Source organism: Rhinatrema bivittatum, chromosome 9 (assembly GCF_901001135.1).
Source record: "Rhinatrema bivittatum chromosome 9, aRhiBiv1.1, whole genome shotgun sequence".
Taxonomy (NCBI): domain Eukaryota; kingdom Metazoa; phylum Chordata; class Amphibia; order Gymnophiona; family Rhinatrematidae; genus Rhinatrema; species Rhinatrema bivittatum.
This window is the reverse complement of record NC_042623.1, coordinates 76,754,918-76,827,006: the sequence shown is the minus strand read 5'-3', so window position 1 is coordinate 76,827,006 and position 72,089 is coordinate 76,754,918. Positions and strand designations below refer to the sequence as shown.

Below are 72,089 nucleotides of genomic sequence, written 5' to 3'. Positions count from 1 at the left end.
CACACGATTCCCGTCTGGGAGGCCATCCAGGACAGAGTCATACCCTAGCTATGTTGCAAAGATACTATTGGTGGCCAACCATGAAGAAGGAAGTACAAGCATATGTGGATTCCTGTGCTGTTTGTGCCAAGCAAAAGCCACCACCCATGCATCCTTGGGGCCTATTACAGCCTCTACCATCACAGGATGAACCATTGACCCATATCGCTACCAATTTCATAGTGGACCTGCCATCATCCAATGGCAATAACATCATATGGGTGACGGTCAACCATTTCTCTAAAATAGCACACTTTGTAGCATTATCAGGATTACCCTCTGCTACTGAGTTAGCAAAACTCTTCATTAAACACATCGTCTGTCTTCATGGGAGGCCTAAACATATCCTATCTGACAGGGGAGTGAAATTTACTGCAAAGGTTTGGAGAGCATTATGTCAATAATTTGACATCGCCTTGGACTTAGACTGAGGATGGTAGGCAGAGGTTAACGGTCAGACTGAGAGGATGAATAGGATGCTGAAACAATTTCTGTGATCTTATGTCAACTCTAGACAGAATGACTGGGCTGAATTACTGCCTTGGTCAGAATTTGCCATCAATTCACATCCTACTTCTTCAACGGGGTCTTCCCCTTTCCAGCTTGTCTACGGGAGACAGCCATTACCTCCGCTGCCAATTCTATTGTCAGTAGCCTCTCCTGCTGCCCAGGCTACCACAGCAGAATTATCCCAACTTTGGAGACAGATGAAGGAGCTTCTCCTCAAAGCAGGACAAAAGGCAAAGAGAACCTATGATGCTCATCATCAAAAGGCACCCCAGTTTCAGCCTGGAGACAAGGTTTGGTTAAGTACCTCCGACTTAAGCTTCCTTCTGCAAGATTTGCACCTCGCTTTGTGGGACCTTTCGCCATCCTTCAGCAATTAGAAAATCTAACACACAGTCTAAAACTGCCTCCATCAATGAAGATACACAATGCATTTCATGTATCTCCACTAAAGCCAGTGATACTCTCCGAGTTCTCCAGGAAAGACCCAGAGCCTACCAGCCTGGATACTGAAGATGATATTGAATAGGCCGTAGATGAAATCCTTGATGTACGTAAAAGAGGCAAGACATGGAAGTATCTCATCACATGGGAGAACTATGGCTCAGAGGAAAACTCCTGGGAACCACTGGCCAATATTACAGACAAGGAGATGGTTCGTCCATTCCACCTGGCACACCCATGCAAGTCCAGACCACCTGGAAGAGGTCTTGGAGGGGGCCCTTTCAAGGGGGGTACTGTTGTGTCCGTCAGTCGCAGACGGCCGCAACCGCTGTGCCTTACCTCTTTTTCTCCTCTTTCACTTTGTTTAGACAAGATGGCTGCCTCCGGTGCTGAGTGCCAAGGGTCTCGGCGTTTCCAAACCAGCATGGGCATCCCCATCTGCCATGCTCACTCCCATGGCCTCCTAGGGTGTGAGCGTGCACATCTATGCTCAAATACACGTCATGGCAGGAACCTTGGGGGCGGCCCCACCGCATGACGGCAGTACCTCCGGGTATATATAGCCTCCACTTCCACTACCACCTTGAGTTAGCAAAGACTATGGTTTAGCTACTCTGACCGCTCTAAGCTGCTTGCTTAGATGCCGCCTTCACTCCAAGGGCCTCGCTCCTGTAAGAAGCTCTAGACACCCGCTCCTTGGGGGTCTCTCGCTTCCAACTACCCTTCGGTGTCCTCACTATCTAAGACAACCACTCCTTGGAGGTCTTTCTCTCTCTTTTACATTTCAGGATATTGGACTATTGGGTACTCGCTCCTCGAGGGCCTATCTGCCTTTATATCCTGCACTACGGACTTTCGGTCTCACCATTCTACCACCAGAAAGATGCCTTCATTCTGTGAGTATCTCTACTCACCCACCAGCCTCGGCGTTACCCACACTGCAGGCTCCTGTCTATAATGAACATCTGGGTGAGACTATACTTCTGAGCCTGTTGGATGTACTGGCAGTTCGTGGATCAGTGCCTTACCTTCCTGCTTTCGCCATCTATCTACAGCAGTACAATAAAGACTCTATCCATACTGTGTCTGCTATCTGAGTTCAGCCTATCGCAGTGGTTCCCCATGGGGCCCCTACCCATGGGCGGATTCATCTCCATTGTGACCAAGGGTCTACAATGCCACAAACACAACAGGAAGATAGTTTGAGGATAGAATTCAGTTTGGAAAAGAGATAACAAGGGCTGGATGTGAGAGAGTTTATCAAATGACCATAGTAGTCTTGCTTTAGCAAGTGTGATAGAAGTCTGGAAGTCAGTATGAATTTGAAATGTATGAAGTTTGCCTGGAAATGGGATTTTTAAATCAGAGGTGCTCAGAGATTGAGTACAGGAATAATTGGGGTGAGTCAAGGCTGTGGTTTGATGCATCTTATAAGATGGGTAAAAGCAGGGTCAACAGTGTCTAAAGCAAAGGAGAGTACAATATTGTAAGAAACTGCTTCATCAGCTGACTCAGACAATATAGTGGAGGAGAGGAGAAATGAAAAAGAAGTGGAGAGGATACAAGTGTCAATAGCCTGGAGGTTCCTGAAGCTGTTCATGGTGCTAGATGAGACTGTCAGAGATGCTAGCTTAGAGCAAAAATTATCAGATGATAATTTTGAGAGTGGATAATAGAGATGTGAATCGTGTGATCGATCGTCTTAACGATCGATTTCGGCTGGGGGGGGAGGGAATCGGATCGTCGCGGTTTTGTTTTTGTAAATATCGTGTAAATCGTAAATCGGGGGAGGGCGGGAAAACCGGCACACTAAAACATCCCTAAAATCCACCCCGACCCTTTAAAATAAATCCCCCACCCTCCCGAACCCCTCCAAAATACCTTAAATTACCTGGGGTCCAGAGCGGGGGTCCCGGTGTGATATTTTACTCTCGGGCCTGCGGTGCGTTGTAGAAATGGCGCCGGTGCTACCTTTGCCCTGTCATATGACAGGTCAAAGGTAGCGCCAGCGCCATTTTGTTTTTTGTCCCCCGACGTCAGGAGCGTAGGAGATCGCTCCCGGACCCCGCTGGACCCCCAGGGACTTTTGGCCAGCTTGGGGGGGCCTCCTGACCCCCACAAGACTTGCCAAAAGTCCAGCGGGGGTCCGGGAGCGACCTCCTGCACTCGAATAGTTTTGCCGTACGGCCGGCGCCATTTTTCGCAAAATGGCGCCAGCCGTACGGCAACACGATTCGACTGCAGGAGGTCGTTCCCGGACCCCCGCTGGACTTTTGGCAAGTCTTGTGGGGGTCAGGAGGCCCCCCCAAGCTGGCCAAAAGTCCCTGGGGGTCCAGCGGGGGTCCGGGAGTGATCTCCTATGCTCCTGACGTCGTTTTGCCGTACAAAATGGTGCCGGCCATACGCCGTATGGCCGGCGCCATTTTGTACGGCAAAACGATTCGAGTGCAGGAGGTCGCTCCCGGACCCCCGCTGGACTTTTGGCAAGTCTTGTGGGGGTCAGGAGGCCCCCCCAAGCTGGCCAAAAGTCCCTGGGGGTCCAGCGGGGGTCCGGGAGCGATCTCCTACGCTCCTGACGTCGGGGGACAAAAAACAAAATGGCTCCGGCGCTACCTTTGACCTGTCATATGACAGGGCAAAGGTAGCACCGGCGCCATTTCTACAACGCAGCGCAGGCCCGAGAGTAAAAGATCACACCGGGACCCCCGCTCTGGACCCCAGGTAATTTAAGGCATTTTGGGGGGGTTCGGGAGGGTGGGGGATTTATTTTAAAGGGTCGGGGTGGGTTTTAGGGTTGTTTTAGTGTGCCGGTTTTTCCGCCCTCCCCCTCCCCCTCCCCCTTCCCCCGATTTACGATTTTTGACGATAAATCGGGGGAATTCTTATTGTATCGCGCTTCTAACGATTTTTGACGATTTAAAATATATCGGACGATATTTTAAATCGTCAAAAAACGATTCACATCCCTAGTGGATAAACCGAGAAGAAAAAGTTTGAGAGGCAGCAGCTGGAAGTAAGGAGTAGGTCAAGGGAGTGGCCATGCTGATGAGTAGAGGTAGAGAAGAGTTGGAGGACAAATAAAAAAGGCTAAGGCAAGGATTCTGAGCCATAAGAGTCAGAGGGGGATTAAAGTCCCCAAGAATAAGGGAAGGGAAAGATGGTTCAAGGAGGAAGGAAATCCAGGAATCAAAGTCAGAGAAAGCAGGAGGGGGATGTTGGTTCCAGAAGTGGTCTTGTGCTAGCCAGAGAAGAGACTCAGGATGGACTCTGGCTGTTCTCTCATAAACTTCTTTAGTAATGACAAGGAAACAAAACAGAAACAGCTCTGCTTACTTTGCAATTCACAAAGTAAAAACAACAGGAGGTTAAAGTGTTTCAACACACTTGTTTGAAGGCAAAATTTCTCTCTGGAATGATTCTCCATTTTTGGAACAACTTGCCGCTGAGCCTTAGAGAAGAGGTAGATCTTTTAAAGTATAGGAGGGCTTTAAAATCTTGCCCGATGAATTAAGTTGCCCAGTAGATAGAAAGGGCCTTTCAGAGGTAATGAAGTAAATTGTCCCAGAAGGTATGATTATTTTAATATGTATTTTTAGTTATTTATGTGTATTGTATTTTATTCTATGTATTGTACTTTGTTGTAAAGCACTTGGGAAGATATTTTCTGTTAGGCAATAAATAAATGAATGATTTTTAAATAAATAAATAGATAGATAGATAGATAGATAGATAAATAGATATAACTAACACTTCAGTAGTATTAGCCTTCTCTAGGTTTCCTTTTATTCCCTGTGGCCCCCATGTTCTCCCCAGGCCTAGCTTCTTATTTCCTTTAACAGAGAACACTTTTAGAGTGGAATTTCCATCCTATCTGTGGCTTAAGGTGGACTGGGTTAAATGCCTGGTCCTGGATTTTTAAGGAGCGTTTAACACATACTCTCACAGGGGATTTATCAGTGGGTCGATAAATGACAACTACCCGGAGAGGTAGGGAAGTGAATAGACGGATGAACTGGGGCTCAAAGGAAGAAAAGGAGAGGGACTGAGGTGGAAGAAGGAGTTACAACCTATAGAAGGGAGAGAACAGCAGTCCAGCACCACTATCGCATCTGACTGCTGGGAGAATAGATAACCTGCATGAGAGAGAGTGGAAACTGAAGCAGTGTCCTCAGGGGAAAGCCAAATCTAAGTCAAGATGATAATATAAAGAATATGAGAGATAAAGAGATCATGAATGTAAGTAAATTTGTTGGAAATAGAGCAGACTTTAAACCGGGACCATGAGAAAGAAAGAGAAGAGTGAAGCAGGGAATATAGATAAGAATGGAGGGCTACTGGTTTGGTTTGATGTGCATTAGTGATGTGCAGCGGCAACATTTTTATTTTGGTTGGCCACCTCAATTCATTTACAAGCAGAGAATCTTGGTATGCATCTGACATTTTTGAAACCTTCCAAGATTGTCCCCTAGTTAATGCCTTTAATAATAGAGTACCCCAATAGAACATTTTGTCTATTTTGAGATCCTTTTATGGTTCCTTTGGGTTTCTGTGAACAGTAGGTGTTTTCTTTCAACTCATCTACCACTTGAGATATACCGTGTAAAGTATAATTTGTTTCTAATGCTGTGAAGGCAATTTGCATGGCTGTAAGTTGAAGAGGATGTCTGTGTGTTTGTTGCGACTGTCGCTGCCCGACGTCTCCACTACGCCCACCTTACCACTTTGGCGACTCCCTCTTTGTCTGTTGGAAGTTTGGCTGCCACGGCATCACCCTGCCATCCTCCTCCGGCGTCCCTGGACCGGCTAGACGCTGCACACCGCCATGTTCCCACGGAGCCTAAGGGCGTGCGCGCGGCCCCGTCTGAAGTACCAGCAATGGCGCGAGCCTCAGGGGTGTCCCCTGACATTATTTATTTATTTATTTATTTATTTATTTAACAATTTTTATATACCGACATTCGTTTGGAAAACATCACATCGGTTTCCATAGAACAAAAATAGCCAACAGGGCTTTACATTGAAACTGAATAAAGTAACAAGAGAGGGGGGGAGGGGGTAAGGGGTGTAAAAGGAATATATTGGGAGAGCTGGGAAGGAGGGGTAGAGGGATAAGGGAAACCAAGGATATGCGCACCGGATATTTAAGGTCTCTGAAATCGCTAACGTATCATGTTAACAAGGGGAAAGGGTTACTCTACCTAAGCTACTCTGCCTCCTCGGACTTACCAGGGGTACCCGCTCCTCGGGGGCCTCGCTTTCTCTTTTGCTTTTCAGATCGCAGTCTGGAACCGGTACTCGCTCCTCAAGGGCCCTCGTTCCCGGACTTGCTACTGAATACCACTTCTGCCAGGAAGTCTTCGCTGCCTACAACATCAGTGAGTTATCTTCTCTCTCTCAGAGCGTTCCCTGGAACGAGGCAATCGCTCCTCGAGGGCCTACTTCATTCCATTTCCTGAGCTGCCTCCATGAAACCATTGTGTGAGTGTTACTATCTAGGTCCTGTTCCTGAACTCTGCATACCCTGCCTACTCACTATATTCAGTTTCTCTACAGCTCAGTTATCCAGGATCGCTGTTCCAGTATCTGAGGGACTACATCCTAGCCGGGCAATTCAACACACTACTGCCACCTCTGGTGGTTCAATATACTGTTTAATAAAAGAACTAGTGTGTGTCTGTCTCCATACTCTGAGCCTGACCAGCGGTCCCTCTCCGGATCTTCCCCCGGGGGCGTGGTCATCTGCTACCGGCCCAAGGATCCACCCACAACTACCTCAAATACTAACAGCGTCGTGGGGATTTTCCTATCAGAGCCCACTGTGATCCATTTATTTTTGTTTTCTTGGCTTTTTTTTTTATAGGACTATGGGTATTGGTGTGGGTATGAGATGAGGAGGCTGTCTGTGTATCAGACATGAGTCTTGTCCTACTAGAGTCCACTGTAACCCACTGGCTCCATTGAAGGAGTGTAGGAAAATTTTCTGGAAGCTTTATATTAGTAGAGGGTCCCTTAATTTTTGCCAGTTCTTCTCTAAGGTCAGCCAACTCCTCTTTTTAGTGCAGAGAACTGCATACAGATGGCTCAAGCTCTAAGTTTCCAGGTGGCCTGAGTTTGAAATAGAGATCAACAATTATTGCTCTGAATAAGAGTCATTATGAAAATTTACCTTTGGAATATAACTAAATTTCAACTGCACTTATTTCAATCCCAGCCCATCTCTTCATTACTTTCTTCTCATCGCTACAGGCATTTCCATACACACACGTATACCCCATACCAATGCTTCAACATATTTCAAGCTTTACGTAACCCTTAATGATGTTCAGATGTTGAACAAATTTACAGATCTAATGGAAATGAAACTACAAAGGCATAAGCACAAGGAAAGCATTATTGAAATGCCTCATCAAACAAGCTTGCATTTAAATGGTTGCAAAGACTTGGAGTTTCAATGTTGATCATGAATTTGGAGGGAGTTTAAGGCAGTGGAGTGGTGAGTGAAGACAAAATGCTCATGTCTTGAATCCTTGCTTGGAGGCATTGAAAGAGTCAGCAAAGTAACCAGGAAGATATAATATATATCTTTTCATCAGAGTTTCCAAGTACATTAAATCTATGCCATAGATTACTCTATAGGTAAGAATGTATGGTATCATCCCTATATTATTTTTTTCAGAGAAAGTATAAGACAGTTCCAGACCAAATATGCCAATATAATTGCTGGCTTTCTATTAACATAACATTAACCTCTTTCCCTTCAAAATCATTTGAAATGTAAAGATGTCTACCAAGCTCCTGGACTGAGAGTGTTCTTAATGTGTCTTTTGTCAGGTCAGTGCTGTGATTCTCTGTGTTTTCTTGTGCATCCCATTCTTTGCCTGATGTCTAAGTGAGACTCCACCCCCTGATGATGTCAGAAGTGGGGCTCCCTATTACAAATCTGCTGTAACTCTGTGTCAGCATTGTTGTTTCTGCACTTGCCTGTATTGCTCCTTGATGCTGCATCTGCCTGTGTCTGCCATGTTCCTGGACTGACAAATGTTTTTACTGTGTCTTTCCTCAGGTCAGAACTATGATTTTCTGTGTTTTATTGTGCATCCCATTCCTCTCTGGAGTCTGATGACGGCTCCACCCCCGCTGAAATCAGAAGGGGCTCCCTATTAGAAGCCCATGGCGATGCTGTGAAAACATTGTTGTTTCTGCACTTTCTTGTATTGTTCCTCAATGCTGTATCACTATCTACTGTCTACCATGCTTCTGGACTGAGAGTGTTCTTACTGTGTCTTTTCTCAGGTCAGCGCTATGATTCTCTGTGTTTTCTTGTGCATTCCATTCCCTGACTGGTGTCTGAAGTTTTGCCCCCCAATGGTAACAGAAGGGTCTCCCTATTCAAAGCCGGCAGCAATGTCATGTCAGCTTTGTTGTTTCTGCACTTGCCTTTATTGCTCATTGACACTGTATCTGCCTGTCTGACATGCTCCTGGACTGGAAATATTCTTACTGTACCTTTTCTCAGGCCAGCATTGTGATTCTCTCTGTTTTCTTGTGCATTCCATTCCCTGCCAGGCATCTGAGTGAGGCTCTGCCCCTGACGATGTCAGAAGGGGCTCCCTATTAGAAGGCCATGGTGACCCTGGAGGCACTGCATGCCAGGGGTGCACTCACCTCAGTTGCGCTCAAGGAGTATAGCTAAGAGGCATGTTCCTTGTATGCACTCATGCTGCCAAGCTTCACTTTGGCCCTCATTTTCTAAAGTATCACAGGCCTGCGGTATTTTAGAAAAATGCGGTAATGAGGGGCGGGGGGCTGAAACAGGGGGAGCGGTCCTGCGCTAGCCGGCAGAGATCTCACCTCCGTGGTGCGATCGCTGCCGGCATCACACCCAATAACTACACCATAAAAGGTGTAGTTATTGGGCGCGAAATAGGCAGCGAAAAGGCTCCTTACTTTTTCGCTGCCCGCGCCGTCCTCGCAGAGTCGGCCCTGGTGACGCCCCAACTCCTCCTCTTCCGGGGCCGAGTCTGCCCCGATGTAGGTAGCACAGGCGTCCACTACCTTCGCTAGCTATCGCAGGCTTGTGCTGTTAGCGCAAGCCTTAGAAAATAAGGCCCTTTATTTGAAATAAGAAAAATCAGGTTTTGGGCTCTCTGTTTCGGTCTGACTCCATGAGTCACATTTTAACAAGGAAGAGTATAATCCTTACCTGATTTTATATCCATATGTGGGGTTTCTTTGTAGCATTTTTATATCTCTCGATGCTTCTTTTAAAAAGTTGATGTTTTATCTTATGTGTTTTTTGGGGTTATTTTTATTTAACTTGTTCTCTACTTTTGAGATGGGTGAATGCATTCTGATAGTGCTAGAGAGAGAAGACATTATGGGTCTCTTTCTGTCCATCGGCTTAGATTCCAATACATTGCTAATTCAAGTATCATTGGACCCTCACTCCTCTATGCTAACAGCTAGCTGAGGTTCTCTTTCACTTTATTTGATTAATTGTCAAGCTATTTGTCATAAGATTCTAATACTGACAGATTTAATCTGTCAGACCGTTGATCTGTTATGTGTCACTGAATCCTGGCTTCTCCCATGAGAAATAATTCTGTTAAATGCTTTATGTTTACCAGGTTATGAGGTCTTTTCTAAGTCACAAATCAATAGATGAGGGGGTAGCCTTCTGGTGATTGTTAAGGCATCACTCAGCTTAAGTGTCTCCCTGGTAGAGACTGCAGCTGCTCTGGAGTTGTTCTATTTGTCTTCCTCACGGAATTGGGGCATTTGCTTAATATACTGCTTTCCAGGATACCTATCTTATAATTGCTTTACTTTCTTTGTTTGCAAATGGCAAAAATAGATGTGAAAAATGTGATAGTCCTAGGCAACTTCAACAGTCATGTTGATGCTTCTCCTTTTTCTGCTGAGTGTAACAAATTGTTTTCATATATGCAATCCTTGGGCTGGACGAAGCTCATTCACTCACCTACCCATAAGTTAGGACATACCCTGGATTTAATCTTTGTCTGAGATGAATGGATTTCTCATAAATCTCATATCCAGTCATGTGAACCAGTCCCCTGATCAGATCATTAATTGATTAATTGTTTTGTTTTTATTCCTGGGCAGGTGCTTCATGCCCCCTCTGGGGCTCCCAGTATTACTTGACGTTCTCCTATTGAAGCCAATCAGTAAGAAGAAAGATGCTTGCCTCTTCTTGATGAACCAACTAATTTTGCTGTTCAGAATTTAATGGATCCTTGGCAATCAGCATCAGTACTTTATTCTGTTCTTGATACCTTAACTTCTATGAAAATGCTTCATTTTTGTTATGATATCGAGGTGTTTGGTGGATTCTCAGGGGCAACAGTGATGGTATCTCCTACGGGGAGGAACCCCATAGGGAACTGAAGCACTGGGCTAGACTCAAATGCACCAACACAGAGATTCTATCTTTTATAATACAGCTATGTGGTCCACCAGAGGTGGCAGTAGAGAGTAGTTCATGTAGCGATAGTCTGTGATCCTTGGCGTAGGAGACTCAACCCACAATAGTGGTGTAAGGCCCCGATGCAGATGTCCAGTAAGGTACTGTAGGAAAGACAGACTGGCAGATGTTATAACGCACTCCCTGGTAGCTGAGTAGATAGAGTTCCCAATGAGCAGTAGAGAGATGATAGGTATTAGCAGTTTGTAATCCTCGGCAGAGGAGATCCATTCCACAATGGTGGTGTAGGGGCCGATGCAGACGAGCAGCAAGGAGCTATAGATGGACAGACTGGGAGAAGTTGTACTCACTCTCTGTAGCTGATAGGTAGTGTTCCAGCAGGTTGAAGAATTGGTAGCAGGCACCAGGATAGACACACAGGTCCTCGAGGAGCGAGTACCTGCATAGAGGATAGGCACCTGGAAATAAACAAAGGGCCCCCGAGGAGCGGGTATCCAGGTTAGTAGAACCCCGGAGTGTGAAGGTGGCTTCCAGCAGAGTAGAAGCGGCAGAGCAGCTTCAGACCGGAACAAATCCAATCTGTTGCTAACTTGGCGAGAGTCAGCAAATAGGCAACCTTTTGAATATGGAAGCAGTGACGTCACTTGAGGAGGACGCCCCCGAGGTTCGCGCCAACACTGCTACAAGACGTGAGGCATGCACGCGCACGCCCTAGGAGGCCTCAGGTCAACATGGCAGGATGCTGCGCCAGAGCCGTTCCGGTGAAGACGGAGGGTGCGGCAAGGAGACGCTACGGATGCCATTCTCCCGAGGCTGGTGGAGAGGGCTGAAATAGAGGTAAGGCATGTCAGACGAAGCCGTCTGAGAAAGACGGACGCAACAATTTTCACCTTAAGAGTCATATTCCTTGGTATTTTCCTGACTTAAAGTCTCAGAAAAGAGAAGTTTGATGTGTGGAGTGTAGATGGAGAAAAATGCCCACTGATGACATGGAAACATCATACTAACATAAGAAATGCCATACTGAGTCAGATCAAGGGTCCATCAAGCCCAGTATCCTGTTTCCAACAGTGGTCAATCCAAGTCACAAGTTCATGGCAAGTACCCAAACATTAGATAGATCACAAGTTACTATTGCTTATTAATTACCATCATAGCAGTTTATTGATTTATTCTCAAGGAATTTATCCAAACCTTTTTTAAACCCAGTTAAGTTAACTGCTGTAACCACATCTTCTGGCAATGAATTCCACAGCTTAACTGTGCACTGAGTGAAAAAGAATTTCTTCAATTTGTTTTAAATGAGCTACTTCCTAACTTCATGGAATGACCCCTGATTCTTCTATTATCTGACAGTGTAAATAACCGATTTACATTAACTTGTTCAAATCCTTTTATGATTTTGTAGAATTCTATCATATTCCCCCTCAGTCATCTTTTCTCCAAACTAAACAGCCCTAACTTCTTTAGCCTTTCCTCATAGGGCAGCCATTCCATGCCCCTTATCATTTTGGTCACCCTTCTCTGCACATTCTCCAGTGATCTATATCCTTTTTGAGATGCGGTGACCAGAATTGCACACAAAATTCAAGGTGCGGTCTCACCATGGAGCGATACAGAGGCATTATGACATCCTCCATTTTATTTTCCATTCCCTTCCTAATAATTCCTAACATTCTGTTTACTTTTTTGATTGCACAATGCACTGGGCCGATGATTTCAATGTATTATTCACTATGATGCCTAGATCTTTTTCCTGCGTGGTAACTCCTAATATAGAACCTAACATTCGGGCCGATTCAATAAAGTCCGCGGGAGAGCGGACGAACGCCAGCTCTCCCGTCACGCGCACAGGCCACTTACCTGTGCGCGCGATTCTGTATTTAAATTAGGTGGTGTGGTAGAAACAGGCAAAAGGAGGCGCTAGGGACACTAGCGCTTCCATAGCGCCTCCTTTTGACCCAGAGCGATGGCTGTCAGCGGGTTTGACAGCCGACGCTCAATTTTGCCGGCATCGGTTCTCGAGCCCACTGACAGGCACGGGCTCGGAAACCGGACGCCGGCAAAATTGAGTGTCCGGTTTTCGGCCTGACAGCCGCCGGCCCATTTAAATTTTTTTTCTTTTTTTTTTTACTTTTTTTACTCTTCGGGACCTCCGACTTAATATCACCATGATATTAAGTCGGAGGGTGCACAGAAAAGCAGTTTTTACTGCTTTTCTGTGCACTTTCCCGGTGCCTGCAGAAACTAGCGCCTACCTTTGGGTAAGTGCTAATTTCTTAAAGTAAAATATGCGGCTTGGCTGCACATTTTACTTTCTGTATCGCGCGGGCATACCTAATAGGGCCCTCAACATGCATTTCTATGTTGAGGACGCTATTAGGTGCCGCGGGTTGGATGCACATTTTCCACCCCTTACTGAATAATGGGCAAGAGAAAATGCGCGTCCAAGGTCAGGTTAACAGTGCGCTCCGTCGGAGCGCACTGTACTATATCGGCCTGATTGTGTAACTACAGCAAGGGTTATTTTTCCCTATATGCATCACTTTGCACTTGTCCATATTAAATTTAATTTGCTATTTGGAAGCCCAATCTTCCAGTCTCACAAGGTTCTCCTGCAATTCATCACAATCCACTTGAGTTTTAACTACTCTGCATAATTGTTTGTCATCTGCAAATTTCCAGATCATTTATAAATATATTAAAAAGCACCAGACCAAGTACAGATCCATGAGGCACTCCACTGTTTACCTTTTTTCACTGTGAAAACTGACCATTTAATCTTACTCTCTGTTTTCTGTCTTTTAACCAACTTGCAATCCACATATCCCATCACCTCATATCCCATGACTTTTTAGTTTTCTTAGAAGCCTCTCATGTGGGACTTTGTTGAATGCCTTCTGAAAATCAAAATATACCACATCTACCAGTTCACCTTTGTCCACATGCTTATTTACCCCTTCAAAAAAAATGAAGGAGATTTGTGAGGCAAGACTTCCTTTGGGTAAATCCATGTTGGCTGTGTCCCATCAAACAATTTCTATCTAAATGTGTTATGATTTTATTCTTTATAACAGTTTTCACGATTTTTCCCAGCACTGGTCAGGTTCACCAGTCTATAGGTTCTAGGATCACCCCTGGATCCCTTTTTAAAAATCGGGGTTACATTGGCCATCTTCCAATCTTCAGGTACATCGGATGATTTTAATGATTCAAATTTGATCAAATCATGCGCTCCTCTGAGAATCAGATCTAAAATTGCTCCCTCTCTCATCTGCCTTTAGTGTGTGCATGTGTATGAATGGGAGTTTGCCTGGGGGTGTATGTGTGTGAATGCATGGATGCCTGCCTGATGGTGTCTCTGTGTATGAGAATGAATGGGTGTCTTCCTGGGGTTTGTATGTGTGAGAATAGGTGCCTGCCTGTGTGTGGTGTATGTGTGTGTGAGAATGAATTGGTGCCTGCCTGGGGGTCTGTGTGTGTGTGAGAATGAATGTGTGCATGCCTGGGGGATGGTGAGGGAGTGGTGTGAAAATGAATGGGAGCTTGCCTGGGTGTGTGTGTTTGTGTGTATGTGAGGGAGCCAGAGAGAGTGAGAGCATGAGTGTGTATGAGAAAATCCAGGGAAGTAAGAGTTTGTGTGGGGGGTGTGTGTGGAGGGGGAGAGAGTGTCTTAGAGCCTGAGTGTGTGTCAGTGTCTGTGAGAGCGAGAGGTTATGGTGGGTATAAGAGCAAGAATGTGTATGTATGTGACAGTGTATGTGTGAGAGAGAATGAACATGTGAGTATAAGTGAGAGAGAGAGGATAACCTCCTAAATCTTTGACAAGAGCTCTCACGTATGGACAGCAGGGGCTTTTTAAAATCCTTATTAGTTTTACTTATTGGGTGTTATTTGATATATGTGCTGTTTTGAAATATTTTATTGGTGTTTGGGAAATTGTAAAAAATGTATATGATTTTAATTAATAGAAATTCTATTTATCAGTAGTTTTAAAATATTCTTTTATTAGTATGGTTTTACTATTATAACTGATGCTTTATGTTACTTGATTTTATTTGTTTTACGAGGAGTGGTGGTTCTGTTTTTCCATTGTTAATACACAGAGTCTGGCTTCTTAGGGTTTCTATTTCAGTTTTTGACTAATTTGTGCTCCCTTTATTTTGTATTCTGTATTTGGTGAGGGTCTGTCTCTGCTCTGTGTGTGTGACCATGATGAGAGATTCTGCTAGCATAGGGATCTATAGCAATCTGGTTTGTTTTGTTTTCTCAGTAGGTGGTGTATTGGTATTCTAGGACCCAGTTTAATATTTACCCTTGTTTTTTCACAGGTAGGGTTATTGTTGTTTGAGTCCTTGGTGTTATTACTGTTATGTTACAATGGGATTGCAGTATATATTTTGAGTGTCTTTTTTGCAGGGTTTTGTGTTAGTTCACAATGTGCCTGGTAGTGGAAGGTGTTTGTGCTGCTATTACTGTGAAGTGACACCAGAATTTGAAAATATCTTTTAGTATGATGAGCTGTAAGGGAAACATCCAAGCTCCATTGTTTGGGGGAATTTCAGTGGATGCACAGAGTTACAGAACTGGAGGTGCAGGATTTATATTGACATTCTGTCCCTTCCTATAAATTCCAGACTTCACTCTCATAGCCACATAGAAGTAGTTGAATGAGGCTATCAAATAATTTTATAGTGTGAAACTGGCCAGCTTTTTAAAATTACGCAGAAGACCCTTTGGACTTTTTTATTAACACCAAATATTCAAAAGCTGTGTTCATCCCATCAAGCTCATATATCTTATTAAAGAGGTAAATTGAATAACACAATAACTTTGTTTTATTATTGTTACTCATAAATTATAACAATAACATTAATCTTGGAATATTATATATATTTAATATAAATGAAAGGTTTTCACAAGATAGGTTGTGTCGTGAAACATTTTATTATGTATATATTTAAGGAAACATATATAAATTGTCAAAATACATTTTGTTTGTTTAACCTTTAACCTATGGTTTGCTAGTAGACTGAATTACTGTGTCACAAAATTATGTTTGTCTAAAAAGTGTGTCACCAACATGAAAAGTTTGGAAAGCTCTGTTTTAGTTGTTGGCCCAAAGACCTGGCAATTCCATTTGAATTTTGGAGTCTCTGGGTGAAATCTGGAGAGTTGCCCAGGTATGTTGCCCAGGTGGTCCAAAAAAAAAAAAAAAGATCTAAGTTTTATTTCATATTTTAAAACAATTGATTTCATTTCTCTTCAGCATGCTTCTGCAGTTGATTGAGTCTGCCCTTTTGCTATTAATTAGAGATGTGAATCGTGTCCTCGATCGTCTTAACGATCGATTTCGGCTGGGAGGGGGAGGGAATCGTATTGTTGCCGTTTGGGTGTTTAAAGTATCGTGAAAATCGTGAAAATCGTGAGCCGGCACACTAAAACCCCCTAAAACCCACCCCCGACCCTTTAAATTAAATCCCCCACCCTCCCGAACCCCCCCCCCCAATGCCTTAAATTACCTGGGGGTCCAGCGGCGGTCCGGAACGGCAGCGGTCCGGAACGGCCTCCTGCAATTGAATAGTGTTGTCTTCAGCCGGTGCCATTTTTCAAAATGGCGGCGCAAAATGGCGGCGGCCATAGACCAACACGATTCGACTGCAGGAGGTCGTTCCGGACCCCCGCTGGACTTTTGGCAAGTCTTGTGGGGGTCAGGAGGCCCCCCCAAGCTGGCCAAAAGTCCCTGGGGGTCCAGCGGGGGTCCAGAAAACGATCTCCTGCCGCGAATCGTTTTCCGTACGGAAAATGGCACCGGCAGGAGATCGACTGCAGGAGGTATTTCAGCGGGGGTTCCGGACCGCCGCTGAACGACCGGTCTGAAGGCCAGGTCCTGATGCATGGGCCTCAGTCTAAGCTGGAGCCCAGACCCAGGCCCGATGCTGGAGCCTGGCCTAAAGGCCAGTTACTAAAGCCTGGGCCTTGGCCTAGGGTCAAGCCCTAGGCCAGACCTCGCAGCTCCTCAGGTGACATCCTCTTCCTCTTCATTCTTCTTTCTTCTGATGCCATGCTCTGTGGTTTCACTGAAGTTAATTAACTCTGGCGCATTCACCCCAGCGAGTAGAGCCATTTTGATGTATGGCAGTTGTATGGCAATGACGTATATCAAAATGGTGATGTCTGCTGGTGTGAATGCACCGGAATTAACTCCAACATGACCCTAGCACTAGGAATCAGATGAAGACGGGGACATTGCCTGAGGAGCTGTGAGGCCTAGGCTCTGTGCCTGGGCCTAACCCTAGGCTGAGGCCAAGCTTTGGCAATGGGCATAGGTCTGGATTGAGGCCCTAGAATCAGAACCCTGCATCCATGCTGGGTCACAGCATTGGGCTTGGGGCCTGGCTCTGGTCTAGGCCAAGGCCCAGGCATCATGACCCAGCCTTCAACCAGGTCCAGGTGTCAGGCCTAGTTCCAGGTGAAGACCCTAGCATTGGGATCTGGCCTCTGGACCGAGTCCTGATGCCAGGCCTAGGTCCAGGCTGAGGCATCAGAACCTGGCCTGGACATTGAATACCCGATAGGTCAGGTAAGTGATTTTTCCCGGGGTGGGGGATTGGGTCTTGGCCGAGGCCCTGGATTCTACATGATCCTTGGCAGGACTGGTGTCATGCATGGGCCTAGACTATCACCCCTGCTTTGGGCCTTGGCCTATGAACTAGGCAAGGCCCTAGCTTCAGGCATAGGCCTAGGTTTAGGCCAAGACACCGGCTTTGGGCCTTGGCATATGCCCTATGCAAGGCCCCAGTCTTGGAATAATTATTTTTAATGAATGCAATTAATATGGTTCATTTCATTTGGGGGCCCTTGATTCATTTCAGGGCCCCCCAAATGAAACAAATTGCCCTTATTGCATTTTTTAAATTCATTTGAAACAAATGAACATTTTTATGTTTCTATGCTAGGCATTATTCTTTCCTCTTTCCTTCCCCCACTTCCAACTAATGAACAGCAATCTCAGGCTTAAAATTTCCCAGGTATGCCAACACCCCCACAACCTGACTGTGCCAAACCTATCATTTAATCGGTGATTAGCTATGTTAGAGCATCAGTCATCCTACCTTTTTGGAAGGGCTAAGTATGGCAAACCCTATACAGTTTGATGCTTCTTCTTGGACAGGCCAGGCAAAGTGAACATTGTGAGGCTTGCTAAACACATATACCTCAATTAAACTGGTCAGAACTTGAAAATGTTTTCTGAAAGTATATGCTGTCTTTAGTAAAAGAAAATACTCCCTTCCAAAGTAAAAGAAAATTTCCCTGTGAGACACCAACCGCATAAATAAAGCAAGAAACTGGTGGGTGTTTCTTGCAGAGACATCAGTAAGATATTTTCATTTCAGTCTGTTTCAAGACAGCCCAAAAATCCCATGCCTAATTTTGGAGTGATGCACAAATAACAGTCAGAGGCAGAAATAAATGTTAAATTTGTAAGTAAATCTCCTGTAGGCTGCCAGTGGGTGCTTGTAATTGGAATCTTACCAAAAAACTATCCAATATCTAATTAGTCACTGAAGTGTGGTATATCCCCTAGTAATCATTTGCACAAACCAGCAAAGCCAGATGCATTAAATAATTTTTCCAGAGACATAAAATGGCCAAAATCCTCACTATGCTTCAAAGTTGCCTTTATATATTTAAGCTAACAGAATTACCTGTTCTATACGTGTGAGGTAAGTATATGTGTTGTGTGTCTCTTTGTTGAATTGTGTGAGTGGTTATATTATTATTATATATATGTGTGTTGGAACATCGACAACTTTTTCCTCTAATTTGTCCTGTAGTTCCTCAAAAAAAATCATGAGTTCTCCATGTGAATACTGGAAATTTTCTTTCCAAGTAATGCAAACACACATATAAACCTATGTAGACAAATATACATGTACAAACATGTATATTCATAAACATAACATACATATAGAAAAACAAACCGTTCTTATATACATATCAACAAACACTCACAAACATACATGCATATACAAACATAAAATAAACATACACGCATACAACACGCGTACATATACATATACACACAATTCAATAGACACATACATCTGTTTTCTCCATTTCTCTCTTCCCTGTTTCTTTATTCTCTCATAGCTAGATTTCACCCCATTCATCCTCCAATCCTCAATCTCTATTTTTTCATCTCTTACTTTCCACTCTCACCTCCTCTCCTCCCCAACCATTCCCCTTTTTTCTCCCTCCCCAGCCTTCTACTCCTCCTTTTTCATCCACTCCCTAGTCCCCTATTTTCTCAGTCGATATTTACCCCTCTCTAGCCATCATCTACCCTCCTTTGACTCTGGTCCCCTCAACAGCTCCAGCGGAAGGCATCACTCATTCTCTTTTTTCTGCCTCTTACACCCTACCCAGTGTCCCCTTTCCCCATTCATCTCCTACCTAGCTCCCCCATTTCCACCATCTCTGACATCCTTTATACACCTATCTGTTATGGTTAAGTATGTTTTGGTGGATCCTTGGGTACTGTGGGAGATGACCACGCCCATGGGGAGGAGCCCAGTGACGAGCCACAGCACTTGGCTAGACTCGTAATGCACAAAACACAGTTAGTTCTTTATTTAGACAGCTTGAAGAGAGCCACCAGAGGTGGCAGTAGTGAGGCAGTCTGGTACTTGCAGTCTCAAAGACCTCGGCAGAGGGAGCCCTTTTCTCCTTGATGATGAAAGGAGGTTCTGCAGCAGGTTTCCCAGCTAGGAGATACTGTGGATGAGATAGACTGAGTTAGAGTACTCACTAGTAGAGATGTGAATCGTGTCCTCGATCGTCTTAACGATCGATTTCGGCTGGGAGGGGGAGGGAATCGTATTGTTGCCGTTTGGGGGGGTAAAATATCGTGAAAAATCGTGAAAAAACGTAAAATCGCAAAACCGGCACATTAAAACCCCCTAAAACCCACCCCCGACCCTTTAAATTAAATCCCCCCCCCTCCCGAACCCCCCCCCCCAAATGACTTAAATAACCTGCGGGTCCAGTGGCGGTCCGGAACGGCAGCGGTCCGGAACGGGCTCCTGCTACTGAATCTTGTTGTCTTCAGCCGGCGCCATTTTCCAAAATGGCGCCGAAAAATGGCGGCGGCCATAGACGAACACGATTGGACGGCAGGAGGTCCTTCCGGACCCCCGCTGGACTTTTGGCAAGTCTTGTGGGGGTCAGGAGGCCCCCCCCAAGCTGGCCAAAAGTTCCTGGAGGTCCAGCGGGGGTCAGGGAGCGATTTCCCGCCGCGAATCGTTTTCCGTACGGAAAATGGCGCCGGCAGGAGATCGACTGCAGGAGGTCGTTCAGCGAGGCGCCGGAACCCTCGCTGAATGACCTCCTGCAGTCGATCTCCTGCCGGCGCCATTTTCCGTACGGAAAACGATTCGCGGCGGGAAATCGCTCCCTGACCCCCGCTGGACCTCCAGGAACTTTTGGCCAGCTTGGGGGGGGGCCTCCTGACCCCCACAAGACTTGCCAAAAGTCCAGCGGGGGTCCGGAAGGACCTCCTGCCGTCCAATCGTGTTCGTCTATGGCCACCGTCATTTTTCGGCGCCATTTTGGAAAATGGCGCCGGCTGAAGACAACAAGATTCAGTAGCAGGAGCCCGTTCCGGACCGCTGCCGTTCCGGACCGCCGCTGGACCCCCAGGTTATTTAAGTCATTGGGGGGTGGGGGATTTAATTTAAAGGGTCGGGGGTGGGTTTTAGGGGGTTTTAGTGTGCCGGCTCACGATTCTAACGATTTATAACGATAAATCGTTAGAATCTCTATTGTATTGTGTTCCATAACAGTTTAAGACGATATTAAAATTATCGGACGATAATTTTAATCGTCCTAAAACGATTCACATCCCTAATGTTCATGGTTACACTGCACATCTCCAAAACCAAGTAAGCTCCTATGGTCGGGACATCCGTTTATGGTGACCCTGCCACACACACACACATTTGGGAGAGGGGGGCAGGCTGTGAGGACCCTGGTTACAGCCCTGCCCTCTTGTCTGCACAGTCCTTCAGCAGGTTGAAGTCTGAGCTGCCCAGGCTCGGGTGTCAAAGCCTCCATGCAGCAGCACTGCCTGCCCCTTTAAGCTTGCCTCACCGGTTTCTCCCTGCCGCATGTTGGATCTCTTTTACTCCTTTACCCCTTCTTGTGGCCATCCTAGTGTTTTTGCTTTAGACATAGCTCTTGTTTGGCTTTCCAAGTGTGTACTTTCTGCTCTTTATGTGGCCCCAGTGCAGTGTTCTCTTTGTTCGTTTGGCCCTTCTGTTTTGTTTGTTCTGTGTCTGTCCTGTCTTGTGCCTTGTTTGTGATGCACTCTATGTCTTATGTGTCTTGTTTGTGATGCACTCCATGCCTTGTGTGTGTGTTTATTTGTGGGCATCTTTCTGTTTCATGTTTCTCTCCAGCTTCACTGCCTAAGTGAGTGCCTTCTTGTACCTCTGTCCTTCAATGTACCTCCAGCTAAGTTCTGCTGGCCACCAGAACCTGAGGGCTCAACCCGTGGGGGAGATGGCCAGTACAAGATAAAGGTCCTGATACTTGGCCAGCTATGGCCTGACAAAACTGAAATTAACAAATATTGGGCCTCATTTTCCAATATCGCATGCGATACCAAAAAGGGGTGTACCACTTGCAAATTGTGATATCAGCCCCTGGACAGGCCTGTTTCAGGTGTGAGAGAGAGAGAGAGAGAGAGAGAGAGAGAGAGAGAGAGAGAGAGCGCTGCTATAGTGCCTCCTCCCCAGACAGGTATTTGTATCCCTATGGGAGGCCCACCTTGTAACTCGAGGTGGGGGTTTAGGTATGAGTGTAGGGGGTTAGGGGCCACTTTGACATTCTATGTGAGATGTACGAACAGAACAATGGTCTCTTGTGAAGATTTGCTGGCCTTCGGAGTGAGGAAACTCACTCCAAGATGAGATTTGGGCAATGTTCTCTCCACCTAGCTTGTTGTTACCCAGGTAGAGTGTCCATCAAGCTAGGTTGAGAGAACATTGCCCAAATCTCATCTTGGAGTGAGTTTCCTCATGCCGAAGGCCAGCAAATCTTCACAAGAGACCACTGTTCTGTTCGTACATCTCACGTAGAATGTCAAAGTAGCCCTAAACCCCCACCTCGAGTTACTAGGTGGGCCTCCCATAGGGATACAAATACCTGTCTGGGGAGGAGGCACTATAGCAGCTCTCTCTCTCTCTCTCTCTCTCTCTCTCTCTCTCTCTCTCTCTCTCTCACTCACTCTCACACACACACACATTAGGAGCCATGCTAACACTGTGGCTGTTTCACAGCACACAATAAATTCTCCCTACTTTACATTTGCTCCACCCCCTGAATACAAAATTAAAAGTTTGCAATCACATTAACGGCTAGGTGTTTGCTGTTGGTATACGATTCCACCAGGTATGTTGAAGAAGGTACAGGCACCAAGGCAGGGAGAGCAGGCCCTCGAGGAGCGAGTACCTGTCCCTGTAAGGCACCTGAAATAAAGCAAAGGGCTGCCGAGGATCGGGTACCCAGGTTAGCAGTTAACCCAAAGGGCAGAGAGAGAGCTTCCAGCGGCAGCAAGGAAGCGACAGAGTAGCATAGACAAGAACGAATTTGAGTCCTTGCTAACTCAATGAGCTAGCAAACTAGTGAAGGTAATATACCCGGATGGCATGATGTCAGCAGGGGACCCTGGCTCACACCTGTGCACATAAGTATATACGCACAAAATTCATGGTTAAATCCTGGAAGCCCATGTTCCACCCAGACCACACCTACACCCTGCTCTTTTTTTAGAAACTTTTTATTTGTGCACACAGAGGCATGCACACACATATCCCGGCAGCTTTTAAAATCTGCTTGGCGCGTGCCAGCCTGATATATTTACGCATTCCCTAATTGATGTGCATATCAGGCTTTTTAAAATTCTCATTCTAGTGCGTACTAACACGAAACTCAAAAACCCCTGAAATTTTGAAACTTGTTCTTTAGTGTCATGATTCCAATGAAATGAACTGAAATAGACAATGTCTTTCTTTTTAAATGAATGCACATCCCTAGTAAATTATGATAGCGTGCATTGAATGATATGAAAGTTAATGTTTAATTTTGATTAAAATAGATTTGATGTGTTAAATCTAATGATGCAAAGAATTTTTTGCCATGTTTTTCAGCATTTGGCACAACTGAAGACTCTTTTTATAGTAAATAATTTGATATTAATAGGTATATTTTGACTATTTCAAATTTAGTAGCTATTGAAAGTCTACACCCCTTGAACATTTTTCACATTGTTTTGTGTCAGTGAGACAGACTTCAATCCATTTAAATAAAAAGTTTTTTCCACTCATCAGCACACCATACTTCATACCATTCAAGTCCAAACATTTATGGGCGGCCCCCCCTGCAAGGATATACGGGTGCGGCAAATAACTGGGTACTGATGCATCTGTGTGGGTGCTGCTCCCCCCCAACAAGCCAGGCTTACCGCTATTGTATGGGGGGAAGGGGGTCCTTTCCTCCTTTCCTAACACGACGGTGGTGTTGGCACTGGCAGCATGGGGCCAAACTGAGGTACATCCTTTCACGGTGGTTGTTTGGTGCCCAGGTGGTTGTTTGGTGCCCACGGTGGTGGTTTGGTGCCCAGGCCAACATGGCCATGTGTTCTCCCTCCCCACATGTGCAACGGATGTCTGAGGTCCCAGTTTGAGTGGTCCATCTGGCACAGCAACGGATGGTGGCAAGAAATGACAAGCGCCTAGAGTAGAGAGGACAGAGCCACAGATCATGAAGGCAGAGAGGAGTCGGTCACGTGAGTTTCAGTGGGTGAGTCTTCTGGGAGAAAGGGGAATGGTGCCAGTTCTATTGCCAGGGTGTTGAGGGATTCCAGTGCAGACAGTTCATCTGATTGTTTTGATATTGGGAGCCCCTCTGGGAATAGCCTGAGTGAGTGGGGTAGGGGAGAGACCGAGGTGTCTAGGGGCCCTCTAATATTGACTTCCTTGTTCAATCATGGGAGAGCGTACCCAGGGCTCGTTATGAAGGGAACAGGAAGTGCACATATAAGGATGTTTGCAGGATTGTTGAAGGGAGGAGGAACAAAGAAAGGAGAAGAGAGGAGGAATGGAGTCCGATTTGGATGGCCCCAACAGGAAGGTACACAGGAATATCGTTATTTGGACAGGGGAATTTATGAATGATGAGAGTCATGGGTCAGGAGGACCCTTTGCAATATGGTCTCATGTGGAGCTGTGCTGACACTGTCCTTCAGGTGTACTGAGTATGTGATGGTTGGGCATGGCTCAACTGCGGAAAATCCCCAGGCCGATCTTTAACCGGAATCCGCCCCTGCATCCATGTGAACATTTACGTGGGTACTTTCAAAAATTGAAATTGCACCCTAAATGATTTTCTACTCCCAGGAATGCCCACTTGTAATATCCATAAAAGTGCATGCGAGATTGCTTCTGTGCATAATTTTATGCGTACAACCCCTGAAAATTACCTTCATAGTCAAGTAACTTTTTCTACGTTCCTACAGTTGGATGAAGCAGGCAGTGATTGGGAGACTGGGTGCTTAAAGGTAAGTCTTGAATTTCAGCATGTAGACATGGTTGAGTATAATTCTGAATAAATGAGATATAGATGAGGGCTATTGATCCTCAATATTCAGAACACAGATAAGGTGAGGAAACCTTTCAGCACTCGTTCATTATACTGAAATAGCCCTGTTAATGCATCTGAGACAGGTTCCTGATATATATCATTATTCATTTTAGTTCATTTAAAATATGCAAGCTTGCTTTATGCAACTTAAAGCTTGATTCAGATGGCTTAACATAAAAGAGAAAAGGTTAAAAAATTCTCCAGGTATTCCACTAATAGATTAGTCAGTGGAATGATAGTTATGATAATGATAGTTATGTTTTATTTGTTTTTAATCTATGTAAGTACAATTGTAAACCACCTAGGAATGTTGATAGGCAGTCTATAAATTTTTAAATAAATAAAATACAGTATGATGCTTACTTTCAGACATTTAAAAGTTTTCAAAACATGTTGGTTGGAAAACAGTAGTAGAAATGAACTTGGTGAACTAAAAGAAAACAATAGCACAAAAGAATGCAGCCTGCTTCCTGGAGTCTCCTGTCATATAGTCAGTCCTCATATCCCAAAAGACTCCGTAAAAGCAAACACTAGTTTTATAAAGCAAACACAGAAGCCCTGGTCCTTCCTGTTTTTCATAATGAGGTCACCTGTAAAAAGCAGCCAGACATATCTCAGGTGTTTGTTTTTGTTATGTGCTGCAGCTGTTACACAGAGAAAGGAAAAGATTCCTTTTCCTGTTATTTGGTTTTTTACCAGTTCCTGTGTCAGGGCCCAACAGCAATACCATGGACGAGGAAAGGGCTACGCAAACAATTTCTTCCTTATATGGGTCATCATTGGTGCAGCAAGTCATTAGAGGATGAAATTGAATTCATGATGCTATACCAACATATAAGACTGCTCACACAAGTGAGATGGAAACTGATCAGCTAGCAAAGGCAATAACAACTGGCAGAGATGGATGAATAGGACCATGCTAGTCAGAGACTCATTACTTTTGAAACTTAATAGTGGAAATGCAGTTGTTCTCTGTAAGTATTGTTACAAGCAAAAATGAGGGTTAAAAGCTAAATAAATATCTCACACATTTTTCCGTGTATGCTTTTTGTTTTGATTGTATTATGTTGTATTATCAAATTTATTATTGCATAAGTTGTGTTTTTATTTTAATTATAATTTGTGAATTGTATTAAATTTTGGTGTGTACCTCCTTGAGGCTAAGTGATAGAAAGGCTCTTTAAAATTGGTTAAATAAATAAACTCATATGTATGTGGATTTGTGTTTTATGTCATTTCAGTGGTCATGTCCTGGGTTTACTTATATCAAAGTAAATATTCAGTTGATATTGAGAAATATTTCTTAAATGGAAAATTTGTTAAGCTAAAGAATTTCAAACTAAGATTTAATGAAACCGAAGATGGTAAACTAATGAGAAGAAATCATCTGCTTCTCAACTTAATACAAATATAATATGTGCATTTATTAGATTAGTTGTTAACTGTTTATTATTTTCAAAATAAAATATCCAAAATAAACTTCCCCTCATATTTACCATTGTTTTATAACCTTGTGAGTTCCAAGTGTTTTTACTTTATCATGGACTATAGGGAAACGTCTGACCACAAATACTTCTTTAATGTAAATTATATATTTCCACGTAGTAGCAAAATGTTGTATACTGCTGCTATTAGAGTTTGTGATTACATTTTTTATACAAACAATAATTATAATAATCATAGGTTAGTTTGTTTTTTTTTTAATTATTTTAACCCATTTTGACTTAGAAGTTGTGAACTGAGAATTTTGAATGTTCTTAATCTAAAACAGAGCCAGCAGGCACCAACTGTCAGAAATTAAATTATCTCAGTGGTTCACAGACATGGATCAAATTGTGTCAAGCTCTGAATCACAATCAAATATCATGAAAATCACCTTAAAATTCCAGCTTCCCAACAGCTCTTAAACTTAGGTGCTTATATGATAAAATGTAGGCCATAAAGCTTTTATCATGCACCTCAGTAGAATTTTTAAACCCAACCTTCAAAACTGCCTGTGATACACAAGTTGCAGAAGTAGGTGAACATGCAGAGATTTATGTAAATATTTTATAAACTTTGTGATGACTTATACAGAAGAGTACATTTTCAAAGCAGAGCAATACGCATGACTCTGGTTTGAAAATTCCTAGGTCGGCCCATACTCACACAAGGTTCCACCCTGCTCTGAGCAGAGTGTAACTTGGTATGAGTAAATTGATGTGCATGCATTTGAGAATTGAAAGTATGTGCGTAAATCATTTCCCTGCCCCAACTCTATCCCAGGTGTCTCTTGTAGCCACACATAGAAGTATGCACTAAATTGGGTTTTACATAGACTTTTGTGACTGTAGAGTCCCAGCTGATTTTCAAAAGGACATTTAGGCCCACAAAGCTTGGTTTTATGCACATAACTTCTTTTGAAAATCTACTCATAAAAGTCTTTAAGACGCATGTAGAACATTCAATATGGCTGTTCCCACCCTTAGTACATTTAATTTAATTTCATGTAGATATATTTTTCCAACTTCCACAATGAAAAAGGTCATTCCAAAGCAGATTACAACAAATATCATTACAAACAAATGACTTACATTATGATTTCTCACACAAAAAAAGCAAACTTTCTAAAAAATTAAACACATAAAATAATTGAAATTAAAAAAATCCATACTGGCATACAAGTAAAAAGAAAATTATACTTACAATACCTGTACCTAATTAATTTAAGCAAATAACAAACTCCATTTCCATCCCTACTAGTTTTAAATGAAATGTCACATTTCCTATTGTGAGAAGGCCATGGGGTAAATATATCATCTGGTTGCCATGCTAGACTCTAATCGATTAAATAAAAATGTCTTTGAATGTTGTCTTTAAATGTAAGATCCAAAACTCATCACACTGCCAATCTGTGGGGTCCATGTGCTAACTAGCATTAATACTGGCATGGTAACAGGATTTACCTGCTGTTTTTAATGCTGGTGTTACATCACTGGAGTGGTGTGAAGGGTGCCTTACTGCATCTGAGAGAAGGCAAAGACCTGCAAATATGCTGGGGCAGGAGCAGAATTCCCAAAGGCAAAGTAAGCAACCGACGACGAGGGCTGGATGCCCAGGTTGGGAACACTACAGAATTCCATGCATGGCAGTGCCTTTATTTAAGGCATAACTTCAGAAGGGAGTAACTGGCTGTCCAACTACCTTAGGGTAGTTGGGGATTTTTGAATGTTCTTAATCTAAAACAAGGGTAGTTGGAGGGGGGATATAGTGGTATGCCTTAAGCAGGCAACTGGCATGAAAGTTAATCACACCTTCTGGGTAGTAGTAGTTAACTTTCCTAAGTGGCCCATGTTAAACCTGTTAGGTGTTATCACTGAATATGCTATCCAGCATTAATATCCAATGTGCTCAATAGCAAATATTTCTATATTTTTTAACTTTTTATTTATAAGAATTTCCAATATAAACATGAGAACAAGTACAAAGAAAAATTAAGAAAATCAGCATTCACCACAAATACAAATTCAGAAGACATCTACAATATAAATTCCTGTGCATACTAACGGGGATAAGAGTCATCAAATTTTAAAGAAAAAGCCCTAAGTATGGATATCAGAAATTAAGACAAAACCACTTCTGATTATGTAAAGTAATGGAGCTCACCATACAGGAAAAGAAGTCCCTTGTGGTGAACATTCTAAATCAAGTCTAGATAAAGCTTGTCTTTCATTAACTGAATCAGAAGAACTAGATCATAGAAAGCATACTTTGTTCCAGCTAACTTAACTACACATTTACAGGGGAACTTTAACCAGAAAAATACCCCCAGTTGTTGAACCCCTGGTCTCGAGAGGAGAAAATGTTTCCTCCAGAGTTGAGTGGCCTTGGCTACATCTGGGAACATGGCAGTTTTTATATTGAAAAAAAAAATCCTCTTATGAAAATACAATCTCAGTAAAAAATAAATCCTGAGCAGAATCCAGCAGTAGATAACTATCAGTTTTGAAGGAATAATATCTTCATCCTCAGATTTTTCTAAAAAAGAGGACAGAACTAAGAAGTTACTAAGCATTTACTGGAAGGACGTCCAGGACCTGGGTATCTATCAACAGGCTCCTGGTGATGCACAACATATGCCCAAGTCCCTCGCCTTTCAGTGATATCCAGGACTTTGGTGTCCATGAACAGGCCCCTGGTGATGCACAACATACACCCAAGTCCAGAGCCTGGGCGTCCAATAACAGAGGACCAACAAATAATAAATCAATACCCTCAACCATCAATCAATATTGTGAAAGAAAAGGCAAGTGGAATCTGAACAATTTATGAACTGAACAAACAACAAATAATATTAAAATAAAAACATTGAACAAGCACTGCAGACAGGAAAAATGAACAAAGATTAAGCAATTACCTTACTTGTTGAAAATCCAGCAATGTAGAACTTACAGGAAAGTTGAATATTCAGAATGACAGGCACCAGTCCACACCAGTCAGCATAGAGCACAGGACCAATCTGGACTGAGCACAAATGGACAAATGGACTTCCAACAGCTACTTATATACCCTGCAGGATTATGACCTCACATTATGATATCAAGTTGGGGGTGCACCTTTCAATTTCAAAATATTAATAATTTTTAAGCATTCCCATATTCCATTGACAGAAGGAATGTGCGTCAATAATGCCCACACATTGTGCATGTGTGATGCAACACAGACATCTGATGCAATAAACTGGGTAGTGCTATGTATGCTGTTTTTTAAACAATGTGTGATTTTTTGGCGCCCTTTTCATTTCAGTTTCATTTTAATACTACATCAGGTGCCAAGGAGGAATGGCAGCACGCATGTTATGAAAACTGGATGCACTCAATGGATGCATGTTTTTTAGTGCGTGATATTGCATCGGCCTCAAGGATATTGAACAGTAGTGGTCCATAGATATGATCCTTGAGGATCTCCATTTATCACTCTTGTTTTTTCAGAATTTATTCCATTTACCACTACTCACTGATGTCTGTCAGTCAACCAATTTGTAATCCATTCCAGCACCTTGGGACCCATTCCTTGGCTTCACAATTTATTTATGAACTTTCTATGTGGGACCGTATCAAAAGCCTTCTTGAAATCTAAGTAAACCACATTGAGTGCTCTTACTTGATTCAATTCTCTAGTCACTAAATAAAAAAAAAATCTGATTTGTTTAAGAGGACCTTCCTGTTGTAAAACTATGTTGTCTTATATCCTTTAACCCAGTGGATTGCAGGTAGTTAGTTATCCTTTCTTTAGCAGTCTCTCCGTTAATTTTCCCACCAGCAAGGTAAGGATAACCGGCAGGGAGAAGGCTGGAAACTACAGGCCAATTAGCCTTATCTTGGTAAGGACCAGTTCAGTAGATCCTGGAGATGGGATCTTCTGACTTTGGAAATCTCAAATATTATTTATCTGGAACAGTACTTTCTTTAAAGAATTTCTGCAGTCAGTCCTCAGGAGGAAACAGAGGTGGGCAGCCATGCTATACTGCTTTTGGCTTCTCCACCCCAAGAGACACTAACCTCCCACTGCTGATCCCACTCTTAAGTGATTCTTCCTTCTTCACTCCCTGTTATACAGTAGAGAAAGAGATGGAAGCAGGAAACTGCTTTTCCAGATTTTACCTCTGCCTCTGTAACTGCTTTCTTCTGGCTAAAATAAATTCTCTTTATCTTTGTTGGGTGACTTCTGGTACACACACTAGTATCATCTGTGCTGCTTGTGCTCGCACTAGTTTTCTGTACAGGAACAGGTTTTTTTTTTATCTTTTAACCATTTCTTCTCCTATTCTTGTCAGCTTTCTCTTTTATACCACAGACATTGACAATAGCATGATGCAATTTTATACAGTGGTACTGGCTGGGGTCTTTAGTGTTACAATATGCCCAGTAGTATGGACCCACAAACATGCAGTCTCTTTTCTTGTGAAAAAGAAACCATAGTGCTGTACTTTGTGTTTCCACCAAGTGAGACACAAACAATAACACTGAGAAAGGAAAGGTTGTGGTGCTATATACCTGCTTCCAGCAAGGCTGAAAAAACACACCACTCCAGGACATAATTCTTCTAAATCCATTTTTTTGCAAATACTGCCTCCACTACCTCACAAGCAGTAATCATGAAGGAGAGCAGTTTTGGTTATGGGTGCTGCATTTCTTCAGCCCTCACTTTTTGTTGCATATAATGCATCAAATGCTAAATAACAGATGAGACCAATAATTGTAAGAACTGTAAGGGAATGGAGTTTAAAGAAAATGTCCAAGAGGGCATGAAATCATTAAAGATAGCTGAGTCCATCTGTCTACATGCTAGGAAATGTAGGAATTACTTACCTGATAATTTCATTTTCCTTAGTGTAGACAGATGTACTCGGCTTCCTGCCCTCGGCTGCCACATGAGTGTGTCAATAGTTCTCCTGTAAGGCTCTGGGTCCCAAGGGATTACTGGTAAGTGCTCATCCAGTCCTTAGCTTGGGGTACCTAGAATCTTATGTGAGTTCAGTTTTTATGGTTGGTTGAGTACAGTTCTGGTTACCTGTTTTGAATCATGTTTTTTAATCAACTTTTTTGCTAGTCTGTCCACAGTTGCTTTTACTGGCAGGCTGAGGTCACTCTAGAGCTATATAAACTGTGATGTCAGCTTGTTCCATCTCTGTATGCTGGCAGGGGAGCATAAACCCACTGGTTCTGAGTCCATCTGTCTACACTAAGGTGAACAAAATTATCAGGTATGTAGTTTTTCCATTAAATGTTGGAAACGTTATATTGACAACATATTGTCGTATGGCAAATCTCGCCTGCATCATTAATGGAGTTCCATTCTTAGCTGAACTTTCGAGGGCCAGTTTTGAAATTTACAGTAAATTTTCATGAACAGGAAAATTCTTTCCTTGACATCAATAGCTTTAAAGGTCAATTTGTTCTAAAAACCATGATCTATCGCAAACCTAATGAATGTAACAACCTGCTTTCTTATGATAGTTTTCATCCTGTCAATTTTAAGAAGAATCTCCCATTGGGACAATTCTTGCATTTATGTACTTTGTTCAGACATCGGCAACTTTAAATTTCAGGCTAAGGTGATGGCTAATCTTTTTTTAGATAGAAGTTATCCTCTTTCCTTTGTGAAAATTGCTTATTGATATGCCTTACACAGTAACAATGACCTTTTTATTACAATCGTGAACACAGAATCAAACTGACAGACAGACATTTCTCTTAAGACACTCTACAATTTCAACAGTGATATGTAGATCAGTTTACAGACATTGGCTGATTTACAATGCACTCATCCTCTGTTTTAAGAGCCAATGAGATTTGCCTTCTCAAAGAGCTGTAATATACATGATCAAGTTGTTAGAGCCTCAAATTTTAAGCCTAATTTATCAGCAGATTTGGACACCAATTGTGAGAGATTTTTTGATACTCAATCAAGATCCAAGAAGATTTTGTCACCTTTCAGTCTAGTAAATCTTTTCCCACGATTGTTAATACTTCTTGCAGAGTATCTTTTGTTGTTTACATTCTGAGTTGTCCATGTGGTTTGTTTTATATTGGAATGACAAAACAGATGCTGAGGACTCATTTCACTGAACATAAAAGTTGTCTTAATACAAGAAAAATGGAAGCACCTTTGGTTGCTCATTTTCTTCAATTCCAACATACTTTTGCAGACATACGATGGGTCATTTTACAAATGTGCGACAACACTGGCATAGAGGGGGGGGGGGGGGATAGGGTTCTCAATTTGGCACAAAAGGAATAAGCTTGGATCTTTCGTATGAACACAGTGGATCCATATGGGCTGAACAAGGAAATCGAATGGGCTGTATTTCTTTAAATGGAGATTCCAGTGATGTCATTGAGGTGTTTGCTTGATGATTACATTTTAAAGGATGCTATATGTCTTCAACTCACATGAGTAATGGCGTGAGAGAAAGCCACGTGCAGCTAAGCCTTTTTCTTCTTTGCCTGGGATGCCATGCTGAGATAATAAGTGTGTTGCCTTGCCTTTGAGTCTCACTTCGGATCTATGTTCAACAACTATTTTAATGAACAACTATTTTAATGAATGTTCCTTATCAACTGGTTTATCTACCTGTTTTGTTTCATTTCATATTAACTTTCACAGAGCACAAGCTGGTGTTTTTGAATTTGAAATTAAAGCCCCTGAAGCAGGTCTCTCTAAACATGGTGCCATGTCGGGCGCAGTGGGACTCTGAGAATAAGTGAGCACTACTATTTTGTTATATTTTTTATATTTCACAGTGGTTCGATGAGCAAAAGACAAAAACATATGAATAACTTTTTCTTTAACCACTACTAGTGGACTGATGATTATATATATGACCAATTTAGCAGAGAAAAGTTGCAACTAATCAAGTAACAACTTTTGTGTTATGATGTTCCTTATAAATTAAGCCTCTGTTTCTATTGAATATTAACATTTCAGTGATTTGAGTGTTATTCTTTTGAATAAATAGTAGAGTGACATATTATTTTCTCTCTCTCTCTCATAAAAATCTTTTCCCTGGTAATGCACAGCAAATGCAGGCATAACATACCCATGTGTTAAGGCCCTAAAGCAAAATGATAAATAGCCCTGTTGGTGTCTTATCTGTAAATTAGTAGAGTAAATCCATTTTGTCTGTGGAAGAGCAGCAATATATGGGATCTATGAATTATTTCCACCTGAATCCAGAAATCCAGATAATTCAACTATGATACTCATCTGGGATCATGATACTGACCCATGAATGCTATGTGGATGTCCAGAATTTTTCCTTTTCAATAATAGATTTGGAGGACAATTTTCAAAAGAATTTTCCCAGATAACTAACAGTCACACAAGTAAATTTCCATCAATAGTACTTTCTCTGCAATAAAAAGGGGAGGTACCATGACGAGTTAGGGTGGGGAAGGTGAAATATGTCTGGGGATTTCATTTTGAAATTCACATGTCTACTTTACTGCTTTCCAAATGCTGTAAAGTTCCCCATGGTTCCTGCCAGTCCTAAATTTCCATGAAAACTCAGCTGGGTATTTCACTTAGAAAATTAGCTTGCAGGTGCACAGGTAGAAAGCACCCATAGACCTGCAAGCTTGCCTGCACTTTAAAAGTGTCCTCTTTTTTGGGAAAAAATGGAAATCAACTCCCAAAAAGGTTCTTATAAGTCTATCTAGAGTCAAAATTGCTCTCTAGGACTCATACAATGTTAGAGTGGTAAGTATTGAAAATGTTCTATATTTTGATTTTGATTGCAGTACAAAGACTGTACTTTGGCATTTGTCAGTTCTCTGGTTTAATTGGAAGTAGACAACACCTTTGGGAACTTCAAGCTTGTTATAATAACTGAACAGCAAAAACTGGAACTGTTGGGTCCTCACTAGTATGGCCTTGAAACATGTGTTCTCCCCCACCCCCTTAGAGAAAAGAACCCTAAAGCCTGAGGGCTATTGGCATACACATTGTTCTCTCTGATGTATTTTTCTCTCAACTGTGGCACTCACAGCAAACAAAAAAAAAAGTAACATAATTTTATCTCTGCAGGTTGTCAGAGATTTAAACTTGCCCACAGTGCTTTCCTGCAGGAAATTCTCCAATAACATAATTCCCATTGAAAAATCAGTTTTTAAAGACCATATGCTTATGTTTAAGAAACAAGTGAAAATTGCTAGCTGAGTGCTGGGAGTCATTTATCCATCACACATAGCATGATGTCAATCTTTTATTTGTTCCTTCTAGAAACAATGCACAATTCTAGTGAAATAATTGTTAGATTTTATTTTTAAAAGGAACATATCAATACTAGCATAAGTATTTACATAATTTTCTGTACATCAGTGTCAGAAAAGCTGTTTTATTGTGTTAAGCACATTTTTTAGTTATTGTTGAATTTACTTTTCTATTGAGCTGTATTCTTTTTCTGATTGTTATTATTTTATTAGCAAAATCATGTGCTACCTTTTGGCATCTAAAGTTAGTTGGTGAGGTGTGTGCCATTTTCGTAACAAATTACAGTTTGAGTTTATGGTTTAATCATACTGCTCTCAGTCTGACCAATGCTGGAGTAATTTTTACTAATGAAGTTTGCTGCAATAATCAAAGCAATGAAGGTCCCTGTTGCTTACTTTCAGAATTAAGAGATTGCAAGCCTCATGTTTACCTGGCTACTAACTGTTAATGACCTATCCTCCTGAAATATGTCCATGTGAGGATGAGGAATGCATCATCAGAAGCTTGGATGCTTTATATTTTGAACTTGGCTTTTATTCATTATATCAGGTATTTTATGCATAAATATCAGAACCTTCATTCTCCAAGAAGCTATCTCTTTGGAAATTGTATGTGTCCAGTGTATTATAATATATTATGCAAATAGCTTCTACTGAGTGTCTGTAGCTTTATCGACCCTACAAGCTCTTTGTGGTATAATTGGATGGAAAGCAGCTGAGGGAAATTACAGCTCTGACTCTACTTCAAGTGATTGTCAAAATCTGAAGGCTTCTAGAGTGAGGGTCCTTATAGAATATAGATTTGTTTATTTATTTATTTTTAATTTTTATATACCGATGTTCCTGTATATGATACATATCGCGCCGGTTTACATATAAACTGAACAATCGCCGTGAGGCAGGTACAAAGAACATGAGGTATAATGAACAAAAACACAAAAAAGGCAACAAAGAACATTTGGTACAATAGAAGTATACTGAGGTATAATATAAACATTGGGCTATAAAGGATAAGACCTCAAAATAATACTAAGGTATAAAATAAACTTAGGGCTATATAGGATGAAACCTCAAAATGAACTTAGGGGAATGCCATGCTAAAGGGAAATACTGGAGATGGTGGATGTGAGTAAGGGGGTAAGGTCATGGATACAACAAGGAGTCCCTGATAACTCACAGCTGGGAGTTTTTGTGTTAGATACCTCAGATAGGACATTCTCCTACATGTATTGTAGAGCACAAGGCAAACCAGTCTTCTTGCAGGCAGATCTCTATTGAAAGGTGTGTCTTTTAGACATATTAGTGTGTGCATGTCAATGAAAGGTTTTGCAGAATAACATACATACATACATCCATGATTTTACAAAAATGCATGTGTGTGTGTATGAATTCACATACATGCAAACATTTTTGCAAAATCACAACATATATACATATATTTTCTAGAATATATATATATGTATTTTATAATCTGCTCAAATCGATGCACGCAAATTATAAACTATGAGGGTAAAACTGTGCAGCCCCATATACTCACATTAAGGAGACTTCATTCTAGGGTTGAGAATCATTTTTCTAACGAATTGAAATATCGTACGATATTTCTAAATTCATTAAAAATCGGTTAAAAGAAGGAAACGATCAATTTTACCCCTGATTTTTCATAAAAATCGTTTTTTCGGGTTAGTGCGCACTAACGGGAGTTTATTTTTGTTACTTTTTGTTATTTTTTGCTATTTTTGTTAGTGCGCACTAACCCGAAAAACGATTTTTCACTAAAAAAAAACCGGGGAAATGCGGGAAAACAATTTTTTCCCACAGCCAGACGATCCCGATAGCGGAAACGATCGGGCACCCGATTCACATCCCTACTTCATTCCATTACTACTTAAATTTCCCTTAGTTAACTCTAGAGGAAACTATGGCACTTTTTATACCATCTCTAAGGATGCTGGGATTGGTCAAACTCTTTGGTTTTTGGCATGAATGGAAGTAGATATTTCAGTGAACCCTGGTAGGCCCCACAGCATGCACAATAAGGAATAGGACTGTGCTCTTACAAGTCTCTTACAGACCTAGGAGGGACTGTGCTTGAAGAGAAGAAAAGAGAGTGTTTTTGACCTTTTTTGGGAGAGAGCTTTGTTTTCCTTCATCTACTCCAGCTTGGGAGAGAATTTATCCCTGCCTGAGAGGAATTGAATAGAGTTCTGCTTTGCCCTATTACCAGTCTTAAAGGAACTGCAGTTGGCCAGAAGAGAGAAGTTTGTTTTTTCCATTTTTGCTCAGAGGAAACATTTTACCACCAGTTTCCTACCCTCCTAAAGGAGGAAAGTTTTTCTGACTTTCCTGTTATCAGGAAGGGACACGGACTCGGGGAGTTGGAGTGAGAAGGACAAGACACTTGAAATTTTGCTTTATTGTATCAAGAGAATTTGAAGTTTTTTGTAATTTGGACTTTGATCAACTTTTTCCTAAGTTGTAGTAAATATTTATTTTTGAACACCACTCCAAATGTCCAACCTGTTTCTTTCAAGCCTACTGAAGCACCGGTCAAGACATTAAGGCAGAGCTTTCCAAAGTGTGTGTCGCGACACTTTAGTGTGTCGCCTGAGGTGTGCCGATGTGTCGCGCAAGCCCGGTGCACGTGACACACCGGCAAGTGGGAGCCAATGTGGCCGCCGGTGGACCTCATCCCACTGGCGGCTGAGCAGTAAAGAATCGCTGTGCTGTGTGCCGCAGACACACAGCAGGAAGATCAGCATGGCCGTGGTGGAGCTCACCTCACCACGGCCTGAAGAACAAGGTCACGTCGAAACATGCAGATGCTCCGCCTCCTTCCTGCCCACGCGGCCCCGGAAGGAAAATGTTGCCGGAGCCACACGGGCAGAAAGGGGGAGGAGCATCAGCTGCGTGCAGAAGAGGAGCAGCATCATTACAGCGTGTGAGAAGAGGAGGAGGCCCCCACCGCGGATCGGTCCGAAAAGATCAGGGCCTCCGCCCCCGCGATCGGCCCGAGAAGATCAGGGCCACTGCAGAGCCTGTCCTGCAGCGACCCGTGGAGGAGGCCCAGAGGTAAGAGAGAGGCTGAGGGCCCGTAGAGTGTGTGCATGAGGTGCGTTGAGAGATTGGGTTGCGTGTATGAGGTGCGTTGAGAGATTGGGTGCGTGTATGAGGTGCGTTGAGAGATTGGGTGTGGGAGTGAGGACCTGAATGTTTGCAGAGACAGCATGTGAGAACCTGTATGTGTGTGCGAGTGACAGCATGTGATAGTGAGAGCCTGTGCTTGAGCAAGACAGCATGAGGGAGTGAGAGAGAGCCTGGGTGTGTGTGAGTCAGACAGCATGTGCAAGAGAGAGACTGTGTATGAATGATTGTATGAGAGAGAGTATGTGACAGTGAGAGCCTGTGCTTGAGCAAGACAGCATGTGGGAGTGAGAGAGAGCCTGGGTGTGTGAGAGTCAGACAGCATTTGCAAGAGAGAGACTGTATGAATGATTGTATGAGAGAGAGCATGTGAGAGTGAGAGCCTGTGTGTGTGTGTGTGTGTGTGTGAGAGAGAGAGAGAGAGAAAGCATGTGAGAATGAGAACCTGACAATGTTTGAGGGAAGAAGACAGATGGAGAGAAAAGAAATAGAAAAAAAGACAATATGAAAGGAATTGGCAAAAAAATAAGAAAGGGGAGGTGGAACAAAAAAGCCTGTGACCAACCGATTAGAAAACTAAGTTCAGACAGCAAAGGTAAAAAAAAAGAAATAAATTACTTTTTACTGATTGGCACATGTAATCTTTGGTAATGTGCAAGAGTAGCACTTTCTCTATGCGGATCTCACAATGTACGAGATCAACATGGAGGAAGTGGAAACCCATGGGGCCTGCACAGAGGAGACAGCAGAATGGGCTTCAGTGCCAATAGCAGCAATCAGCGCCTCCCCAATAGCCATGCGGCATCAGTGACAGTGGCAGCAGAGGAATGAGAGAGGCTCTGAGGTTGCTGGCAAAAGAAAGAGAGGGGGTCTGCCTTTAGTGTGCATGTCTATGAATGGGAGTCTACCTAGGGGTGTATGTGTGTGAATGCATGGGTGCCTGCCTGAGGGTGTGCCTGTGTATGAGAATGTATGGGTGTCTTCCTGGGGTTTCTATGTGTGAGAATAGGTGCCGGCCAGTGTGTAGTATATATATGTGTGTGTGAGAATGAATTGGTGCCTGCCTGGGGGTCTGTGTGTGTGAGAATGAATGTGTGCATGCCTGGGGGATGGTGAGGGAGTGGTGTGAAAATGAATGGGAGCCTGCCTGGGGGTCAGTTTCAGTGTGTGAGGATGACTGGAAGCTTGCCTGGGTGTGTGTGTTTGTGTGAGAATGATTGGGAACTTGCCTGGGTGTGTGTGTTTGTGTGTATGTGAGGGAGCCAGAGAGAGTGTGTATGAGAAAATCCAGGGGAGTAAGAGTTTGTGTGGGGGGTGTGTGTGGAGGGGGAGAGAGTGTCTTAGAGCCTGAGAGTGTGTCAGTGTCTGTGAGAGCGAGAGGTTATGGTGGGTATAAGAGCATGAATGTGTATGTATGTGTGAGACAGAATGGACATGTGAGTCTGTGTGAGAGAGGATAACCTCCTAATCCTGGACAATATCAGGGTGACTGGAAATCAAGAGCTCCCACGTATGGACAGCAGGGGCTTTTTAAAATCCTTATTAGTTTTAATTATTGGGTGTTATTTGATATATGTGCTGTTTTGAAATATTTTATTGGTGTTTGGGTAATTGTAAAAAATGTATATGATTTTAATTAATAGAAATTCTATTTATCAGTAGTTTTAAAATATTATTTTATTAGTATGGTTTTACTATTATAACTGATGCTTTATGTTTCTTGATTTTATTTGTTTTATGAGGAATGGTGGTTCTATTTTTCCATTGTTAATACACAGAGTCTGGCTTCTTGGGGTTTCCATTTCAGTTTTTGTCTAATTTGTGCTCCTTTATTTTGTATTCTGTATTTGGTGAGGGTCTGTCTCTGCTCTGTGGGGCGGATTTTAAGAGCCCTGCTCGCCTAAATCCGCCCAAAACCGGGCGGATTTAGGCGAGCAGGGCCCTGAGCGCCGGGAAGCCTATTTTACATAGGCCTACTGGCGCGCGCAGAGCCCCAGGACTCGCGTAAGTCCCGGGGTTCTCCGAAGGGGGCATGTCGGGGGCGTGTCGGGGGCGGGCCCGGTCGTTGCGGCGTTTCGGGGACGTGTCGGCAGCATTTTGGGGGCGGGTACGGGGGTGTGGCTACGGCCCGGGGCGGTCCGTGGGCGTGGCCGCGCCCTCCATACCCGCCCCCAGGTCGCTGCCCGGCGCGCAGGAGGCCCGCTCGCGCGCGGGGATTTACGCCTCCCTCCGGGAGGCGTAAATCCCCGGAGAAAGGTAAGGGGGAGGTGTAGACAGGGCCGGGCGGGTGGGTTAGGTAGAGGAAGGGAGGGGAAGGTGAGGGGAGGGCATTAGAGGATTCCCTCCAAGGCCGCTCCGATTTCAGAGCGGCCTTGGAGGGAACGGGGGTAGGCTGCGCGGCTCGGCGCGCGCCGGCTATACAAAATCCATAGCCTTGCGCGCGCCGATCCAGGTTTTTAGCAGATACGCGCGGCTCCGCGCGTATCTACTAAAATCCAGCGTACTTTTGTTTGCGCCTGGAGCGCAAACAAAAGTAGGCTATTCGCGCTCCTTTTAAAATCTGCCCCTGTGTGTGTGACCATTATGAGAGATTCTGCTAGCATAGGGATCTATAGCAATCTGGTTTGTTTTGTTTCCTCAGTAGGTGGTGTATTGGTATTCTAGGACCCAGTGTAATATTTACCCTTGCTTTTTCACAGGTAGGGTTATTGTTGTTTGAGTCCTTGGTGTTATTACTGTTATGTTACAATGGGATTGCAGTATAGATTTTGAGTGTCTTTTTTACGAGGTTTTATTTTAGTTCACAATGTACCTGGCAGTGGAAGGTGTTTGTGCTGCTGTTACTGTGAGGTGATACCAGCATTTGAAAATATCTTTCAGTATGATGAGCTGTAAGGGAAACATTCAAGCTCCATTGTTTGGGGGAATTTCAGTGGATGCACAGAGTTACAGAACTGGAGGTGCAGGATTTATATTGACTTTCTGTTCCTTCCTATAAATTCCAGACTTCACTCTCATAGCCATATATAATTAGTTGAATGAGGCTATCAATAATTTTATAGTGTGAAACTGGCCAGCTTTTTAAAATTACGCAGAAGACCCTTTGGACTTTATTAACACCAAATATTCAAAAGCTGTGTTCATCCCATCAAGCTCATATATCTCATTAAAGAGGTAAATTGAATAAGACAATAACTTTGTTTTATTATTGTTATTCATAAATTATAACAATAACATTATTCTTGGAATATTATATATTTTTAATATAAATGAAAGGTTTTCACAAGATAGGTTGTGTCGTGAAACATTTTATTATGTATATATTTAAGGAAACATACGTAAATTGTCGAAATACATTTTGTTCATTTAACCTTTAACCTCTGGTTTGCTAGTAGACTGAATTACTGTGTCCCGAAATTATGTTTGTCTAAAAAGTGTGTCACCAACATGAAAAGTTTGGAAAGCTCTGCATTAAGGAGTGAGTACATTTGTGACAGTGATTGAGTAGATCTTGAGAGTGCTCAAGTGTCTTCACCCCCATGAGTCCAGGATCCTAGAGGCTTGTCGTCCTCCCTACCGGAAGAACACTGGCACCCCGGTGGCTAAGAGACTATGTAGATGAGGAGAAGAATAAGAGGTCAGGGAAGATAAGTGGCCTCGGGAACTGTTCTATGCCCCTGTATTATGGGAAGTCCCTGAAGAGGGAGATAGACGTGTATATGGGACTTTGTGCAGTTCTGTGAAAGTTATCCTCGGTGTGTGTAAATTCACTCAGCAAAACTACCCACACCAATGACCAGATCAGTTCTAAGTCCAAGCAATAGTTTTACTGGGGTAATTTTCAGGGCAAATTTACAATTATATATTCACTTTGAAAATTGGTATGATTTCTATGGGCTGTTACAACATTACCCTCTGAGTGTATATACTGTATGTCTCTTACATCTTCTCCAAGATATACCTACCCCCTCATTTATCAAAATGCGCTAAGGTGTTTTCGCATGTGATAAGGGCTTATCACATGCAAAAAGCCCTGTTAATGCATGCGATAATCCCTTAATGCATGCGAAAATGCCTTATCATATGGTGTGATGCAAATCTGAAAAAGAGGAGGAGTTGGGGGTGGGCTGGGTTTACCATTTTGTGAATCCCTATTGCACAGCTTTAATGCTGATTTTAGTAGCCACAACTGTGTGATAGCTTGTGTTACAGCTGTATCACCTGTTGCAATGTTTTTTGTGGATGCTTGTTTTGGTAGTTTGAAGCTCCCAGAGACCTAACCTAGCTATCTGGAACCTCAGGGGAGAGAGAGAGAGAGAGAAAGCCTAGGCATGATGTGCTCACATTAGATAGGTATTTATATCCCTATGGGAGGCTCTCAACCTAAGCTTTGGGTGAGTGTCCTCACTCCGAGGGTCATCAAATCTTCACTAGAGAGCACTGTTCTGTTCGTACATCTCACTTTGAATGTCAAACTGGCCCCTAACCCCTACACTAATACCTAAACCTCACCTTGAGTTACTAGGTGGGCCTCCCATAGGGATATAAATACCTATCTAGTGTGAGGGCATTATGACTCTCTCTCTCTCTCTCTCTCTCTCTCACACACACATTCTGGCACTTCACATCAGTGTTATTGCAATAAAGTGCCTATTATCATAAAACATGCCCCTTTTTGTATCACAGGTGATATTTAGTGCATTTTGATAAATCCAGGTCAGAGTGAAGTGCTTCCTGTTTCACATCAAGGGACACTTTCCTGTGCTTTTCCTCTCAGTAAATAATTTAACAAGAGGCCCATCGCTGGATTAATCATATTTAGAGCCTTAAATTCCATCTTATTGGGCTCAATTAATTTAAATTCAGGTCTTAGAAAATTTCAGGAGGAAAGATATTTGGCAAACAATGAAAATAAATCACATCATATGCTGAAAAATAGGTTCTCATACTTTGCCCCTAAAGTTTGAAAGATAATAAAAATTCCTCTAATATGAAATATAACTATGTGATTATATTAAAAATCAAAACTAATATTTATATTGAATTTCTGCAGAAAATATTTAAAATAGATATTAGTGTTTATATATTATTGGAGAAACATATTTTAAAATTGAAATGTTTAATAGTACATTAAATAAAATTGAAATGTTTTAATTTTTTCTCAATGTCCAATGAGCAAATTATTGCACAGTTGATGCAAAGGATCAGTACTGCTTTTATAGGTTTTGAATAATGATTTCTATTAGCTGAGTTGACCATTTCTTCTCAGTGACTGGGTATCAACAACTACAATCTGTTCTATTCCATTTTTAAAGAGAGTGATGTGAAACTAAATGGAATCATAGTTCATCATTTTGACAAGATCCATGTGAAAAAATGTTAAGGAGTGACTGTAGCAAATTACATTTTAAAGGGATGACCTTCAACCTACCTTCATTGTCTCACAAGGATATGAAGTCCTTGGACTCACAGAGAGTAATCTTCACTAGTGTGCATAGGAACAGCTAGCCAGAACTGAATGTGAATGGGCACTGTAGCCAGTCTCCCACCCCACCCCATTCCACCCTCATCCCATCTGGGTCTTCATGGCAATGACTACAAAAACCCTTTTAATTTTAGGCAATACTCAGTCTCCCTGCCTGTCTCTGATGTTTCCCTTCTGTGGTTAAGTCAATTACTTTATACACGTGTTAATCTCTCTGGATGCTAAAGAGCAATTATGTAAATAAGCTTCCACCCAGCCCAGACATTCCTGAACTTTGAAATAGCTAAGAGAAGGGATAAATAATTATCTTCCATAGGTAAACACAGACTTTGATGGCTTCAGACTTTTCTAAATTAGTGCTTTATTAATGTTCAAAAATCAAATCAAGAGAACCTTGATATGTGAAAGTATAGCAAAACACAAATATGCAGAGGAACAGAAAATCAAAGAAACAATGCAATTGGCATTATTTAGTTTATAACTAGGGGAGAACATTAAGAAAGAAAGAATCAGTTATATACAATTGGCTATTTACTTGTTCCTAAATCCAAGAAGTATTATGAAACAGACTCAGTTGGAATATTTCTGTTTTGTAAGAATGCTCAATCCTTCCAGTTGTATATTGGATCTAAAAAGATGTATTTAATTCCTTCCAGTTTCACTACACACTTGCAAGGAAGTTTTAACAGGAATCTTGCACCAAGAGCAGTCACCTTTTGGGTTTTTTTAAGAGAAATAGTTTCCTTCTATGTTGTGTTTCCCTAACAGTGTCAGGGAACACAGCTATTTTCTGTCACAGGAAACAAATACCCTTAAGGTGAAAAAACAATGTCATTTGTTTATCAGATTCAGGAATAAAACTTACTAACAGAGAAACTTTATCCATTACATCTGATTGCAACTGCTCTAAAAAACCTGTTAAATTAAAGTTATTAGGGCTTTCCAAACTGTGGGTTGGGATCCCAAATGGGGGTCACAAAACCTTCGGTTGGGGTCATAAGTGCCTCAAATGGCAGCACTCTTCAGGTGGCAGCAGCAGCAGCAGCATTAGTAGTAGAAGGCAGCATGGAGCTTGTCAGCTTGCACACCCTCACAGGCCCTGCAATGGCACTGCCCTGGCATGAGTTTCTTTGGTAACAGGAAGCCTTGCATGAGGAGGGTTTGGGGCCCCTGCGGGGCTTCCTGTTACCAAATAAACTCATGCCAGGGCAGTGCCACTAACACTGCTGCCACTTGAAGATTACAATCTGGCTTGGGACCAGCCATGGAGGGTTGGGGGGGAGAGGCAGAGTGTGTATGGGCCAGCAGAGATTGCTACTGCTTCTCTCTCCTCATTTACCACTGAACCTAGCCAAGAGGAAAATGTGGACTCTGTCATCCTGCCCTCTCTTCCCACCAGTTGACATCCACCTTTGGCACAGTGCCCAAAGGAAAATAATGCCGCTGACCCTGGCCAGGGAGATGTTTGGAGGAGGGGCTGAGAGACAGGAGGGGTTGAAAGTTGGATTAAGGTAGATCAGGATTGCCTGTAGAAGGTGAGATAGGGTGGGAATGACAGTAGATCAACTGGGTGATGTAGGAGGAGCTGGCGGGGAGAGGTGATCAACTCAAGGGAAAATGAAAAAAGGGTTGGAGGGGAGGGAAACAGAAGAGGGGTGACTGGAAGTTGAGAGAGGGGATGAGAATGAGGAGGTAGGAAGTGAGAGAGATGGGTTAGACTGGGAAGGTGAGATGAGTGGAGCTTGAGAGAAGAGATTAAGATAGGAGGTCCTCTGGAGGAGGTGGAGAATGAAAGAGAGGATCAGCTGGAGTGCGGGGAGGATGAAAAAATGATTATTTGGGAGGGTACCACAACCCTGCTAATTTGTTTGGTCATCCTTGGGCGTCATGTTAATTGTCAAGTGCTAAAATGGGGTCATATTGACTAAAGGTTTGGTAACTCAGCCTTACTAACATTTTCTTCAGAAGAAACAGTTTTCTCTCTATCAGGTAGATAAAATACTTTAGAAACTGAAGGGAAGGATTCTTTAGAAATTTTTAAGAAATCCAATAAAATCTTCTCAACATTTCAAAAGGTATAATTAAAGAACATCAAGGAAAGTTCATAAACTTCAAATTCAATCTTCTAGAGAAATGCCCCATACTTTCTAATTTCTGATATAACAGTTGATTGTCTTTCATTAAAGCTACATAAGATTCATCTCAGTTATTTTCTCCCCGTGCTCTATAATTAATTATGAATGCTCATTCACCTGAAAAGACAAATTACATGTCTAGCTCAAGGGTAATGGCATTTTCCATTCAAGTTAGCATCCTTAAAGCTGCAGGAGATCATGGACTGGCAGTGATTCGAATGCCTCCAGATCCTCTAACTCCTGCATCTTTAATGAGCTTACTCAGTTGGGATATAACTTTGCTGCTAAGGGTGGGGGACTTAAAGCAAAAGTTAGTGGGCACAGGTCCCCAACTTAGTTCCCTCTTAGCTGAGGGCTTGAGCGATTGTTCATACATTTCACAACATTGCTCACAGGTTTTACATGGTTGCTCACATACATTTTTAAGAACATAAGAATATAAGAGCTTTCCATACTGGGTCAGACCAAGGGTCCATCAAGCCCAGCATCCAGTTTCCAACAGTGGCCAAACCAGGCCATAAGAACCTGGCAAGTATCCAAACACTAAAAAGATCCCATGCTACTGATTAGGGGTGTGCATTCATTTCCTACGTATTTGTAATCCGCAATGTATAGGGCCATATCCACTGTATTAGTGGGAAAGCGAAACGTATCATGATTCCCCACGAATACAATGATTTTGCCGAATTATTCGGCCATCTAAAGGAGCCAATTTAAACAACCCCCCCACCCTCCTGACCCCCCCAAGACTTACCAAAACTCCCTGGTGGTCCAGCGGGGGGTCCGGGAGCCATCTCCTGCACTCACACCCTCAGCTGCCGGTATTCAAAATGGCGCCAATAGCCTTTGACCTACTATATCACAGGGGCTACCGGTGCCATTTATCAGCCCCTGTCACATGGTAGGAGCAATGGATGGCTGGCGCCATCTTGTGCTCCTACCATGTGACAGGGGCTGACCAATGCCGACCATCGGCCCCTGTGACATGGTAGGAGCACAAGATGGCGCCGGCCATCCATTGCTCCTACCATGTGACAGGGGCTGACCAATGGCACCAGTAGCCCCTGTGACAGAGAAGGTCAAAGGCGATCAGCACCATTTTGAATACTGGCAGCCGAGGGTGTGAGTGCAGGAGATGGCTCCCGGAAACCCCGCTGGACCACCAGGGAGTTTTGGTAAGTCTTGGAGGAATCAAGAGGTGGGAGAGGGGGGGGGGTTGTACTTAATTCAATTTTAGCCGGGAAATGAATAAGAATTAACACATGTATGTATCGGGGGCCCCCCTTGCCGAATGCAATGTATCTGCCCCCCCCCCCCCCCGATGAATACGAATCCCAAATGCAACATATGGCGTCCCTCTGCACATCCGTACTACTGATGCCAGTAATAGCAGAGGCAATTCCCTAAGTCAACTTGATTAATAGCAGTTAATGGACTTCTCCTCCAAGAACTTATCCAAACCTTTTTTAAACCCATCTACATTAACTGCACTAACCACATCCTCTGGCAACTAATTCCAAAGCTTAATTGTGCTATATACAGAAATGCAATGCAAATACTGGCTCTCAGAAATTGTTGGTTTAAAAAAATTGCTGCTCACATGCAAAAACGTTTACACACACCTAGTTACTCCTTGGAGGTCGCATTGGTCCTCAAGTCTCACCCATGGCTATGCTTCTGGCATGCATAATGCAGCATATGCATACATAAGTAGGTACCCTAAAGTTACACCAAAAGCTGCATAGTATTAGTTTATGAGTAGGCTCGCAAGTTTTAGTACATGTACAATTTTTTAATGCAGGGATCTGGGTATTTTAAAAATATTTTATAAAAACATGCATATAGGGCCTGATTTTAAAAAGCATTTACTCGAGTAAAAACCAGGTTTACTGGAGTAAATTCACTTTACTTGAGTAAGTGGGTTTTTGAAAATTGCTACAATATATGCCATTGACTTGTCTATAGGATTTACTCACATAAGTGCACTTTACTTGAGTAAATGGCTTTTGAAAATTGCTACAATAATAGCTACATTTACGCATGTAACTCCTTTTGAAAATTACCCCCTCACTGTATATTGTATGCATTAAATAATTATATTATGTGTGTATATTAATCTTCATTTTATGTGTGGAAGCAGATATTAAAGTTGGCTGATACTCCACTCAGGATAACAGCAGCAGCACCCTTTTACCATCTGCTCCATTCATTACAGTTGTAGTGAACAGTGGAACTGATAGATGCTGACACCATGGAGGAGGCTACAGTATATGCAAATTTCTCTCATGCATATTCATTGTGGATATCCCGAAAACCCAATTGTCTGGGGGGTCACCATGAGAGGTTTGGGAAGCCCTGATGGTAGCGCTAAGCCCTTCCATGAGTAGGACCTGGATTCAATCCTTGGGTTAAGTCTGGTTCATGGTCTAGTGTTCAGCTCCTGAGTCAAAGCTCCTATGCCAGAGGACCCACTTGATCTGGTTCAGTCATCCCACAATATTCATACCTGGTGGCCAGATAGAAACCCACTATTGAAGGAACCTTGGTGCATGGCCCCTGTTGTGGCAATAACTGAGTTAAGTGAGTTGGTAGGAGATTGTAGCTTGCATTGGGTCTGGTTCCAATTGAACTAGAAGCCCAAAGTAAAAGGAGGAAACAAGCAGTTCACAAAATTAATTGTAAATTGAAACTGTACTATGTGTGTTTCTTTCCTTAATTTGCAGACGCAAAACTAGTAGATAAATCAATTTATATCAAAACATTAAACCTCGGTAGCTTGATATTTTAGAGTCTACTGAATACAGTTCTATAGTATTCCTTATATCTGGTGACAGCTAATTTTGGAATTCAGGAGCTCTGTTTAAAAGATTTCAATCTCATCTACTATATCTTTTTTTTTCTCCAAAGAGAAATTTTTATTATCAGCATTCCTTAGATTATATCACGCACTCATTTTTTTCCAGTGACAAGGAAAGTAAATATATCAAGCCGTCATCAATCATAAACTGCTGTTAAGCACAAAATGTTGTTCCCAAAAATGCAACAGCAAGAGATGCAGTTAAACATACTTCTGACATTGTACCACTGCAGAACAAGGTATTACAAGCTATTTTTACAAATACATGCATTGCCTGCTTGCTCAACATAAAGTAGGATTCTATAGGGGAAAATATATTTTTAATATAATACAGTATATATTTGTATTATACTATAATAAATTAAAATTTTGTTAATGTTATATATTCTATAGGGATGTGCAGAGGGACGCCATACGTTGCATTTGTGATTCGGATTCGTCGGGCAGCAGATATGTTGCATTCAGCCGTATGGCGCCCCGATGCGTTAATACTGCGATTTCTATTCGTGTCCCAGCTAAAATTAAAATTAACTACAAACCCCCACCCTCCTGACCCCCCCAAGACTTACCAAAACTCCCTGGTGGTCCATGGTAGGAGCCATTTTGTGCTCCTACCATGTGACAGGGGCTGACCAATGGCACTGGTAGCCCCTGTGACATAGTATGGGCAAAGGCTATCGGCGCCATTTTGAGTACTGACATCGGACGGCCGGAGTGCAGGAGGTCGCTCCGGGACCCCTGTTGGACCCCCAGGGATTTTTGGCCAGCTTGGAGGGGCCTCCTGACCCCCACAAGACTTGCCAAAAGTCAAGCGGGGGTCCCGGAGCGACCTCCTGCACGCCGGCAGTCCAATGCCAGTATTCAAAATGACGCCGATCGCCTTTGCCCTCACTATGTCACAGGGGCCGACCGTCGGTACCTGTGACATAGCCAGCAGCGATCGCACCTCCGTGGTGCGATCACTGCCGGCGTCACGCCGAATAACTATACCATAAAAGGTGTAGTTATTCGGTGCGAAATAGGCAGCGATACGGAAGCTTACCGCTTTGCTGTCCACGCTGTGTTCGCAGAGTCAGTTCCGATGCCGCCCTGACGACTCCTCTTCCGGGGCCGACTCCGCCCCGATGTTGCTTTCGCACACATGCACTAAGCTTTAGAAAATAACCCCCTAAAATAGCAAATCTCCCTAAAATAAGGCTGGTGTTTGAGTAGCCCGCTTTTGGATCACCATGGAGTCATTGCTGTTATGCTTTCTTTACTTTTTGATTGTTATGTTTGCAGAGATGAAGTCTTTAACCTGATAAGGAATGTCATCAATTAACCTTGCCATCCATTCTTTTGCTATAATCTATAGATCTCTAAATATTACCTAGGATACAGGCTTTAAAAATACAGGATTTAAATTATTTTATATTCTGATAGATACGCAAGCATGTAGATCATGATTCACATGTAGATCATGATTCACATAAACTTCCCTGGAAGGCGAGCAGAGGTGAAAAACAAAAATAACTATGGTAAAATCAGAAATTTCATCAAAAATGAATATATTAATCGCCATCAGAGACAGGTGTAAGTTTGAACTGAAGCACTGCAGCCTAAGCAGAGCTTCCCCAGGACATCCTTTTTAACTTTTGCTTATTTATTTATAAAATGTCTACACCACTTAACCTGTCCGAACAAAAAAAAGCAGTTTACAACAGTTCACAAACATAGATAAAACATTTCATAGCTAAAATAAACCAATACAGTATGGGGCGGATTTTCAGAGCCCTGCTCGCCTAAATCCGCCCAAATCCGGGCGGATTTAGGCGAGCAGGGCCCTGCGCGCCGGTGAGCCTATTTTACATAGGCCTACCGGCGCGCGCATAGCCCCGGGACTCGCGTAAGTCCCGGGGTTTTCGGAGGGGGGCGTGTCGGGAGCGTGTCGGGGGCGGGACCGAGCGCAGCGGCGTTTTCGGGGCGTGTCGGCAGCGTTTTGGGGGCGAGTACGGGGGCGTGGCTATGGCCCGGGGCGGTCCGGGGGCGTAGCCGCGCCCTCCGTACCCACACCCAGGTCGCGTCCCGGCGCACAAGAGGCCCGCTGGCGCGCGGGGATTTACGCCTCCCAGAGGGAGGCGTAAATCCCCCGACAAAGGTAAGGGGGGGGCTTAGACAGGGCCGGGTGGGTGGGTTAGGTAGGGGAAGGGAGGGGAAGGTGAGGGGAGGGCAAAAGGAAGTTCCCTCCGAGGCCGCTCCGATTTCGGAGCGGCCTCGGAGGGAACGAGGGTAGGCTGCGCGGCTCGGCGCGCGCCGGCTATACAAAATCAATAGCCTTGCGCGCGCCGATCCAGGTTTTTAGCAGATACGCGCGGCTCCGCGCGTATCTACTAAAATCCAGCTTACTTTTGCTTGCGCCTGATGCGCCAGCAAAAGTAGGCCAATTTGCGCTATTTGAAAATCTACCCCTATATAAACATACAAAACAAGAACAATAAAATAACATGATAAAACATAAAAACAAACAGCAACTAGCTTGCCACCACTGTTCCACACCCACCTGCAACCCCACAGTCCCTGTCTTACAAGCCCTTCTAACCATCACTGCACAAATTTAGGAAATAAATGTGGTTTAACCAGTTTTCAGACCTTCATTAATTACATTCATTCCTAACAATAAAAACAAAATTTTAATTACCCTGGCTTATTTTAAACCCTGCTTAAATTTATCCCTGCAATTTTAAATTGAAGCTGAAAAACCCTAATCTGCTTAGCCTTTCTTTACAAGGGGGACATTCCATCCCCTTTGCCAGTTGTGTTGCCCTTCTCTGTATCTTTTCTAGTTCTGCTATAGTTTTCTTGAGATGAGGCAACCAGAATTGCACACAAAATTCAGGATAAGGTCGCATCATAGATCTATGCAAGGGCAATATGGTAATCACAATTTTATTCTCCGTTTTTTAAAATAATTCCTAGCACGTTATTTTACTTACACATCTGACTGCTGCTGCTGCGCATTGAGCTGAGTATTTCAATTTATTTTCCACAATGATTCCTAGATCCTTTCCCTGGATGGTTATTCTTAATTTAGATTATTCCTAGGTGGTTATTCCTAACTCACCATTGTGTACCTATAATTTGATTATTTTCTATCACTTTACTTTTGTCTCATTTAATTTTATCTGTGATTTAGATGACCAGATCCTTAATCTTACAAGGTCCTCCTGCAATTCCTCACAGTCAGCTTGCATTTTAACTGTTTTGAAAATGTTTGTGTCATCTGCAGATTTGTTCACTTCACTTGTTTCTCTAAACACTGGCCTCAGTACAGATCTCTGGGAAATTCCATTATTTACATTTTTCTATTAGAAAAACAGAACATTTAGTCCTACTCTTTCTTTCAGATCTTTTAACTAGTTACCAATTCACAGGAAGATATTTTGAGTTTCTCATGAGGGATTATCAAATGCCTTTTGAAAATCCATATGCACTATCGAGTAGATTTTGAAAGGTGCTTCCCAGTGCGCACACACATGGACGCAGCAATTTTATAACATGCACGTTATAAAATCGTTGAGCTGTGCACCCATGCGCACCAAATTTTGTAATGTGTGTGTGCATGTGCGCACAGTGGGGTAGATTTTAAAACCCCTGTGTGCGTAAATCCTCCCAGATTTACGCTCGCAGGGCACTCATGCGCCAGCGCACCTATTTTGCATAGGCCGCCGGCGTGCGCAAAGCCCCGGGACGCGCGTAAGTCCCAGGGCTTCGTAAAAGGGGCAGGAGGAGGTGTGCTCGAGGGGGCGTATCCGGGGGCAGGGGGCGGTCCAGGGCGATTCCGGGGGCGTGGTGATGGTTCGGGGGCGGGCCGGGTGGGCGGTCCCGAGTCCCCCGGCACTGCGGCCTGTGCTGGGGGATGCCGGGGTGGCACGCGCAAGTTACGCCTGCTTCAAGCAGGCATAACTTGCCCAACAAAGGTAGGGGGGGGGGGATTTAGGTAGGGCTGGGGGGTGGGGTAGATAGGGGAAGGGAGGGGAAGGTGGGGGGACGTGGAAGGAAAGTTCCCTCCGAGGCCGCTCCGATTTCGGAGCGGCCTCGGAAGGAACGGAGGCAGGCTGCGCGGCTCGGCACGTGCAGGCTGCCGATATTGCGCAGCCTTGCGCACGCCGACCCCAGATTTTATAAAATACGCGCGTATCTTATAAAATCTGGTGTACTTTTGTTCGCGCCTGGTGCGCGAACAAAAGTACGCACACACGTAAGTTTTTAAAATCTACCTCAGTGCGCGCTAGGGGGTGTGTAGTTTTGCAAATTTTGCACAGAATTGCTTCCCGGCCTTCCCCAGTTCCCTCTAAGTCTGCTCCAATTAAGAAACAAACTGGGAGGGAACTTCCCTACCCCCTACCCTAACCTCCCTTCCCTTTCCCCTCTCCTTTCCTCTCCTCTCCTCTCCTCTCTTCTCCTCCCCACCCCCTAAACCCTTTCTCCTACTTTTTAAAAATTTTATTTCATTGCTTATTGCTCCATTGGAATAGTAAAAACTTGCACGTGCCGTCAGTCCCTTCCCCAATACAGTGGCAAAGGCTGCTGTACCGGCCGCCTCAAGCCTCACCCCTTCCCGCCCCTTTCCTTTGGCCCGACACTTCTGCATGTAACAGAAGTTACACGCACAGCCAGGCCCCTTCTAAAATGCGTGCATTGTGCGCAAGCCCCGGCCGCGCGTGTAACCCCCGTTTTCCCCGCGCACACCTTTTTAAAAATCTACCCATATAGGGATAATTTTCAAAGCATTATGTGCAGGTTGAATGTTTAAAATGAAAATTTAACACACGTTGCTTAAGTAGCAAGTACGCATATACGTCATATTTTATAAACTTTGAGAGTATGTGCATACTTGCGGTGTCATGTGTAAATATTAATAGGGAGAAAAAGGTGGCATGGGGCATTCAGAAGCACGGGCAGGAGTTGCCTCTTTTGTCAGCAGTATATGCACATACATTACTGAGCTTGTCTGTTTATTTTACAGTAATTGACTCATGCAATTGGAATCAACCTTTTCTTTTGTCTGTAGATGTTAATATGGGAGGTATGGATGGACCGATGAAGATTCATTCTGATGTGCTGGAGACTCTAGGTGACCTGGAAGGGTCTAGGAGAATTGGTGGAGAAATTGAAAAACTGTTGTTTCCAAGTGCACGTACCAGTAAATGATTTCATAAATGGAGTACATGCATACTTTATAAATACCTGGCTCCATATTTGATTTTGGTTCTTACATGTATATTATTACAATTAAAGGTGAAATCCAAAAGCTGGGCAGCCACCAAAATCAGGTGTACCCGCATGTAGGACATGCGGGCATCCAGCCAATTTTAAAAGTCGCCCACATGCATGCATAAGTCCCAATGTGTGAATATCTCACAGCAGACTAAAAGTGGTGCTATTTTCCGTGTTACTGCCGGCGATAATGTTCTAAACATTATTACCGGCAGCAGTGCCGCCAGCCTATTTCCCTAATCTGCTCACTAACTCCTCCCCGACTCCTCCCCTCCACCTAATTTGAATGCTACTGCCGCGATAATGGTCTTCCGCAGGTTGGAAAATAACCCCGTTAATTAGCTACCTTTCTTTTCTTTCTATCAGTTTATTGGTGAGATGGACTGATTTGTTAATTTGTAAACATTTTTGAAAATATATGGTTCTCCCACTTATGGTTTTGTTAATTGTGAATAGAAAATTTCCCTTTTATTTATATTAATTTTACCAAATGAAAATAAACCACAGAGAGTTGCATCTGCTTTTTCTGCAGACACTTTTTCTAATGTGTTGAAAAGCCAAAACTATACATGTAGTGTTTTTCCTTGATCTAACCTCACCCAGGAGTGCCTCCTGTTAGATAAGGGGGGTGTTTAGTGTGCCCTTGGGCCTCAGCCTGACCCCAGGCAGATCCAGGACCGAACTGAGGGTTGGCGAAGAGTCCCAGCATGGCAGAACATGGTCTTACCATGGTCTGCCAATCCTGCAAGCTCCCAGAGCCAACAACAGATAATGTTGGTAGGGGAACGGTCCTCCGGCTGTTCTGAACTCTTTCAGACCTGCAGCTTGAATCAGCATGGAGCAGCAGGCCGGCCTGAGGATGAGGGAAGACGGAGGCCTTGACACGAAGACATTAGAGATGTGAATCGTGTGATCAATCGTCTTAACGATCGATTTCGGCTGGGAGGGGGAGGGAATCGGATCGTTGCTGTTTGGGTTTTTTAATATCGTGAAAATCGTGTAAATCGAAAACCGGCACACTAAAACATCCCTAAAACCCACCCCGACCCTTTAAAATAAATCCCCCACCCTCCCGAACCCCCCCCCCCCCCAAATGCCTTAAATTACCTGGGGTCCAGTGGGGGGAGGGCGGGAAAACCGGCACACTAAAACAACCCTAAAACCCACCCCGACCCTTTAAAATAAATCCCCCACCCTCCCGAACCCCCCAAAATGCCTTAAATTACCTGGGGTCTAGAGGAAGGGTCCCGGTGTGATCTTTTACTCTCGGACCTCCGGTGCTTGTAGAAATGGCGCCGGCGCTACCTTTGGTTTCTCCGTACGGAAAAACGATTCACGGCAGGAGATCGCTCCCGGACCCCCGCTGGACCCCCAGGGACATTTGGCCAGCTTGGGGGGGCCTCCTGACCCCCACAAGACTTGCCAAAAGTCCAGCGGGGGTCCGGAACGACATCCTGTAGTCGAATCGTGTTGTCTACGGCCGGCGCCATTTTGCACCGCCATTTTGCGCAAAATGGCGCCGACCGTAGACAACACAATTCGACTGCAGGAGGTCGTTCCGGACCCCTGCTGGACTTTTGTCAAGTCTTGTGGGGGTCAGGAGGCCCCCCCAAGCTGGCCAAAAGTCCCTGGGGATCCAGCGGGGGTCCGGGAGCGATCTCCTGCTGCGAATCGTTTTTCCGTACGGAAAAACCAAAGGTAGCGCCGGCGCCATTTCTACAAGCACCGGAGGTCCGAGAGTAAAAGATCACACCGGGACCCTTCCTCTGGACCCCAGGTAATTTAAGGCATTTTGGGGGGTTTCGGGAGGGTGGGGGATTTATTTTAAAGGGTCGGGGTGGGTTTTAGGGTTGTTTTAGTGTGCCGGTTTTCCCGCCCTCCCCTTCCCCTCCCCCTTCCCCTCCCCCTTCCCCTCCCCTTCCCCCGATTTACGATTTTTTGACGATAAATCGGGGGAATTGTTATTGTATCGCGGCTCTAATAATTTTTGACGATTTAAAATATATCGGACGATATTTTATATCGTCAAAAAACGATTCACATCCCTAGAAGACATGACACCAAGGTTGATGCAACAGCATCACAGATGAGGGTAGAAGCGGAGACATGACACCAGGGTGGATGGAATGGCATCAGAGATGAGGAACTTGACGAAGTCCAGACGAGATGAGAAGCTGGGAAGGAAGACATTGGCACTGTCTTTCAGGGCACCCTACACAGCCCACCTTCATGGGCGGACCCAATGGGCTGGTCACAGACCACCCTGTCCCACTGCGCGCCCTACACATCCTAAGGAGACTGGTCACGGACCACACAGGAAAGGAATCCAACTGGCAGAGGCTCCAGTGACCGGAACAAGAACCAGACGGAATGGATTTACCCTCATGGAGGTCACCTGGAGGACTAGAGCTGGAACATTGCAGGAACAGACATCAGGAAGATCAGACACCAGGACACCTGGACGGGGACCTCAGGCAATGAAGACATGGTTCTAGACACAGACGAGACGAGGAGCTCCACGAAGAAGACAAGGGCCTGTCAGAGCGCTGGACAGCAGGAGCTTCCAGAGACGAAGTAACTCTGATGCAAGGCCAGGCTGACTGGAAGTTGAAGTCCTTTTATAGGGCTGCAGACAGGCGACTCCCTGGGAGGAGTTTGGATGGCCCACACCTAGCTGGCCCTATAACTATGGAGGAGTGCTGCGGGCCGGCCCCTAGGGAGAAGGGCGTGGCCCAAACCAGGAAGTCCATGCAGACACGAGTAACCTCAGGCGGGCCCCAAGAACATTGAGGCCTCCCAGGCCCTGGAGCAAATCCTGGATGGTTTGTAGGCAAGACCCCGGTTTCGGAGAGGCCTCCAGGAAGAGGTAAGGAGCCTCCCGTTGCACCGCTACAGGAGGGTTCATAACACCTCCACTACAATGCAGGTAAAAATAAGCATATTGTGGATTTATGTGCTTACTTTTACCTACATTCAGGGTGGGCATGTTTCAGGTAGTTAATGTCCATGGGTATAATGGTTTTTACCAGTAGAAATTTCTTTGCAAGTTGTCCTCTCATCCTTCACTCCTCTTAAACCTTCCAGTTTCAATTACCAATTTAATGAAAATATCAAATTAAATTTAAGGAAAGACTGAATGAAAGGATTACAAATATGTTTTGATAATCAGCACTATGCATTTTGTATGTTAAATGACATAGTAATGGTCTCCTTTTTTGACATATGAATATACTGCTGGAAAAATATCAGTGGGTAATAACTTTTGAATGTAACTTTCAGGTTTGGTTTAACAGGAACTGTAAATGAGTAAGAAAATAGGTTGCCCTTATTTTCAAAGTCACTCAGGGCATTCATTTGACAGAGCATACTAATGTTATGCCAATGATAATTTGACTGTCATGTTTCCAGTCCAATTATAGAACTTGACATGTTATATTCCTGTGTCAAAATTACCTCAGAAGTAGTAGCACAAAGCCCTCGTGTAGAAAAAGACCACTTATAAATCTGATGTTGAAGAACTCTAGATCTAAATGAATAAATCAATAAACAAAATAAATATTTTCTTCAGATAACCATTGTTCTTAACTCTGATGCTTAGATCACCTGCCCAAGCCTAGTTTTCAGAGTAAACCCAGATATACAAATTAATCTGATTTGCAGATTAAGAGGATCACTTTAAAAGCTGTGTGCAGCAGTATATATGTATGTAAGTGTGCACAAATTTGTTATATTATTTTATAGCACGTGCATATGATATGTTTTATAAAGTAAAAGACTAAAATAATATTATCCCAAAAAATAGCAGGAAAACTGTATCAAAACAAAAACCAATAAATATTCCGTTATACACCCAGGCTCTTATTGTATATGAAGAGTGACCGTCATACAGTGCCCTTGCTGCTGATGGCTTATATGTGTAAGCCTGTAGGAGCGCTGGGGTTTTATAATCATAGGTCACTTCTTATGAAACGCTCATATAAGAGTCTCGATGATTATTGTACTCCCCTGTTGATAAATGGGGGCTATACAAAATTGCACTTATCTTTGAATAAAATGTCCACAATGCAGCTGTCCTTAAATCTTCTACACTTGTCTTGTCAAATGATCAATAGTGTAGCGATATATGAGTCTTCCGACACTGCGCGTGTTTCGAAGTGATTCAGACTTCTTCAGGAAACAGAAAGCTGTTAGCTGCGAATTAATATTTCTGTGCAATAGAAAATGAATGAAAAAGCCCTTTTAAGACAGCAACAAGCTTGTAAAACAACATGGCTGCAAAATGAACTGGAGCACTTACTGTTTGAAGGAATGTGGTCAATGTCCCATCAGGAGTAATTTATAGATATGCTGAAAACATAAAATGAAGCAGGTTGACAACTTCCAGTGCATGTTAAATCCAAATGAAATTTTCTTGTCAGAAATTGTGTTACTTACTTTTTGGTGGCACAAGCTACCTGTCAGCATTACTTCCCGGCATTGACAATGAGCTTTGAAAAAGACACCTTTTTTAAAGGAAACCCTGTCGACCGGGAAGATTGACAGCTGGATATGATGAGGGTAATCACCAAATATGGTGAATGACATTTCATTGATGGCCATTTTGAAAAAAATCTGTATACCAAGTATGGACAATGACGTCGACCATCTTGGATGTCAGGGAATATCCAAATTTGAGGAGGGTAATCACACCAATTATGGTGAATGACATAGGTTGGCAGCCATTTTGAAATTCATTGATGGCCATTTTGAAAAGAATCCACTTCAGTGAAGAGAAATAAAATTCATACCAAGTATGGACAATGATGTTAGCCATCTTGGTTGTCGGGGAATACCCAAATATGAGGAGGGTAATCACATCAATTATGGTGAAAGACATGAGTTGGTGGCCATTTTGAACAAAATCTCACTTCAGTGAATAGGAATGAAATGCATACCAAGTATGCAATTTGTTGAAAATTTGTTGAAAATGGAAATCTTTGGACTCTGGAAAATCCCAGTATTTGATACAAACAAGATAAGGTGATTCTTGTGGCTATATGGATAAATCACACCAAGCACGGGAAAGGTGACTTATAGGTGACCAGTTCAAATATTCTTACTTTATGTAGTTTTCATATACTTACATCATGTACTTCATGAATCTGCAGGTCATAAGGTTACAAGAACAAGACATGGAATGTATATACATACTGCACCTATCTATTGAACATTTATTCACTGGGAACTGACAAGCATGCACAAATCAATAGACATTATTCTCAAGGCTACTGAGAGGAAAGGTAAACAGGACAGTACCCCAGTGCCTGGCAATAGCAAAGGGTCAGAGAAATGCAATTTTTTTAAAAACTATTTTGCCATCCAAGTACTCGATTTGTCCCAGGACCTGAAATAGCTCTTGGTGACCCTGATCACACCAATTTTTCCAAGCTGAAATATAAAACTATAGTAGGTAAATAGAAAAATAAATCCATGCATTTTTTTTATTTTTATATATTACTTGCATAAGTTTTAATGGGGTAAATTTTCAAAAGCTTTGACAGGACCTATATGTGTAAAGAAATTATGCATATAATTTGAATAAACATGCACAAGTGAATTTTCAGCTATCTAAAACTATCTGTATAAGTTCATAACATGTACATATTTGGCCACATGAAAAAAGCATTCCAGAGTTAGGGAGGGAGGCATTTTGGGGAGTATTAAGAAGCTACACGCATAATTTACATTTTTCAAAAATACAAGCATAATCAGCCTGCCAATAATATATCTTTTTTTTTAATTAAGTATGTATATTTAGGAGAGACCGGTACCTGCAGTCCCCTGATTCAGCCCGGAACCAGCTGAGAGGCCCACGTGAACGTGAGGGGAGGAGCCGGAGCGCATTGAAAATCGGCGCGGCAGAGCTGACACAGACGAGAGACCGGTACCTGCAGTCCCCTGATTCAGCCCGGAACACAGCTGAGAGGCCCACGTGAACGTGAGGGGAGGAGCCGGAGCGCATTGAAAATCGGCGCGGCAGAGCTGACACAGACGAGAGACCGGTACCTGCAGTCCCCTGATTCAGCCCGGAACACAGCTGAAAGGCCCACGTGAACGTGAGGGGAGGAGCCGGAGCACATTGAAAATCGGAGCGGCAGCGGCGCCCCACCGCCGCCGGCGCGTCACCAAAGCCGTGCACACCCCTTGGGTGCACCCGGCTTTGTCCGGCTTAGTCCGGAGCAGGCCGAGCAGGGGAAGAAGGTCCGACCTCGATAGCTGAGCCTTTTGGACACAAACAGCACCGGTAAATCCCTATTTTCAATTACTTTGTTTCTTGATTAATAATGCCTGCTAAACGTAAAGGGAAGGTAAGGGTGTTTCCCACTGAGCCCTTGCCTCCCCTATTGCAATTGGAAATAGACAGATTTATGCAACAATTAGATTTAAAGGGTACCAGTGACTCCGTTGGCAGCCTTCTGGTAGAAGAACAGGAGGCTCCCCAGGAGGAGGTTTCCCTTAGCCCTGCCATGCGTCTTCCACCAACCCAACCCCTTCCCAATGGAGTAGCAGCAGCGGTATCCACCGAAGTGGTTGGTCAACCGTTAGCTTCAGAGGGAGCTACTGGTGTAGTGGATTTGGTATCTGAGAGTTTAGATAAAGCAGCAGGAATGTCTGCTGAGTGCCATCAGGATCTCTCTCACTTGGATCATCCTGTGGAAGCCAGGTCAAAAACACCTAAACCTGAAATGGTTACCTTGGCTTCAATATGGGACTTGGTCAGTGGACTAAACGAGACTGTCAACAGATTGGAGAGTAAGATAGATACTGTATCCTCAAGGTTAACACAGCAGTTAGTAGAAGTACAACAACAAGTAAATGAGATTGATGTTAGAATGGATTCAATGGAAGGGAACATTAGATCTATACAGGCTGTTAATGTAGCATTGATTAAAGATCAGGCTTTGTCTTCCAGGAGACTGGAAGCTATTGAAAATAGTACTAGACAATTAAATCTAAGAGTAATGAATTTTCCTAGAATAGCGGGAGAAATCCCATATGTTTCTTTCAAAAGATATTTAACTGAAGTTTTGGGTTTTACTGAAAGTAATATGATATCGATAAACTCATGTTTCTTTATAAAAAAGAGAACTTCTGGATTAGCAGTTTCTGTTCCGGCTAACTTAACTAGTTTCTTGGAAAACTCAGAGGTTCATGTTTTGGAGAGAGAAACTTTAATTGTTTCCTTAGTAACTACAACAGGTATTAGTATACTAATGAGAACTTACTTTCAGAAATTCCCAACAACATATCTGGGACAAAATGTAAAGATATTCCCTGATCTTTCAGTAATTACACGTCAAAAAAGGAAAAAAATTCTCGAATTAAGACAAAAAGTGTCGTCACTAGGGTTTTCTTTTACTCTAAAATATCCGTGCAGCTGTGTCCTAAAAAGAGGAACAGAATCCTTTGTGTTTACCCAGGTGGAACATCTAAATCAGTTTGTTGAATCTCGTGTCCCAGTTACCTCGTCGCCTGTTGAACCTTGATATACAGGGAGTGAAAGTACATTAATTGTTAGGTGGCTGGTTAAACAAAATCTTTGGTTTTTCTTTTTTCCTAGATTTCTTCTATAAAACCCAAAAGTGCTTTGATTAATCTGTTTACCAAAAATTGATTTAATAAGTTATTTTCTATTTTCCAACTATAGAGGCATATAAGTTTATACTATAAGAATGAAATTGTTGTTCAATAGTTGGAATTTATCAAATTGCTAAACATTGAATAATGTATTTTGAATATTTCATATTATGTAAATATGAAAATTATAAATAAATAAATAAATAAATAAAAAAGTATGTATATTTAGCCTTATAGCAATCTGTTATTCAAACAATTTATGTGGGTACCTTGTGTTTGAACATCAGGTTGTTTGATCCATTCTTAAAAGTATGCATATGATATAATATGACATTTTATCACTCAATATATTGCAGAGGTATTCAATAATCTTCAATGTTCTTTAAAATTTGTATTTTCTATGCAATCTGTGCTTTTAAAAAGGAAACCGATATAGAAAGGAAAACTGCTCTGTGCGCAACAGATGGTAGCAATGTACTAAGCCATGAGATTACCCATATCAATAGCAAACTTGCTAGCAAAAATTTCCAGGGAGAAGTATGAGGAAACTAATTAAACCTCATTGAGGTGTAATTATTCTTTCTGCAAAATCCATCCCACAAAGATCTGAGTTCTGAATGAGCTCCTCTGCACGATATTATATTGGAACAGTTCATTAATTCAGAATTTTTTTTAGCAAACTCTCACACATAATGGATAATGCACCAAATGTTTGCTATTTGCAAAGTGGCCAATGCATGAAAAATGCAAAGAAGATTGAAATTGTGCTACTGATTTTCAACAGTTAGCAAATTATCATCCAATGTCTTTACTTCCCCTGCTAGCTAACAATTGAAAAATAGTTTTATTTCAGCTCGCAGATTATGTGGAAAAGAATGCAATAATTCACCAATTTCAATTTGGATTCAGGAGGGGACATAGCACAGAGATACTACTAATTTCTTGCTTTGACACCATATTCAGGGGTTTTCACAGCGATGCAGAATATGGCCTGGTGCTGTTGGATATCTCCACAGCATTTGATACTTTAGACCATCAAATACTTTTTAATAGCTTAACTTTCCTTGGTATCTCTGGTACAGTTTTCACCTGGTTTACCTCTTTTTTGAGAAATAGGTCTCATCAGATTTGTTTGGTTGAATTTTGTTCTAACTGGAGTAATGTAGATACTGGTGTAGCCCAGTGCTCCTCTCTGTCCACCATGGTTTTTAATATAGACTTGGCTCCCTTTTGTAGAATGTTTGCTTGTCTAGGTGTAAATTATAGAATTTACAATGATGACATCCAATTTTTTGTTCAGCACTCCTCATCATGGTTGGATACGTGGAAACTGGTCTCACTCTGCCTTCAGCATATACACCAATGGTTATTTCATAGCATGCTAAATTTCTCTAAAACAAAACTATTTTGTTGAGTAAATTTCCTTTACAAAATGCCCCTTCTATGTTATTCCAATTAGCCATCATGTTCGTAATCTGGATATGACAATGGATTTAGAATTATCATTATCACTGCATATAAAAGTCTGCTTTTTACAAACTTCAAATCTGCTTTTTTCAAACTTCATTTGCTCAGATGCTTTCATCTACATCATGAAATTGATACCTTTTATACAGTCATATAGGCCCTAGTATTGAGTGGGCTAGATTATTGTAACTCACTTTATATATTGAGTTAACATTACAATTGCTTCAGAATGCCACCGTTCATATCCTGCCTGGAGTCCCACCGTGAGAACGCATTTCTCCAGCTTTGATCCATTTACATTGACTGCCTAAATAGATGGAGGGATCTTTACAAGACTGCCAACTTTATACATAAAATGATCCATAACAATACGAGCTGTTGGCTCAGCACAGTGCTGCAAATTTATAGGCCTCCTTGTGTCTTAAGAACAGAAGGGTAGTACTTGCCTGAGGTTCCTATAGTAAAATTAGCTTGGCTGAACATGACAAGAGACAGAGCCTTTTCAGTTGCAGGGCCCATGCATCTGAGACCCTTTACCAGACAGCATGAGGACAAGTGATTTTAAAAAACATATTTATTTAGAAGAGCATGTAACATGGAAGAGGTAGCACCTCTGCCTGTAACAATGGGCTCAGGGATCACAAGTCTTGCTCTTGAAATTGGCTGCTTACCTTTTTTAGTTTGATTTGAAGTTCATTGTAATGGTTTTTTTTATGCTTTTTTGCGTGTTTCCTTTGGAATTCACCTTGAAATAATCTTTGTGAAAGTGTAGACAACAAGTTTTAATAAAATCAAATTTAAATTCACTTTTTTTTTCCATATTTTGAGTTATTTTATATGTTTTTCACTTGAAGATCCCTTTTGCAAAGGCCTCCAGGGATATTGCCTCACATCCTAAGTGTCTTCTTAATTCATAGGTCTCTGTCCCTGTCCCCTGCCGCTGGACTGTGTCTTGTCCTTACAGATCCTAAACATATCTTTCCATTGCCAAGGCACATTGTTCAAAAAAGTTTGTGAGCTTACTTTCAGATCTATACTCTAAGGCCGCGGTAGAAACAGTGCGGCAGTGTCAGGCGCACCCTCGTTCCCCGCAGGCACAGTTCTCTTCACCTACCGCTCGATACTCTCTTCAAATTGCATGCAAATGCATGCCGCGGCTGCGAAGCCTTAGGCAAGCGTTAGGCCCGCGCAACCCATTTTACTGTATAGAGCGCCTATACAGTATCCTGGGTTCGCGGGCCTAACGCTTCACGGCCGCGCTGGTATCTGTTATTTCAAATGTCATTTCAAATGACATTTGAAATGACAGGTACCAGATGTTCCCCGATGCTCAGCAAACTTTTCCCCAGCCCCCGCTTACCTGCCCTGGCCCCGTCCAGTCTCCGGTGCTGCCCCAGTCCTGTCCCCTCCTCCCGAAGCAAAAAAAAACAAAAACGAAAAAGTAGCAAGGCTCGGGCCTGCTACGGTAGTCCCTTCTCCCTTCTCCTCTCCTCCCGATTTCGGCGCTCAAGGCGGCCGGGTGGGCGTGCATTCATCCAGGCAGAGGGAGCCGGCGGCGAAAGCGGCCACCGGCTCCCTCTGCCTGGATGAATGCATCATTGCAAAGCAAAACTCAGTACAAGCTCTCTGTCAGTAGAACCATATGTTCATAATTTGGTCTGCTATATTACAGTCACTTTTAAATTTTTTTAGATCTAATTATGCTCCTTTTCGAAATTCATGCTTAAAGTGATCTTCAATTCAGATACTGAGTAAATATTTCTCCTAATTTATAGGTTTTATTAGGCTCCTTTTAATGTGATGGGTCTCCTAAGAAGGAGCCCTTTATAGTCACTGAGACAATTCTTGGAGAAGAATCCAAGTGGAGTAGATTAAATCCCTATTTGGTTGCTATTGTTGAATTTGTGGAAATTTTCAGGGAGGGTGGATATACTGTAGAATAGCAGAAGCTGTCCATTACTTTTGATTTCCTGTGGGACATTGTGGTATCCTGATTAGCCACTAGATGGCATCAGACATGGTAAAATTACATGATGCATGTATACATTATAAATGGGCTCTAATGCATGTGTAGTGTTCAGTGGGTTCTTATGTGAAATGTCTCCTTTAAAAAGGATTGGGAGAGAAGTCCTGTAGAGGGAGTATTCCATCAGTATAAAATACTGGGCTAGAGGTTTGGTAAGAGGAGTTGGAAGGAACTCATCTGGGGGTGTCCTCTCTGCTGAGGGGGTCCTGCATGGTCTTTCCCTTTTAAGGGTCTCCTGCACTTGTTCTTCCTTCCTAAGTGGTTCTTTCATCCTGTATTTACTGATATTTCTGGGGGACTTTTCTAGAGGAAAAGTCAACGGAATCAGGCAAGTTCTCAGCTATGAAATCCCAGTGAGGAGGGGGAATCCAAAAAAGCCCTCACTCTTCTTAAGTCCAAAAAATACTTTAAAGGTTAAACTAGATACATCTTCTGGCTTCACTGTCTCTTGCAGCAGGTTCCATCACTTTTGCTTGCCTACCTCGGATTTAGAGTGGGTTCACAGGTCTTTGGTCCCCTGGTGAAAGTCCTTTTGCCCCTAAAGGGTATCAGGCTTAAAATCTATCTCTCTGTAATGAAAAGAAGGACCCTCTGGCAGGGAGTGCACAGTGAGGTATCACTTCTAAAAGAAATTCCTTTTAGGTTAAACTGGGAGACCTCACCTATTGCGGGCATGGACCCTTGGACTGAGGTGGAGTTGGTGCAACCTGCAGAGTGGAGCCATTCAGGTCCCCACTGTTGGCTGGCAGAGCTGACTGCGGCACAGGCCCAACTGGAGTTTCACCTATACCAGCTTTTGTTCCCCATAGGTTGAGCCCTTGGGTACTGGGGACAGCATGTTGGATGTCCGTGAGATGGTCAAGTCACAGGCCGTGTCCAGGGCAGGCAGTGTTCAGACAAGGTCAGGAATCTAGTAGTGGTTAGTGGCCAGCGGAGTTAGGCATGGTCATCAATCAGGCTGTGGACAGTGGTAGGCAGAGTTCAAGTGTGGCCATTGGTCAGGTGGTGGTCAGAGGCAGGTGGAGTTCAGGCATAGTCAAGTGGCAAGCAAGCCGAAGTCAGAACCAGAGATCTGTTCAAGTGATGGTGGGATGAATAAGCAGACATGGAGGCAAGGAACAGCACAGTTGGGCAGGTGATGAAGCAGAAGACAGTGAAGAACTGAAGACTGACCACAAGACAAAGACCAAATGAAGAAATGAAGGATGACCACAGCTGAAGGAAAAGACCGGGAACTAAGGAGCAAGGACCAAGAACACAGGAACAAAGACCAGAAACATGGGAACAAATGCAGGAACACGGGAATGAAGACCAAGAGCACGGGAACAAAGACCAGGAATGCTGAGGCAACTTGTTCTACTATCCAGTAGTCAACCTATTGCTAAGGCGAGGACTGCAAGGGAAATGGGCATTTTATAGGCCATTGCTCCTGATGTCATCTGGAAGCACCACGGTGGATTTCCCATTGTGGTCCCTTTAAGTTGAGGTAGGTCAGACAAGCACGCACCTAGAGATGGCCATCACTGGGGTCGGCGACATTTCCCTTTGCGTTGCATCAGAGCCAGACAAGCACGGTGGCCTACCCTGGCATTGGGAGCCTCTGTTGTAAACCTGCCCATGAGGAGCATGGGCAGGTCCCCTACCATGCTGCGGCAGGGATGAGCCACCGGGAGCTCTCCCTCGTGGCTGGGATTGCTGCTGCCACTCCTGCTTCTGTCTTTGCGGCTGGAGCTGCTCCTGACGTCCTCACTGCTGCCAGGGTCCTTGCCCGGCAGGGAAGCCGTCCCTGCTGGTGCCTGCTGCTGTCCTCGTCCATCTCCCGGTAGGGAAGCCGTTCCTGCCGGAGCCTGCAGCCCTCCTGCATTTCCTGCAGCCTTCCTTCCTTCATATTCATGGCAGGGCTGCTCCTACAGCCTGCCTTGCTTCTTTGGGCCTTCCACGTGGCTGGGAGGACACCACCAACAATCCTGCTCTTCTCTTCCAGATCTCCTTAGGCGTGGGTGCGCGCCTCTCCTCTTCTTTTCAAGGGCCAGCCAAGTGTGGCCCCCTGATAGCTCCTCCCTGGGTGTTGTCCTCTTCAGCCCTCCAAAAGGGCCCAGCATTCATTCCAGCTTTGCCTTCGCAAGGAGTTATATGTTCCTGGATGTTCCTGTCTTCGCTCCAGGAGTCTTCTCTGTTCCAGCTTTTCTTCAAGGTCCTGTGTTCTTTGTTTCCTGTCGGAGCTCCATGTCTCATCCTGAAGTATGTGATCCATTCCTGATGTCCGTGTTCCAGTCCAGATGTCAGTCTCCTGTTCCTGATGTCCGTGATCCAGTCCAGATGTCCGAATTCTGCTCCTAATGTCCATCTCCTGTTCCTGATGTTCATGTTCCAGTCCAGTTGTCCTGAATCCCTGGTTCCTCATTGCCACCCTTCCTGGTGTACCACATCATGGGCCGCGACCAGCCCCACAGGTTGGCTGTGTAGGGCGCCTCATGGTGCAAAGCCTCCCTCACTTCTGCAGCACAAGCCTCCGGGAGACTTCCGCTTGAGTCCTTGTCCCTGGTCTACGGATTTCCTTGTGCTTGCTCCGTCCATGCCAAAGACTCTGCCAGAACCTGTGCCATTCCAGCATGGTCTGCGACCAGTGATTGGTGGCTGTGTAGAGCGTGCCCCAGTGCAGGCCTCTACGGCTTCTGAGACATGTTCCTTTCTTTACTCCACATCTCGTCTAGAGGCTCTTGGAGTCCAGCGTGGTCTGCGACCAGTCCCGCGGGTGGGCTGTGTAGGGAACGCTGCGTCGCAGCCTCAACCCAGTACTTGCTTGACTCTCTTGAATGCCTTGAACCTAGCTTGAGTCTTCTGAATACCTTGAACCTTTCTCTGAGTACCTTGTTCCTGAGTCTTGTCTGTGCATCCAAGTACCTTGTTCCTGAGTCTCGTCTATGCATCCATATACCTCGTTCCTGAGTCTGAATTTCCATGTTCCGGTCTTCATTGCCCTGGCCTCCATCTGGCTTGCCACTTCTTGCCGATACCCAGCGGCAGGTCCGAAAGGGCTTGAAATGATTGGAGGATTGTTCATAAGACCACCATTGCGTTGATGGTCTTCCCGAAGCGTGCAGGTCTGGTGGAGGGTCAGTCTCTTCAGTCATCCTTGTCTTTGCTCCAGCCTTGTTCCTACTCCGGATTCCATCATTGTCTTCCATCCAGCCTCGCTCCTGTCCAGCCCATGCTCGGGCACGCTTCGCCTGCCGCGGCATCTCTTTGGAGTTCCTCTGGGGTCGAGCCATGGTCCAAGATCCCCTGGAAAGCAGAACCGCTCTCCTAGTGCTTCCTAACAGCCTCACAGTTGGCATGGGATTGGAGGTAAGAATGGCATTCATGGCACAAGGCCAGGGACTACCAAACGAAACAGTATCCCCCCTATTAAACCTTCTTCCTGAGGGCTTGGGCTTCTTGGGGTATATGGCATGAAATTCCCATAGCAGGTTGGTGTCCAGAATGTTGCTTGTAGGTTCCCAGGACTTCTCTTTGGGGCCAAATCCCTTCCAGGAGAGGAAGTATTCCCATCTCTTGCCTCTACACCTTGAGTCTAGAATTTCCATAGATCATGTTATCCTCACTAATCACTTTCGGTGAGTGTTTGAGGTGCCATGGTAGGCTAGGTCAGTATCAGGTGCTTTTAACAGAGATACATGGAACACATTATGAATGCCCAATGTGGGGAGCAATTTGTGCTAGTAGGTCATAGGTCCCAATTGCTGAGATACAGTGAAGGGTCCAATCAAGAAGCAAGATGCATAGATAGTACCCTCAGACATATGTGACAGGTACTTAGCCAGACTTTCTCACCTGCCTTAAATTGAAGAGCAGGCCTCCTGTATGCATCTGTGGTTTTCTTGGCTCTTTCGGATGCCTTTTTGAGAAGGGTATTGGTGCAGATCCACAGCTTTTGCTGTTTCTGAGCAGACAACTGGATGGCCTGAGAGGGGACCACCACTGGAAGTAATAGAGGTAGTAAGGGTTGTTTCCTGTAAACCAACTGGAAAGGTGAAAATCCAGAAGTGGCAAAGATGTGGGAGTTGTGTGAGAATTCCACTCAGAGTAAAAGAAAACCCAGTTATCTTGGTGCTCATTGATGTAGGCCTGGAAAAAGGACTTGAGCATGTGGTTACTACATTCAGATTGTCCATTACTAGGGATGTGAATCGTGTCCTCGATCGTCTTAACGATCGATTTCGGCTGGGAGGGGGAGGGAATCGTATTGTTGCCGTTTGGGGGGGTAAAATATCGTGAAAATTCGTGAAAAAATCGTTAAAAAATCGAAAAATCGAAAAACCGGCACATTAAAACCCCCTAAAACCCACCCCCGACCCTTTAAATTAAATCCCCCACCCCCAAATAACTTAAATAACCTGCGGGTCCAGCGGCGGTCCGGAACGGCAGCGGTCCGGAACGGGCTCCTGCTCCTGCATCTTGTCGTCTTCGGCCGGCGCCATTTTCCAAAATGGCGCCGAAAAATGGCGGCGGCCATAGACGAAAAAGATTGGACGGCAGGAGGTCCTTCCGGACCCCCGCTGGACTTTTGGCAAGTCTCGTGGGGGTCAGGAGGCCCCCCACAAGCTGGCCAAAAGATCCTGGAGGTCCAGCGGGGGTCAGGGAGCGATTTCCCGCCGCAAATCGTTTTCGTACGGAAAATGGCGCCGGCAGGAGATCGACTGCAGGAGGTTGTTCAGCGAGGCGCCGGAACCCTCGCTGAACGACCTCCTGCAGTCGATCTCCTGCCGGCGCCATTTTCCGTACGAAAACGATTCGCGGCGGGAAATCGCTCCCTGACCCCCGCTGGACCTCCAGGAACTTTTGGCCAGCTTGTGGGGGGCCTCCTGACCCCCACGAGACTTGCCAAAAGTCCAGCGGGGGTCCGAAAGGACCTCCTGCCGTCCAATCTTTTTCGTCTATGGCCGCCGCCATTTTTCGGCGCCATTTTGGAAAATGGCGCCGGCCGAAGACGACAAGATGCAGGAGCAGGAGCCCGTTCCGGACCGCTGCCGTTCCGGACCGCCGCTGGACCCGCAGGTTATTTAAGTTATTTGGGGGGGGTTCGGGAGGGTGGGGGATTTAATTTAAAGGGTCGGGGGTGGGTTTTAGGGGGTTTTAGTGTGCCGGCTCACGATTCTAACGATTTATAACGATAAATCGTTAGAATCTGTATTGTATTGTGTTCCATAACGGTTTAAGACGATATTAAAATTATCGGACGATAATTTTAATCGTCCTAAAACGATTCACATCCCTATCCATTACCATGAGGGTGGTATGCCATTGTAAAGTCTTGGGTGAGATTACATTTTTTGTATAGTGAGTACCAGTATTTTGCCGTGAACTGTACTTCCCAGTCAGATGCAATCTGCTTGAGTAAGCCATGAAAGCAGAACACATGGAGAGTAAAGAGCCATGCTAATTCTGGTGCAGAAAGGAGGCCCAGAAGTGAGAGAAAGGGAGCCATTTTTGAGAAACAATCATTAACCACCTAAATTACAGTGGTGCCATCTGAGAGGGGAAGGTCCACTCTAAAACTGGTGGACAAAAGGGCTGGCAATGGCTGTAACAGCCCCCAAGGTTGGCCCGACAGAGTTTTCTGCTGTGTGCAGATGGGGCAAGAATCCACATAGTCCTTGGCATCTTGCTTCATTTGTGGCCATCAATAATATTGCTGAAGCAGTATAAGGGTTCAGGCCCTTCCAGGGTGGCCTGCGACATGGGAGTCATGGGACTATTTCAATACCTTTTCACAGAGTCGAATAAGAACAACTGTCTTCCCTGTGGATGTCTTGGAGACAGCTAAGAGGATCCTGGCTGGATTAATGATGTGTCTAAGAGGCTCTGGAATGTCTGGAAGGAACATGAGAGAGTGTCTGCTCAGAGATTTTTGAGAGCTGGATGATATCTCAGTTCAAAATCAAAACGTGCGAAGAACAGAGACCAGCGAGCCTGTCGTACATTTAGTTGTTGGGCATGGTCCATATATATGGTGATTCGGTGTTGAGCCCCTTCTAGCCAATGGTGCCATTATTCTAGCATGAGCTTGATCACCAGGATTTCTCTGTCACTGATGTCATAGTTACTTTCTGTGGGTGAAAATTTCTTTGAGAAGAATGAGCAGGGATAGAGGACCCCTTTGGTCAAATACTGGCTTAGTATGGCCCCTTACACCTAAGGTGGAGATGTCCACCTCCATGATGAATGGGCGCGAAGAGTCCAGTTGGTGAAGGCAGGACTTCTTCAAGAAGGCATCCTTTAATGCTTGATAGGCTGCAATAGCTTCAGGAGGCCAATTTTTTGTGTTGGCTCAGTGAATGGTGCCGCAATAGCTGAGTAATTTTCGATGAAGTGGCAGTAATAGTTGATGAAGCCTAGAAACCTTTGTAAGGCTCATAGTCCTACTGGCCGAGCCAGTCTTGAATGCTCTTAACTTTCTCAGTGTCCATATGGAATCCTTCACTGGACACAATATAACCCAGGAAGGGTAGACTCTCTTTTCCAAACAGGCATTTCTCAAGTTTAGCATATAGGGTGTTTTCTCATAGGTTCTGTAGAACTAGACATATGGCTCAGCAGTGGGAGCTGAGGTCCTTAGAGAATATAAGAATCTCGTCCAGATACACAACCAGGCACACATAGAATAGATCCCTGAAAATCTCATTCATCATTTTTGGAAGATGGTGGGGAATTGCATAGCCTGAAGGGCATCACTAAATACTCATAATATTCATCCCGAGTGTTGAACACTGATTTCCATTCATCACCTGGTATAATCAGGATAAAATTGTAGGCTCCTCGGAGGTCTAATTTTGTAAAGATTCTAGCCCCTTTTAGCCGGTCAAAGAGTTCATAGATTAAAGGTAGAGGATATTGATCTTTCCGGGTGATGGCATTTAATCCATGATAATCAATACAGGTCCTGAGTGACCAATCTTTTTTGGTCACAAAAAAGAAGCCAGCCCCCAACATGGATGTGGACCATTAAATGAAGCCCTGCTCTAGATTTTCCTGCAAATAATCTGATATTGCTTTGGTCTTGGGAAGAGACAAGGGGTGTTGGATAGCAATTTGATTCCACATTCTCTCATGTTCCTTTCAGACATTCCAGAGCCTCTGTCCCATGACTCCCATTGCCTCTGTGGGGAGGCAATGTCTCCGCCCTCTTTTTGGAGAATACATCCTCAAAGTCGCTATATTGAGGAGGAAGACCTAGAAGAGTAGTGGTCAGTGATAAATGGAGTAGGGGTGCCATATGTTCCAGGCACGAATCATGACTTTGCTGACCTCAGCAGGTGAGTTGAAGCATGGCCAGTCAAATTGTGGGGCATGCTGTTGGAGCCAGGGAAGCCCCAGCACAATTGTTTGGACTTGGGAAGACAATCCATTATGGAGCATGCCGGTAAGTATGGTCAATGGTGCTGTGGCAAAGGTAATCTGACCAGGTAAAGGATCCCCATAAATGGAAGACATGATAAGGGATGGTGGGAATCTGTAGATGATCTACCAATTCCTTCATCATGAAGATTCCCAGAACACCGGAGTCCACCAGTGCCAGGGTGGCTAAATAATGGTTATCTACAGAGATCATCACCAGAAGAGTCAATTGGGGAGCTGGTGTCATGAAGCCTAGGATTATCTCCTCACCAGATCCTTGGCTCGGAAGCCTGAGCTTGAACAGACATTGGACCTCACAATGTAGACACAGGCCAAGCTGGCAGCAGCGGAGTCTCTCCTCGGAAACAAGGCAACCATGGCCAAGCTGCATGGGTTCATCCGGGCATGCAGAAGGGGACAGAGGAGACGCTGGTGGTGATAGAGGCTGCTGGAAATGAGGGGCCAGCATGATGGGCCTACAAGTGGATGGACTTCCCTGGCCCATTGTTGCAAAGAATGATTTATCCTTCCTGCCAGGTTTATAAGACCCTCCTGGGGCTCTAGTAATTCCCATACCACAAATTTATCCTTGATCCTGGAGGACAGGCCCTCCAGAAATATGCTCCAGTGCAATCCTCCCTCCAATCATGTTCGGTTGCCAGGGTATAGAACTCTATGGCATACTCCGCTAGAGGCTATGTGCCCTGTTGCAGGTGCAGGAAGTCAGAGCCCATAGTAGCCAGCCGACCAAGCTTATCAAAGAATCTCTTGAAGACAGAGGTGAAGTGCTATAGATTTGAGAGGAGAGGATCCAAA

At 43.7% G+C, this 72,089-nt stretch overlaps 1 long non-coding RNA gene across 1 annotated transcript; it reads left to right on the top strand.

Annotated features, from left to right (window-relative positions):
- The first annotated feature begins 24,649 nt into the window (after positions 1-24,649).
- Positions 24,650-59,103, top strand: LOC115099314. The gene is made up of 4 exons (XR_003858742.1): positions 24,650-25,110; positions 32,285-32,381; positions 34,291-34,438; positions 58,550-59,103. It is a non-coding gene; the product is annotated as an uncharacterized LOC115099314 (long non-coding RNA).
- The last annotated feature ends 12,986 nt before the right edge of the window (positions 59,104-72,089 follow it).